We start from the raw sequence: 72089 nt of genomic DNA on the forward strand, positions 1-72089 counted from the left end.
CAAAGCCGTGAAACTGATTTGGTTATACTGTTTCGAGACGCCTTGTAGATTTTGTGACACAATAGCACGCGAGGGCAGCCGGGCTTCATTCTGTGTAGCTGTCTGGAGACTATTGAGCATTTTGTTAGTGTTTTACCAAGTTAAACTAGCGAGAAAAACGACCTTGAGGCACCATTACTACGCTTAGACACTCTTAGTGCGTCCGAACAAAAAGATTTTAGGCACGTGGCCTGACAACGGGGAGCAGAAAACGTGCTGTCAAAGCCCTGCTTGCCTACCTTAGCTAATCCTCTGGATTCCCGGCTCTATGTTGCGATATTTTACAGACTGCGGAATAATTTATCGTAGTTTTTATACGGACGACAAGCATGTGATGTGAATTCGACTGTAATAGTCTGTTTTGGTGCATGATACATGTGCCTCAAGACTACATAGTTAACAGGGCGTCTGTAGGGGCTAGTTGGTGCTGCATAGCTGGAGTGGAGAGCGCTTAAACTTTGACTAGAGAACAAGGAAGAGAAAGACTGCAAAACAGGACGCCTACATATATTCTCTGGTCCATTTCATTGTATTTTGAGATACCCTCTATTTTCATTCCTTTCTCTCCTTCCCCCTACCCTACATCCAGGGGGAAGTAGAAGTTCTAAGGTCAGTCTCTGGAGCCGACCTCTTCACATTACAATAAATAAGCTTTTGCCCTCTCTCTTATATCCACTTAACCTTCTAAGAACATCATTAGTAGCGCTAAAAAAGACGACACAAGAGAAAGGGGACGCGGACACGCGCTTCTCCTATTTCTCGTCTGTCGTTTCTTAGCGCCACTAATTAAATTCTTAGACCGTAACCAAAAAACTTGGCAGTGGCTTAGCTCGGCTATGCCAGGATATATGTAGCGTGAATTAAGGTTCAGTAATTGAATCCAATCCAGTCCATTCCTGTCCAGTGCAATCCAATCCAATCCAGTCCGGTGCGGTCCAGTTTAGTCTAGTCCAGCCCAGTCACTACTCCTTCCGCATCCGCAGCACGGTTCTCCAGAAGCCACGCGAAACGGCTATCAAGCGGCTCCGGCGCAGCGTCAGACTTGGCTACTGCGCAAAGAACGCGCACAGCTGGGCACGCGCCACCGCCAGTGGTTCTGCCGTGGCTATGACGTCACTCCTCTGGAATGCGCAGACCGGCAAATGTGCAGGCCCAATTCTCTACACACCCGTACTCCAATTGGACTAGATTTCCATGACTGGAACAGCGCACAAAAAACTGGGCCAGGGAAAAGAACACAGTCCAGTCCAGTTTTGTCTGGTCCAGTGCAGTCCTGTCCAGTCCAGTGCAGTCTTTTCCAGTATGGTCCAGTTTTTGTGCACAGTTACAGTCATGAACCATTTTCAACTAGCCCGGCTTTCCACTGTGCTTGGATTTTCAATCTAGCCCAATACAACCCAATTTCATTCAATCCAATCCAATTCAATCCATACCAATCCAATCCAATTCAATGCTCCTCGCGCTTGCGCAGCCCGGCCCTTCAGGGTCCACGCAAAACTGTTCAACCTCGGCCAGCGTAGCTTACGCTACAAAAGCCCAGCGACAAGTCCTCCTGAAACATCTTAAGCTTCTCTTTCGTAGGTGGCGCCAAAACCACAGTAGCTGCCATCGCCTTCGCTCATCAAGTGCTTGATGCATGGATCACGTAGTGTGATCCGAGTCGGATCACGCCTGTGCGAGTAGCAATTTCTGTAGAAAATAAATGGCAGCATCTCCACTCCGTGGATTATGGGGAGGGTGCGGAGTACGGGGACTCGAAATGACATCCAAGTTGCGCCCCGAGTGGCATCCGATTTGCGCCCCCACCGCCATTCGGTTTGAACCGTCAGTTGCACCTTGATTACTCCCTAAATGGAACTTCAACTTAGGGCCCAAATCGAATTTCTCTTGATTTTCGCTTGATGGTGGTGTGCGCACGGATGGACGCGCACGGACATTGGGAGGTCCTAAGGTACTTCGCACCGTCACAGGCGAGAGAGTAAGCCATTTGACTCTCTGGTACTAAACTCCCGGTCGTAGCCCGATGGGTAAGAGAACTGACTCTAACTCTGTCTGGTCTACCAGACACAGACTCGAATCCTGTGGGTGCCTGTGTGATTTTTTGCGCTTGTAAATGCTATGCGCACGGACGCGGACGGGCTTTGTGCGGTCCTAAGGTACTCCGCACCTAATCAATTTCCCTTTATAAATCTGCTCCTTATTTGCTGGAAGCAGTGCATGTTAGGGGACGAGATATTTCAGTTTTTAGCATATTTTGACGCTTCCAGGCTGCTTGGTGCGTGCGTTACAAAAGCAGCCTGGAGACTGCTTTCTGCAAGCGTTCCAAAAACACTCTGGAAGCCTCGAATTCTGCTCTCAGTTTTTGTTGCTCAAAAGTTTACAACAACAACTTCGGAACCACTGGCAGTGTATGCAAATAACAGACAAGTTCAGAATTCGAAGTGTAAATCGCAACGATCCTTGCCGTAAAGAAATAATATCATGTAAGGGAATTTCTTGTTCGCCAGACGAGAATGGGAAAATTAATAGTTGTTTCTCGGTTCCCAAGGGGGTCGCAAAGCATATAGAATTTTGTAACTGAAGAAGTTACAGCAATTTGGGGGATTCTATCATAACTCCCGCATTTTATGCGCACTCTTTTTGTTCTTTTTCTCGCTTTGAGAAAGTTTGGCATTTCTTCGTTTCGGTTTATGTAGCGGGCCGACGCTCTTCTCATTTTGCTTGTCATAGTAGATAGTACGCAGAAGAAGCCATGTATGCTTTAGAAGCACTCATTGTTTTCGCCAACAAAGGGGAATACAATTGAGTGGAGAAATTATATTAAACAAAACAACATTATTTTTAACCCCTACTTCAAATTTCAGCTCTAAACGAAAATAGCAGCATTGGCAGGGTAAAATAGCCACTGAACTCAAACCACCGGGGAAAAAGTACCTCCAAATACGAACAGTGCGCCATGACTGGAACAGTAAGGCTGTCAAAACGCTTTCTTTTTGCTGCTTTGAACCATTCCATTGGGCTTTTACTGAGCCCCTCAAACAGTCTGAGCAGATGAAATGAACCAAATATGCATTACTGATTATTTGAAAACTGTCTCGTAAACACTGCAGACAGCGTCGTGCGGCAGATGACATTCTGCCGTGCCCTAGAGGATGTGGTAACTTGCAAACACCTAACGGTGAGTTTAGATTTGCACTGAGTGCGTCGTTTTTCCTTATTTCGGTACAAGGAAGGTCGAAGTGCGCGCCGTTTTCTCTGTTACGACCAGGTGTAAATAAATACTTTCGAAATCAGAAAACCAAGAGTCAACTGGCGCAAGGACCGAGGAAGGTTTGCAGGGGTGAAAATGTCCTGGAAAGTGCGAAGGGTCATAAAAGACGGTGTATGCGTTACGTTTACGCCGCGTTACTCTCGAGTCGAAGCAGTACCATTTATGGCTTTAGAAGTTTTACTTCGCACGTCCTGCCTGGAAAGAGAACTTGGAAACCTTTCCGGATTTCGCGACCGATTGATACCATATTATTGCGAGAAGATGGAAGTAATTGCAGAGGGATAATCATTAGGCGTAAAGGGGCATTTACATCATGAGGTATAAGGGAAGAGTCCGTAGCAGGATACTATTACGGCAGAAACGAAGTGGTATGACTGGTACTATTTTCGTATTCAGGGCTACGTTTTCGCCAGAGAATGCATATGCTTTCGCTGAGCGTCCTTTCAAAAATAAAAGAAAATCCAACATGAAAATTACATTTTGAGAGCCTACGGCATTGGGTAAAAAAGCCCCCTGGAGAGTAGACATCCCGCATGATCATCATCACCATCGCTATGCCTTGGTTGTAGATTTGTTGCGTCTATGATTTCTTCTATTGATAATTTTGGCGAAGGGAAGAGCCCGACGGAGGGTAATTCCTCAGGGCGTGACCAGTGGTAGGGATTGTATGAACTCTGTAGGTTAAGTACCACCACTGTTCTTTCTCGCGAACGAATTGCCTTATGCCTAAAAAAAGGGTGGAATGACAAGTGTCCTGGAAATAACCTTTTTTATTATTTTACAGCACACGGCGGAAGCCCTCAAACCTACGCGAAAGGGAACAGTTTCGTTCCAAGAAGTCGCTGAGGAATTTCGTTTTCCCTGCTTGATAAGTACGGCAGAAACTGACACGAAAAAAACCCCGCTGGCTAGGGAACATACAAAAAAAAAGAACAGACAATCAACTACGCGGGAAATCGTTTCTGCTACGCGTTCAGACACTCACCAAGATGGGACCACAAGCACGGTTTTCTAGAAACGACTGGAGGAAAAGAAATAGAGCAAATCTGATTAAGCTAGGAGATCGGTACTGCTGCGTCCAGGAATAAGCCATGAGCATGCACCGCTTAACCAATGTTGTACGGAACGCCGTTCCACGGAACGGCGTTCGTGGAACTAGTTCCTTTTTGGAGGAACGGTGTCGGTGGAACTGTAACGGTAATTCGTTAGGTTTTTGAAGGAACGGCAGGAGCGGCGTTACTTCTGCAAACGTTACATCTCTAGCAATTTGCTGTTTTTATGCCAAGGCTCGAGTACAAAAATCAACAAGTCGCTACTGTGTTTATCTTCCTATAAGCTGGATAACTTACAGCCCTTCAGGGGAATGTGCTGCCTCGAAAGTCAAAGACAGAAGAATAACCACGCAGCGGGCCGCAGCTTGTGTTTTCTTTCAGGTCGGTTGAGTTCACGCGGCGTTCGACATGTGAATACCACAGCCGCAATAATTTCTTTCACCTTTCATCATTGTAGAGAGGCCAGGATGCGGGTCTGGCCGGTAGAATTGTTCCCTGAAAGGTTTCCAAGTCCGAGTGGCGCTGCAGGCACCTTGTGAAAGCACCGTATATTGCCAGGGGTAATGATCGCATTAATGCGCGCGAGCCGCGGGTGCGTTGTTGTCGAGAGAGTTGCTCTGGCTGTGAGGTCCTTCGAATCGTCACCGGAATTGCAGGTTTTTCCCCTCAAAGAAAAGAGCGAGCTCATTGTCGCCAGTTGCTTAATCCCAATGTTTAAGCTATCATGGATCCCAGACAGCTCTATGCGAGACAAGGCGACCAACGACATAAAGACAGAGCTTGCTGCGGTCACCAATCCATCAAGCGCAGATCCTACCACCTCGTCCACGCCCAAGGATTTCTTTTGCTTTGGGCAGCAAACCCTCCCAGCCGAGGCACAGGATGAGCTGTCGCGGTACTTGCTGGTACCAGTTGACTACCCGCTGTAGCAGATGAAGAACTTCGAGGGACTGTACCAACTACCATTAAACCGAGTACCACACGTCACTACCCTCAGGGGGTTCCGTGGAACAGCTCTTCAACATTGCCAACCAAGTTTTGTCGAAACAGCGAGTTCGTCAGTCCGACTCCAATATCTAGATGCAACTTGCTGAGTTCAAACAAGGGACTCTAGTTAGATTTGATAATGTATTCGGGCATTTTTCCAAGTAATTTTTCTGACATTTTTATTCATTCTACATTTTTTACTCTTCAGCCATATCCTGTAACTTTGTTATGCACTTACTTTTTTCTGCTTGAAGAACCAAAGAATCTGTCGTTCCTATACCAGGTCACGTGTTTTTTTGTTTTCGCATTACTTTTTATTTATTTGTGGTTATTTCTTTTACTTTATGGGGCCGCAGTTTCAGTCCGACAGTATTTTTGATACTGTAAATAATTTTTGCGCACGTGATTAGGCTTCATTTTATTTCTTGTGCCTTTCCCTTATGCGTATTTCTAACCACCGCAACTGATTCGTGCGTCGCGCCCACATACTTGGCTTTCTTTGGTTGTTTCCTTTATCTAATATCCTGATTGTGTTCGGCATACTTTTTCATTCTTGCGCGTAGGTTTCGTGTGTCACTACGCTGTTGGCTCTTCCTTTTTCTTGTTATCCTCTTCCGACCTTAACTTGGATTGCAAACCTCGTCGCCATTACTTGTTCTGCTGTGTTTTGTTACTCGCAAATTTCTGCTGTATGATCCGCAAAGCTCCACTTTTGTAACCCACTCACCAAATTGCCTGCAAAGGGGCCTGTAAGGTATTTTTAATACACTGTATACAGCAGTCATGAAGGCCTATGTATCGTTCCTTTCGACGCGGTTTCTAATGTAAGACATTTAATTACGTTCCTGCATGTGAGTAACCTTCTATTCGCACATCTGAAGCGCAGTAACTGTACTGCGGATTTGTAAGACTGAAGTCGGAAGAGTCATATGTGTTGCACCTATAACCGACGAGCACCGAAATCGCAATTAGACATGTCAGGCGTTTGTCCGGTGCTCCCTGAAAATAATCGACTAGGAACATTTCTTTGGAATATTTTTATCTCCACATAAACTGCTGACAACGGTGTCCAAAGTCTTAGATTATACGTAGTTCGATGTGAGTTTTAAAATTCTCATTTTATTTCGCCTCAGCAATTTGACACCATATTTTAATTTAAAAATGAAATGTAACGTTGATGTAACGACACGTTTCAATGTTCGAAGTGGAACTGGAACGCGTTCGTTCCACAATAAGGGAGCTTGTAACGGGAACTTGTTTCCAAACTGGGAAGGAACGATTAACGCGCTTTCGTTTGTATTTTAGAGGAACGTGTACAACACGGCGCTTAATGGAGGCCCGTCGAGCAAACAACAGCCCGCGAATGTCGTGACGTCGTTTCGGCTTCCCGTGGTATTCCTCGCGAAATTGAGATCTATGAGTGCGTTTGAAAGGACGCTCGTAACCTACAACATTCAACACCCTTTTCGGTGTGTTTGTTGTCTCAGCGTCTTTTTTGTAAGCTGCCGTTTCGGTCGGTCTCTTTTGTTTGCGTCTACGCATTTGCAGTTTTTGATCCTAAACTTGCCCAATCGAGGTACTGACAAACACTTCCACTCTTTCTCGGTGCACTGAAGCACTTCAAGAGGGATCGAGAAGAGTGTGAGTATAAGTCAAGTTCACCGCTCCGAGGTCAAACGAAAGCCACGTTACAGCTGCTATAACTACAGCTCAGTTATTACTAGCCGCACACATTTTTAATTGTACTCCACCAGTTCAATCCTTCATTCTTACCCAGGCCTTGTTGCCGTAGACCTCTTGACGTTCGAGAACGAGCTCCTCTCCAGGAACAGTTAAGCACACTGTTTTTGATGCGGTAGTGGTCCCGGGCTGTCATTTTAACGTCGTCTTAGCTAAACGCCTTTCGGAATTTTAAACGCGTAACACCCTACCAAGATTTGGAAATTTGTGGATTATGCACCTCGCAGAACCATGATTAGTAGTTTTCGAGTACACGCTCAGATAGTTTTTGTGCGAACTTCTCAGGCAATAATTTCTGTATTTTGTTGTTTTAGGGGACGTGCAGGAGAACTGTATTACAAAACGTTTTGATTCCACCAACATTTCCGGTGTTTCGCCCAGAGATCTAGGAACACACCTTGCATTCAGAAGCACTAGGCCCTGTCTGTCAGTTACATTTCTCAACAGGTATTAAAAAATCTGCGACCATGGAGCTGCTAGAGCCGTATCGTCATCAAAATTGTGAAGTAAAAGAAGCAAGAATGCTCCGGATTACTAGCTCTTTAAACAACCACTTCGCGAGGAGTGTTTAGTGTTATGAAGGCACTTGCGCTCCGAGTGTGTAGTTAGTTGGCATACAGTGTACAGTTAGTCCTATTTTGTGCGTCATCCTTTGCAATGTAAACAGTAGGAATATTTGCATTATTTTCTTGTTTGTTAAGAAAACTAGCGATGAAACAATCATTTGCGCCCCAGGGACTCGGATGGTAAACCATGCAGGCCACGAATCTGCAGCTCCCCACTATTTGCAACACTCCAAACTGGAAGTTGGCATCACTCGAAAGAGTACGCTCTTTCTAAATTAAGCTTAAGAAACGACAAGAGATATAATATCACGGTAATAACTTCTAAGGTTCACTGCAACACGTGCGCTGTAGTGATGACTATTTTTTGTGCATAGGTGTTACTTATACTGACGGCATCTATACAACACCAATACGACGTATACAGGAAGAAAATAATCATCATCATCAAATTCTGTCACCGTATCATCCTAATTGTACTGCTACCATAGCTCACCCCTAACTCTCCATGCGGATTTGTAAATGGGAGGACCCAGCGGAAATGAGAACTTCTTGTGGCCTCGTGGGCCACCTCAACGCGGCCAATTTGTAGGCGCAATGATCTTAATTATTGTTGCATCCCAACTACACTGGGAACGCTTTTGGAGCACCCGCGCTGAATAAGACGTTCCTTCAGGGACTACCCTAAGACGTAGTGGACAATCAAATAGCTCGTGGTGAATGATATATTGCACTGCTGTTTAATTTTGGGAAGGGCACAGCCTGTAAACAACTATGAATCGTTAGACGTTTGGAAAATAATTGTTTATGAAACCTTAGATGAGTGCGACTGCTGCTATAGATTAAGTTATCGACCATCACACGCGTGGCACATCGGTGCCGGGCCACTTCTTACCGAAAAAAGTTTTGCGTCGCCGTAACTTGGCAGCTGTATTTCGTTCAAGTAGAAAAATCATTCCGCTTGTGCGTTCCATGGCGCTCTCAGCGCGTAAGTGCTCTTGTTATTTCTCTGCGCTAATATCACTTGCGTCATTACTTACGCTCTTTCTTTCATATTCTCTGTACCATAAATGTACACCCGGTAATGTGCCCGCCTAACGCAGATTTCATTACAATGCAATTATTTCGAGGCCTCCACATCACGCCACTGCGCAAAAATTGGTAATGGAATCGCACAGCCTACATAGCTTCCTACACGCGACACACCTTCTGTTTTCAATATGGCAAGCATGCTAGAGCAAGTAATGCTAATCTAGTTGCGTTGGTCTGGGAGTGTTTATTTGTACTTCCATTGTGACTACCGCATATACCCGCCCACATGCAAACACGCGTGCAGGCCGGTCCGCGAATGAGGCTTTAATGACATTCGGACACGATTGTTTAGTACGCTTCGGTCCACCGCGTATGCGTTTACACTCGATTTCGACACACAAATAAGTGTTATTGGGAAGCTCCTAACCCTGGTGAAGGGAACTACAACGAAGCATGCTATGAGCGGTGTTTGTTCGGGCCCGTTAACTATCAGATAACCTGTAGGATGGACCTTAAAACGAACATTGCATAACTACAAAAACCACTGCACAAAAACAACATAAATCGTCCTCAAACACTTTTGAAGAGAGAACGCTGAAATCATGTTAAAATTGTTGCGCATGGCTAAGTTGATAAGCCTCGAAGGTCTAGAGCAGGGATGCAAATCACTCCCGGTGTTAATCCTGATGGCCATAATTCTCTTCTGACAGTCACATCGCTAACTAAGGCGACAGGTGTCATGCCTCTTTATGTTTACTTTCTCGGAGGCACTTACACCGCTTAAATTTAGGAAGTACCCCAATTTTTTAGATACCTGCATTATGCCACTCCACCGGAGCCATTTCATTCGATTGTTGCTAGTGTAAGCCGCCTATTTCAGCAGTGCTGTACAACAATCAGAACAGTCGAGGCGCTGGAGCCTTCTGTCCAAAACCCGTACCTTTTCTGGTATTAAAAGATTACTTTATTGTCACCTTCTAGGCGTCTTGTTATACGCCATGGAGGCGTCTGTGTGTGCTGTATGTTTCTACTTTGTTTTCGTCTGCTTACCACCCCTTTTATTATTTCCAATAGCCATGGTTCCCGCTAGAATGCAAAATGTGAATCATAATCGCGCCTCTCTCACGCAAGAAACGTGTAATCACAATGATGCAGTCTCATTGAAGCTTGCTAAAGCTTCTACACCTGGCTTCTCCGATTTTGTGAGCAAAGTGCATTTACCCGCAATGATGCAAAAATACCGGGTTTCTACAACCACACCCTTTCGTTTTGATTCAAGATACCCTAAATTCTGGAGCATTCTGGCATACTTTAAAGGCGATAATGGCTTTAACGTAACAATACCCCCACGACATCTTGAAAAAGAAACCTTATAACGCGCCTTCTCGTTCCAGTCTTCACACTCAATAGGCGCAGCTTCTAAATTTGCATATAAAGTCACTTCGCGCCCATGGATATCTCCTCTTCCTGCACGCTCCTTAAACACATCTGATATTCTCATCTGGTCGGGGTCGAGCATGCGTGTGTGGTTGTTCAGTTTTTTCGTTTTTGTTACTTCATAACGTGGCTTATGTGCAGCACTGCCTACTGCAGTTCCGTATACGCTGTGTGTGCTCTATATGGTTGTTGCATACATCTCGTAAAGGGAAAAACGGGAACCCATCGGCGCCATTGGCGTTTTTAGGATGTGAAGAAAAAACCGCCTACTAAACACCTCCATACTTGGAAAATGGTGCAAGGACACAACTGGGAGTACGTTTTTACGGTCCCTCTGCTATCCACTTTCTCTGCGATATGAATTATTTTGTGGAAAAACACACCAACATTCCTAGCGTTTCGACCTACTGGTTTCAGGAAACCGTGTTGTTATTTACGTTGTTCGCGTGCAACTCTTTTTTAGATGGACAAACAAGCGACGCATAAACCAACGCCTCGAGAAATAGCGAACTTGTTTCGGAAAATCTGAGGACATCTCTACGTCCGCCGACACATGATAAGTTGCAAGAAACTCAATTTAAATGCTCTACTACGTAGGAGAGCTACGACTATTTGTTTCGACAAAATGTGAATGCATGTTTAATCTGCTCGTCGGAGAGCCAATTTGCATGCGTGGTTGCGCTGCAGATTATGTTGTCATATGCTACACGTCCTCTCACTTTCAGCTCCCCACTCTTGGCTGTACCGACGCATTGCTGCCTGCGCCATGCGCCTGCTTCAGACTTCTTTTGCGTCTGAAGCAGGCGCGCGTTATGGGGAAGCCCTGATGCATTACGTAGACTCTAACGGCGGTGTTATTCCCGGCTGCTGAGAAAGCCCTGTTGTTGTAATAAACGTTGGTGCATGCGCCTAAGAAACCAATACACCACGTTGTCGTCGTGTGAGACTAGCGCATAGAGTCGTGCCGACCAAGAAAGAAGTGCACGCATGCTGCGACTCAGGGAACACGGAATGCTCCTTTGCGGTGCGCATGCTTTCTAAGAGAGGAAAAAATCAGAATTCTTGCTCACTAGCTTAGTATTTCAGGTAAAATGGGATACTGCAATTGAAAAGGATTTCCGTGTGAACTTTTCGGTAAACAAAATTGGGCTGTAGTTAGTACGTCAAGCAATTCGGGACCCTTACAAACACGGCGGCTCGTGAAGTGACAGATATGGGAGATCACTTCTCGCTTTTAAAGAACACTGTATCTATCCCCCAGACATGCCAAGATGTAGCAGTGTAGGAGCGAGCTTGCAGAGGGTTGAATGCCTTTTGTTAAGGATTGTATGCATTTCCCACACCTTAAGCACCAGAAGCATCGAAAATGAGACTTACCTAACTTTTCACGATTTTTTAACCCACTTCGACCTAGGCTGCTGCGAATTCCCGAAAAGTAAACTCGGCAGGATGGAACTGTTATTGAGGCGCAGTGTGCCGTTCGGTACACACTCATCCATATCGCAACGATCCTCTTTCCGCATGCCCACCTCATCATCGGTGCCTTGTGCACCTTCAAAACCAAATGAATATCTAACCTCTTCTTAACTTCCCCCTCTTCTTTTGACAGCAGAGCTGTTTAGACCGACAGAAATGTGTCCGTCATAGGGCGAAAACCCCGAGCTCACGTGAGCGGGTGCTTCCCGGCTACCGCGCGGTGTCGTGCACGCTTGTGCATGGGCTTACGCCGCATGTGGAGCTCCCGCCTTCGTCGTGGTCGTCGAGTAGCAACCGGTGAGTCACAGGCCCGCCGCGCAGAAGGTGATGCGAAGAACCTGTCAAGCCATTCTTGCACAATCCACTCGTGGAGACGGCCAGCAGACCAGCTTGCGAAGAAGTGGACGCCCACCGAGGCGAAGGAAGGAAGAAAGACTTTGTTGAATTCCTGCAACAGACACAGTGTGTACACTGCGCCCGGACGTAGCCACTCGTCGATCCCGACGTCACCCCTATTCGGACCACCCCTTCGCTACTCCCTACGGGGTTGGACGCCGCTGCCCCATAAGGGAGGGCGTCGCCCCGCAGCTTTCGCTCCAGTGCTGCTTTTCGAGGGCCGCCAGGGCCTGCTGGACATCTGATAGTTGGGTGTCCTTGTCACAACTGCGCACTGCTTCTTGGACCGAGGCGAGGACGCCCTACAAGAGACATTTCCCTACGCGGCTGTGACGTGGGATTACGACAACAAAATGGGATGAAGGCGATTGCTACTGAATAAACCACTGCACATACTTTAATGGTCTTTGCCTTACAGTGCCGTCCAAAACACCTTTGAACTGCTAGGGTCGGGCTTCTTCCTCTCTCCTGGAATCCACTGTCAGTGTGGTGACAGAAGCTAGGTCTACCCACAGCGTTGCAGTTTCTCCACCCTAGTACCACTAGTGCAAGTTCGCTCATTTTTTATTGCCAAACTTCTACATATGAGTATGCGCGTGAATGTGGATATAGCTTTCTAAGAATGTTGGTATAGCCTGGAGAGTATAACTTATTTCGTTGGCTGTTGTGCCCAATATCATCAGGTAAAGTTGAAGCACACTGCCATGGCTGTACTTTTTCCAGCACCCGCACAAGCGTTTGTTATGCTAGATGGTGTGTCAGAATGCAATTCAGAATGAAACGTGTGCAAATTAAAAGGAACAACAGAACACTGGGCTATTTACTACACTTAACTCCAGGTGATGAACCTTCAGCGGGATGTTAATTCGGCAGGGCAATTGGGGTTGCGTTTTTCGCAAGTAACCTCATCACGTTTTCGCAGCCATACCAAGACGAGCCGCTAATGAGAGGGAGGCGCGGGTTCCTGCATCTTGCACAGCACATTTTGTGGGAGGGGTGGCAGAAGGTTGGCTTGCAACAGCAAGGAAGCTGTAGAAATGGATTCACCGAATGCCACGTTAAGCCGTTTAGCCGGTATCAGGGTTTGAAGGTGCAGGGTCACGCAAGAACTCTACACGTAGAAGAAGGGTGTGGTGTGCACATTTGACGGCGTAATTTAAGAGAACTCAACCCTGTAATGTAGCAATTCGAGACTGCAGGAGTAAAACTAAACAAAAACGACCGAAATAAGTGTGCTCTGGGGCGTGAAACTATTGCCGCTTGCCCTTGTAGCTCTTAATAAGAGCTGTGGAAGAGATTCTTCCGTAAGATTCCGGGTGCCTCTCCTACTACCTTCGCGCGCCTGGTACTCTTCATCTGCACATTGGCGGAAACTGCTTGCACGTAGCAGTGGAGAAAAGCGTGATAGTGGACAAGCTGACTACGTAAACAGAAAAACAGGGATAGTAGTGAGCTTGAAGGATTTCAGAAGATTGTGTTTGCCTCCTATCTCCGAATCACTGTTTTGAACAAAAAATTACCATGGACGAAAACCTTTCCCAGTCTAAAACGGCAACAAGAATACGGCATAAACCTAACAAGAATTCCTGTCGTACGACCAAAAACTTTGTTGGGACAACAGAAACCCTGTTGTTACGACAAAGCCATCTGTTGGTACGATACACATTTGTGTCGTAACGGCAAAGTCCATTTTCTCAACTACAAACATTCCTGTGGCCACAACAGATCTGCTTGTCGCTACAACAGCCATGATGCTGCCGTGACATATCCAGCTGCCAGAATCATGACACAAGAATAAGATGACAGTAGGACACAAAAAAATACGACAAGCTACATAGATTTATCTTGTCATCATTTTCGACAGTTCTTTTTAATGTCAGAAGATCCCTGAAGGTTGTTAACAACGGCCACTTGCTAATTACATGCAATATGAACTAAAAAGCGGAAACGAGGCGCGAGTGCATGAACCAGACCATAATTTACAATTTTTTCAATATTTCGGAACTACATTATATTATTGAAATACAAAAATATCGTCAGTGACTTTCGGTACACTGCGGCCTAATCTCGACCGGTATTTTGTGGGATGTTTGGCAACATTATAAGTTTCTTTCTCCAAAATATGAAACCTTAATGGTACGAGGAAACTAAGCAACCACGTAGTATTCATGTTAGGAATATCACAGACTCACGTTAAATAAAACATCCCAAATCATAGTCCAGTCTAATGTAGTCGTTGTTAATGCATAGTAGAATTCTCTTACGGAATGTCACTTAAGCGGCGCATTATTCAGAAAAAGTGGAAAATAACCACAATACCGATGGGATAAAGAAAATGTCATTTACCGGCCCCTAATTAACTCTAACAAAAAGAACGTAGCTAACCGGTTTCCGGCTCTGTTCAACTTTTAGCGACCTATCCGAGGACAAACAAATACCAAGTAAGTTACTTTGTCAGAGTTTATGCCCCCCGGAAAAATTAGTTTGGCTTCTTGATTAGTGGCTGCACTCAAATCGGGTAATAAAAAGCTCATCATGCTAACCTTCACTTGAGCGCTTATTTGTCAAAGGAATGGATTACAGGCAACGCGGCTATTCGGTTTTAATCGTTTGGGCACACAACCTAATGTCTTCGCAGGCGTCCAGGAAAGTTGTAGCCGAGAAAGAATTACTTTTAACGCTGTTTTTAGTGAACGCTACCGCAGTAATCACAAGGGTAACGCGTGTTTTAATAACCATTGCATTCGAATGACCAGGAAAAAAAATCATGAAAAACGACAAAAAAATCAGGTGGCCGCCGAAAAAGAAAGACGGCCTTTCCGGCCATACATCGTTTTGGCGCGCATAACGCCTTACTTGTTCGTGCAGGAGCCTCATTAAGATAATTACCGCCAGAGGTAAAGGAGATTGTAACGTTATGGATGGTTGCCGCAACCGAAATTAATGGGTTCAGTTGAGGTTATTAGCAGCATGAGGCATGCGCAACTCTATCTTATTAAAAGAGGCACGGTAGATTAGGAGAATGTTTGCAGGGAAGGGGTCTGCGGATTAGCGGATGCCGAGCAAGAAATTAATTGAGAGTATGCTGCAAGAAGCTCGTGAAATAGGCCTTAGGCTGACGGATGAAGATCATTGGGACTGCTTGAAGGAAAAGAAATGTCAGTTGAAATACAGACAAATCAATGCTCGGCAGAAAAATAAAACTAGAATAGCAGACCAATAACCTGCTAACGATGCGTTGACTTAGTGGTACCTGCTGCTGTGGGAGTGAATATAAAATGTGAGAGGAAAATATCAAAAGTTGGAGCGACGCAAAAAATTGGTAATTCTGTGTATTGATGGTGGATAACTTTTTTTTGAGGGCGCACTGTTATGTAGCGCAGCTTTGAAAAATATTAGGACGGTGTTCCACAAACTTGATTGATTGATTGAGGGGTTTAACGCGCCGACGCAACGCAGGCGATGAGGCGCGCCGTAGTGGAGGGCTCCGGATTAATTTTGACCACCTGGGGATCTTTATCGTGCGCCGAAATCTCGTACACACGGGCGTTTTTGCTTTTCGCCTCCATCAGAAAAGCGGCCGCCGCGGCCGGGAATCGAACCCGCGACCTCGTGCTCAGCAGCGCAACGCCTTAGCCACTGAGCCACCGCGGCGGGTTGTTCCACAAACTGAGTCCGTGTTTCATGTAAACACACTTTTCCCCATTTCTGCTCTTATTGCTTCATCAAAGTTTGAAGCGCCATTTCAACAAAGTGGTAAAGTCTGATTGGCTGTTCAGCACGCAGTAGTCGTTATGACTGGGGTTTGCTTACTCCTACCATCGTTGAACTGCTCCACGGCACTAGAACATGCTTCTTATTGCAGTTTTACAAATCACTTGTCTGCTTTAGTAAAGCTGTGCGCATAGGGAGCTGTGCGCAGAAATGGAGAAGTACGGACGGGTTCATTAAAGCAAAATAGTGGTAGAAGGGTGCATGGAAGGTGTAGTGGCAGGGTGGAAGGTCGAAAGTGTCATGGGGACAGTGAGTTTGAGGGAACTGGTTTACAAAGTTTCAGAAATGCATTGCACTTTCCCTCATCTAACTATTTTTGCTCCATACCGTTCTCGGTAATTTTGCGGTGGCTTAGAGAAGTGACATATCCGTTAGGAGGACCATAATTATTCCTTTATTGCCCGAAGTTCCCTAGCACTTTCTTTAGCTGCAAGTAAAAGCTCACACACGACTAAATCAAGCAACGTTGTTGTCATCAACATGACTAACAGGGCACTAAACTCAAAGAACAAAATGTTTGTATTTGTAAACGTTTCATCAAGAAGTATACGGTTCTCTTCAACATGAAATATTTCGCGAGGTTGCTGGCGGTAGGCTTGCACCCCGTCCACGGAGGTATTGTGGAATAGTTTTGCACCATCTCCACAGTTTCTTTTTCTTTTTTCAACCCATGGAAACAAATTCCCAGCCTCTAATGAAAACCGCACCGAACCTATTTTTCTGTTGCGATGGAAGAGCGGCAAGCGTCATGTATTGTGTGTCTCAAGAACTTACCTCTGTTTTGTTTGAAGGATGCTGGCTGTGTGTCCCAGTTCTTCCATAAAAGATTGCAGTCACGCTATGACGGAGGAGGGATTGCTAATCGCGAACGCGAACACGTGGTGCCAAGTGACAAAAGAGTCACTCACCCTGGCAGGGGGCCCCCCACCACCTGCCGCCTAGAGCCCGTGTTATCAGGTCATCGTTCTCCGTAAAATGGCTGGTGACACCTGTCTGCTTTTTCTTCTACGTGTCCGAGAAGAAGTAGATGTGTTTTAGTGTGCGCCCTGGTTGTATCTGCGTTCACGTGGGCAGTGTGTTTTTGTCTATGCCTGACAATTATTTACGTAACCGCTCGGATACGGGTTAATGACAGCCGAGAATATCCGCCAAGTGCTAGTTCTTGTGCCTCTGGACACCAGCATGTGTTTTCGGCCGAAGTTTATTATGGCCAATGGTTTTTTTTTGTTTAGCAAGCGGGGAACGTGCACGCCATGGTACTCGTGCAACGTGCTTAAAGTTGTTTGGTGGTTATCCGTCACAGATGCCATTCTAAGAGCACAGCTGACAAGGCCGAGACAAATCAGACCGTCGTACCAACAACCCCTAAACTTTAAAAAAATGTGGTAGGGAGGTCCCGGGAAACAAACCCGGTACCTGTGCGCCGTAAAACCCGTAACCTAACCACTGGGCCACCCCAAAGACATGAGTGGCGGGGAACAATAACATGTCCAACCAATTAGAAAAAAAAAACCCGTCCCGTATTCGGAATGAAACCTGGGTCCCTGGCGTTAACAAATCGGCGTCTATGCGACTGACCTATGCTCGCATTCCGAGGGAAAATCATTTCCTTTGGCTGTGTAGCGAGGGCCTTGACTTTGGACTTGGCCGCGGCTTCTAGCGCGTGCTAACGCGGTCCACTTTGGGAGAGATGTAAAAGCATGTCGACGTAACAACCCGGGCCCGCCAGTCACAAAGAAATTTCAGCAGCAAGTTCGGAAATAAATGTTAGGTGGTGATACATAGCGCAGAAACTAGGCGCCTCACTAAACAACTTTTCGTCGCATTCCTTACTAAACTATTTGAAAGAAAAATTTGGTCGGTTCGTCGGGCCATGGAACCAATAATGATGGAATTATCACTTAGAGGCTGCTTCCTGGAACTGAGGACAAACTGGAGCAGAAGATCTCATAGTTGAAAAAAAAGAAAAAGAAATGGACTTGGGCTGGACACGTAATTAAAAGAACTGCGATTTGGCGGATTACCAGGATAACATAGTTGACACCGAGAGACGGCTCTAGAAAAAGAGGAAGACGAATTACTCGATGGAGGAACGATATAAGAAAATTCCGAGGCAACGAATGGACTCAAGCGGCGCTGGACAGGAACAGTTAGAGGTCGATGGGAGAGGTCTCTGTCCTTCAGTGGAGCTATTGGCCATCTGCTGCTGCTGATTGTGATTGTGCAAAAAGCGGGTCGCCGAAGATGGGGGAGGGACCGCCATCTCTGCGGTTTCTCCAGCCTTGCATCACTACTGCAAGCTGCTCAAATTTTCTTCCCCGCTTTACAATCCAAGCTTCATGAAATATTGCCATTCGAATCAATCTTGAAGCTTTACGTGCTCAGTGCGCATATAACAATGAAATGGCGAGCAAGCACACTGACCACTTCGCCGACCACAGCATACATATCATTAGGCTTACCAGTTTATCCTCTCGCTGTCACAATAAGACCTTGAGTGATTTATTTTAACTTTATTTTATTTTTGTCCCCCGTCTTGGGAAAATAAGTAGCAACCCTATGGCAAGAACACAAGAAGTGTTATAAATCTTTACCGCGATGACGCATCTGAATCGGTTAAGGGCAGGTCGAAGTTTTCCCAAATTCAATAACGTCCCCCAAATCCCCAAAGGCTGGTGTCGTGGCAAGGCCTTTAAACTGTGAGCTCCCGCCACAGTCCTCATTATTCTGCTTGGCTGAAAGTGTAAAAGCTCCACTAAGAAGTAATAAATCCTCGATCCACAAAAAAACATGCTGATTCTTCAATGCGAAACTAGATAAGGGCTTCCGCCATTAGATAAGTATTCGAAGAGGCAACCGTATCCGAGAAAGATACGAACATAAAGAGGAGCAAAAAAATCTGCCAAAAAACAAATAGCGCAGGTGCATGACGAGAAATATGAAATATGACACAAACAAGACAGCGACAATGCGCAAAAGAAAGCAATTATACATACCATGAAAACTGCTAATACAAGCGGCATAGTCCAAGATGAATAACACTTTCCTCATAATTGATAAGGTTCGGAAAGTTCCTGCAGCTCAGTTAAAGTGGACGTCTCCGCTTTGCATTTATACTTGCAGCACGAATAACGGCATAGAAGGAAGTACGTAAGAGCAATAACTTCATGTTTCATATATGCAAGTTGGTTCATCTAGAACTGCAACACTTCCTGCAAGTTCTTGTTGAGGAGCAACGGTGTGAACAACAGCGTTGACGCATACAGAACTTTAAAAAATGGGCCACGTGTGATTAAACACTTTCTTCCTAATTCCTGACTAAACTCCTTTATCTCTGAACATTTTAGGCAGTTGCTGAAATAAGCAAATTGAAGCAGTTATCTTTCCTCCTTTTGTGTCCTGAAGGAATTGAGACGCGGTGCGCTATGTCAAGTTTTGAAGAACTGGGTGCGACAGGTTATTGTTTCAACAGCTGACCTGTTCGAGTAGCGGAAAGGCAAACATACGGGCCTAATCTTCCATTACACTGACTGCACAAGAACACAAACTGTGGCTAAGTACACATACTACTGCTTTGAGAATAAGACACCCCCACTCAAAGCAATGTTAGGCCATATGGAAGCATCCCTTGGAAAGAAGCATCAACAAGAACGGAAAGAGCCGATAACACAGAAAAAGCAAGGCGCATTGTTTCTTAGCAAATAATTCAGTCATCTAAGCTGCCTACGGGTGGGTGATATTACGGTGGACTCTTTTAGAAGTTGCGCAGATAATTACAGAATTATAGCTGCAAGCTGAGTGAATTCACTGACAGCGACTCTCGACGGCGACGAAAAATGCCGGAGAAATGTTTCCCCCATAATAAGCGGCTGGCACTTGTCACCGTAAAACACCGTTTGCACTGCTGCATTCGAGGCTACTCCCACGTCTGGTAAGTTATTTCCTCAATACATTTATGCACACCACTGACTTCAATGACGGCCATGTCACGTCGGACTTGTACGCGAAGACGCAAGCAATATTCAAATTACTAAATAATTATCTTTTCAACGTAATGTACTTAACCAACTACAAGAAATCGTGATGCCGTGTGCCGATGCGCACGTCGTCTCGGAGCCTGATTAAATTACTCCCCGTTGCCCGTCGCCCCGGAAAGCGGCGATTCATGTCGCCTTGTATCGTATATGTAGGGAATGAGATGCCAAAATAGGGTTTTTTTGCAAAGTGTGAAACTACGTGAGACGCAAGGATCGTGTAGACTATATGGCCCTAAACTATAGTGGTCGCCTGTTTCTGCTATCCTAAAGAAAAAAAAATACCAATGAGAAGCAAGTCCTCAAACAGCGTGAGTTTATGGTCGAGAAGGGGAAAATGAAGGTTTCCGCAACATCAACAATTGTACTGGGTAGACAGGCAGGCTTCCCTAATGCACACCGGTCTGGTGAAACGATCTGCACACGTCTTGCTCAATGTATGCACACTTCTTTCATCACCGTAGGCATCCATCTCGTTTTAGTCTTGCGAAAGAGAGATTGGCTATTATTACTGACACTACTAATTACAAGATAATGTCGCCCCATTCGTAAGCATATCATGTAGTTTTCTGTTCCTCCGTTTGCAGGTTTTATCTGTTGAACATTAGTCTACGCTTTGTTTTTAGAAGGCAGTGGTGCATGCTGCGTATACTTGGCGTACTTGTAACTGTGGTGCAGCTATCAGCGCCCCCCTATTACAAGCAGCAGCTGACAAAGCCCTTTATTGTAAATGGTCTAGTGTGATTGTAGCTAGCAGCGTATTTCACACAGATTGCACTATGAAAGTTGTTAATGAGATTTCTTTGAGTTTTAACAAATCGTATATTGGTCAAACAGGCAGATGTTTGAAGGACAGAGCGCGCGAGCATTGTTGGGCAGTCAAGAACAGCGTGTGGGTGCATGGCTGGGCACTGCAAAAGGTAAAAGGTACACTCGGCAAGGTATAAACTGTTCTCTCATCTTTAAACGTGTCACCTTCTTTAAATGAGTGAGAGATAAGCAAGAAAGACATTTTAGATGTGTACCTCATTCATAAGGCGCGAGGAAACTGCAAAAGTGCACCGTCAGCTGCAATGTTGTTCAAGGAAATTGCGTTTTCAAATGGTCACATGCAGATTTGCACACGTTGTTGTTGTGGCGATTTGGGTTTTTGCAAATAAAGTTTAACTGGATGTGGTGCCGTGTCTATTCCAATGTGTTTTTTCAGGTCCCAGTTTTTCAGTGCCTTAGTCTTCAGTGGGTATTGGTCAGGTATACACAGAAAATATACCTCAGTATACGGACTTTATGCTGACACTGACTATAAAGCAGAACCAAAGTACCATAACAATTTGCAGGCACACGCATAGGGGACAGCCTTCGTCCCCGACGGCCACTTGCGCAACCTTATAGGTGTGTTTATGTTTGTAAAGGCGACAGTGTTTCTTGCGCGTTTAAAATAAAAAAAATTGTTCTGTCTTTCTATAGGTCTGTTTGTGTGTCAGTACGCCTGTCTATCCCTTGATTCAGCCATTGAGCTCAAAGTTAAAAGAATACTTGAACGATAGTTTTATAAAGGCGAAACCATTTAAAACAACTAAATCTGATACATACTTCCTACTTGTCAACAGTTTTCAGCAAAACAAAAACATATGGCATATTGGAGAAATAAATTCAGTACATACCTGTACTTGCATTGTTCTTCTAATTAAGAGTGTCTTTCAGATTTACTATGTGGTCGTTTATTATATTTGTCATGTTTGATGCCCTAAAAACTCGCTGGAGAAGCAGAATTTGTCGTCGTCAAAGATAAACCACTACCAGTAATGCTTTGCTTTTAGCTTCGTTACAAAGTTTGCATTATCTTCAATACATTTGAAAACTAAAAAGCTCAATACTGGTTTTGAGCATGAAAGCGGGATGGGCGAGTAAAAAACTACTTAAACAAAAGGATGGGCGACTTTAAAAGTGTTTGAACAACAAAAAAAAACAAGGCACCCTCTGGGTATTCTGGAAGTAGGCGTGAACTTTATTACAAAAACGGCTTTTTGACGTAAGATTGATGTGTCAGACATATTTTTCGCGGTTCGTGATTGAACGGGGAAAGCAGAAAATAGCCGTAAGGAATGCGTAGACGTATCGACCGGAAGAACGACCGGCTGTCGAGGTACGCGTTTTGAAATATATAAACTATACACCATGGAAAAAATGTAGGAGCTGCGAAAAGCCAGAGCAGACCGCAAATTGAAACTGCAAGAGTACTTTTTACTCCACTATGGTTCTGTTTATTGAAAGCTTATGCTACAGAAATAAAAAAGAGGCCTTTCTAACAAAAGTGACTTTCAATCTTCTTACGTATAAAAAAAAATGACTGAAAAATCCCGTGAGACTCAGCCATACACAATACAAATAATTGAGAATCCCAGTATCACAGACGTCGCGCAGGGGAAAGACAGGTTCCGAGAAAATGGATTTGTCGGCGGAGTTTTCGCGAAGGCTTCGGAGGGAATGCAGCGCGCTTATCCTCCACTGGTTTATTTTTGTTCTGGATTCTCGCCGAATGCGCTTGAAACTATCAGTTTCTTGTAGCTCGATAATTTTGAAGTCCGCCTGCCTTTTTTTGTTTTAGCACTACAGTTCACCATCCTCCTTTACTGTACTGTTTTCTTTCCTTGAGAAGACGTAACTGGCATTCTCAATTTTATTTTATATTTTCATCCTTTGACTGGGACGATAGGTTTCGCCTTTTAGCAAGGGCTTTATTCTAGCCTATCTATTTTTCACGCACTTTGATCATGTCAAGGTCCTTTAGTGTACGCACATTTGCTTACTTACACTCAGGGGGTAGATGAGCATTATGGAAGAAAACTGGAGGATATCTACAGTGGGTCGGAGGTGCCATCATCCTCCATAAGTAGATCAGTAAATTACCTATAAGGAAGGGCGTCAGATAAGGAGACACAATCTCTCCAATGTTATTCACAGCATGCTTACAAGAAGTATTCAGAACGTTGGATTGAGAACTGGTGGGAGTAAGGGTTAATGGAGAATACCTCAGTAACCTCAGGTTTGCTGATGACATTGCCTTGCCAAGAAACTCGGGGGATGAATTGCAAAGCATGCTTTCCGCACTAGACAGAGTAGAACCGTGGGCCTGAAAATTAACATGCAGAAAACCAAAGTAATAATAAATAACCTCGGGAGAGCACAGCGAGGAGTACTGTTGGGCTAGTTGATAGGACATCATTAGAATACCATAGCGCAAAAATCGGGAACGAAGACAAGGAAGACGCTCATCCCGTCGTCTTCCTTGCTTCGTTCCCGTTCTTTGCGCTATAGTATTCTAAAGAGTGACAGCGGTTTGAGATAGGTGGCGAGGCAGTGGAAGTGGTAAGCCTACCATTGTCCCTGAAGAAGAAAGTGTATGGCAGCTGCATCTTACCGGTGCTCACCTACGGGGCAGACACTTGGACGCTCACTAAGAGGGTTCAACTTAACTTGAGAACGACTCAGTGGGCAACGGAGCGGAAGACTGTTCACGTTAGATCGGAATGCTCTCCCTATCACGACAGATAACACATGCGGCACAGAAAGAAAGAATGGAACACGCGCTTTCCTTGGCGCAGAGATAACACAGACCGGCGCAGCCGGGCGGTAAAAGTAAAACACAAATAAACAAACCCAATGTATGGTTCGCGGCATTACCCCCCCCCCCCCCCTCTAAGAGTGCATCGACCCGATGCTAACATAAGCGACAATCCGAAAATAAAAATAAAATTCGTTATCGTCCGTAGAAAGGCTTCAAGCGAACCACGTGGACGACTTCGGGCCGCTTGCGTCGTCGTGATGTTCCGGAATCACCATCGGGGATCACTTCGTAGGTTAATTGCCCAACACGTCTTAGAATCTGGTACGGTCCGAAGTACCGTCGCAGGAGCTTTTCACTGAGTCCGCCTCGTCGAATGGGAGTCCAAACCCACACACAATCCCATGGTTGGTACTCGGCGTCTCGGCGTCGGAGGTTGTAGAGGCCCGCATCCACCAGCTGCTGGTCCGTTATACGAACTCGAGCTAGCTGGCGGGCCTCCTCCGCACGTTGAAGATATCCGTGGACGTCGGCGTTGAGGTCGTCGTCTTCTACGTGCGGAAGCGTGGCGTCGAGCATCGTAGTCGGCCTTCTACCGTAGACAAGCTCGAACGGCGTCAGCTGCGTCGTCTCCTGGATAGCCGTGTTGTACGCAAACGTGACATACGGGAGCACTTCGTCCCAAGTCTTATGTTCAACGTCAACGTACATTGACAGCATATCTGCGATTGTCTTGTTCAGACGTTCTGTTAGTCCGTTCGTTTGGGGGTGGTACGCCGTCGTTCTTCGGTGATCCGTGTTGCTGTAGCGTAATACTCCTTGCATCAGCTCCGCAGTAAATGCCGTTCCGCGGTCTGTTATTAGGACTTCCGGGGCTCCATGTCGCAGCACAACTTGGCTTATAAAGAACTTCGCCACTTCTTGTGCAGTCCCCCTCGGAAGAGAGGCGGTCTCTGCGTAGCGCGTCATGTAGTCTGTCGCTACGACAATCCACTTGTTCTGTGATCGTGACGTAGGGAACGGGCCTAAAAGGTCCATTCCAATCTGTTGAAATGGTCTCGATGGGACGGCGATCGGTTGCAGAAGTCCGGCGGGTCTTGTCGGCGGCGTTTTTCGTCGCTGGCAGTCACGGCAGCTCCGGACGTAGTGGGTGACGTCAGAGGTAAGGCCGGGCCAGTAGTACCTCGCCTTGATTTTTCCAATAGTGCGGGCTGTGCCCAGATGTCCGGGAGACGGGTCGTCGTGGCACGCTTCCAAAATTTCGTCACGAAGGTCCGCGGGGATGACGAGAAGGTAATTCGCTCTTGTTCCGGGGCTGAAATTCTTCTTCACGAGGACGGAGTTTCTCAGGCTGAATGCTGGTAAGCTGCGTTTGAAGGTCCTAGGAACGGCAACGTTGCATCCCTCGAGATACTCGATTATGACGCGTAAGTCGGGGTCGGCACGCTGCTGGGCGGCTAGGTCGCTCTCCGTCACGATTCCGAAGAACGCGCTGTCTTCATCAGAGTCTTGTGGTGGTGGGTCGACGGGGGCGCGGGACAGGCAGTCGGCGTCGGAGTGTTTCCTGCCGGATTTATAAACGACTGTAACGTCGAACTCCTGCAGGCGCAAGCTCCACCGCCCAAGACGGCCAGAGGGGTCCTTCAAATTGGCGAGCCAACACAGCGCATGGTGGTCTATTACAATCTTGAATGGCCTTCCGTACACGTATGGGCGAAATTTTGAAATCGCCCATATAATAGCCAGGCACTCTTTCTCAGAGGCAGAATAGTTTTTCTCCTCCTTCGACAGACCACGGCTGGCATAGGCGATTACCCTCTCGCAGCCGCTTTGCTTTTGGACAAGGACGGCACCCAAGCCTATATCACTGGCGTCCGTGTGCATTTCCGTTTCGGCATTTTCGTCGAAATGAGCGAGCACGGGAGGGCTTTGCAGGCGTTTTTGCAGCTCGCAGAATGCTTTTTCTTGTTCGTTTTCCCAGCTGAAAGGGGTGCTATCTTTCGTCATGCGCGTGAGTGGCTCTGCAATGCGTGCGAAGTTTGCGACGAAGCGCCGGTAGTATGCGCACAGCCCGAGAAATCTTCGCACGCCCTTCTTGTCTTTCGGCCTTGGGAAGTTCGCAATGGCTGAAGTTTTTGCCGGGTCAGGTAGGCCTCCCGCGGCGTTGACGACGTGGCCCAAGAACTTGAGTTCCCCATATGCGAAACGGCACTTTTCAGGCTTCAGCCTCAACCCCGACGTACGAATGGCCTCGAGTACAGACTCCAACCTTGCAAGGTGTTCGTCGAAAGTCCGGGCGAATACCACTACGTCGTCGAGGTATACGAGGCAGGTGTGCCACTTAAGGCCAGCTAGCACAGTGTCCATGACTCTTTGAAACGTCGCTTGTGCTTTGCACAGCCCAAACGGCATCACCTTGAACTCGTATAGGCCGTCTGGGGTTATAAATGCAGTCTTCTCTCGGTCTCTCTCGTCCACTTCAATTTGCCAGTAGCCAGTCTTCAGGTCCATCGATGAGAAGTACTTCGCGTGGCAGAGGTGGTCGAGGGCGTCGTCGATTCGGGGGAGGGGGTACACGTCCTTTTTCGTGATTTTGTTCAGTCGCCGGTAGTCAACGCAAAACCTTAATGTGCCGTCTTTTTTCTTTACGAGTACGACGGGCGCAGCCCAGGGGCTTTTCGATGGCTGTATAATGTCGTCGCTGAGCATGTCGTCGACTTGAGTCCGGATGGCTTCCCGTTCGTGTGAAGAGACGCGGTACGGTAACTGTCGGGTAGGTCGGGCTCCATCTTCGGTTATTATTCTGTGCTTCGCTAGAGGGGTCTGACGTAGTTTTGCGCTCGACGAAAAACATTCGCTATAGCGACGCAGCAAAGCCAATAATTTGTTCCGTTGTTCTTGCGGTAGGTCCGGGTTCACGTCGAAGGGCTGCGGAAGCTTGAAGGTGTCATCGGGTGTGCGTTCAAAGTCGGCGACCGCGATCACGTCACTTGCTTCTTGCGTTTTTTCGAGGAACGCAATTGCAGCTCCATTGTTTAAATGCTGGTACTGTTCGGTGAAATTAGTGACCAAAACGCGAGATTGGCGTTGCTTAAAGTGCGCAATCCCTCTTGCCACGGAGACACCGTGGTCGAGAAGCAACCTTCGATCACTCTCTACGGTAGCGTCGATGTCAGAAGCAGCATCCTCACAGTAGACGGCGATCATCAAGCTTGCGCGGGGTGGCAGGGTGATGTGATCGTCGGCGATCCTGACAGCAGCACGGTGATCGGGGTTCGGCTGCGGCGTCGTAGAGTGATCGGAGGAAAAAGTTATCGACTTGGTCTGCAGATCAATTATTGCGCCGTTGTCCGTCAAAAAGTCCATTCCGAGAATTACGTCGCGGGAGCAGTTAGGCAAAATAACGAACTCAGCAGGGTACGTGGTGCCGCCTATGGTGACGCGTGATGTGCACGTTCCACTTGGCGTTACGAGATGGCCTCCTGCTGTGCGTATATGCGGACCGTCCCATGTTGTCGTAACTTTCTTCAGCTTCGACGCAAATGAGCCGCTCATTACCGAGTAGTCGGCTCCCGTGTCGATGAGGGCGACTACGTCAAAGCCGTCGATGGACAGCTGGACGTCGGACGCCGCTTTTCTGGAGTTTCTGGTGCGTCGGGGCGTTGTATCTCGGCTTGTGCGTGTTGACGGGAGGGCACCATGCGTCGCCATTCTCGTCATCTTCCCAGCGGCAGGCTCTGTCGTTTCGGGTAAGCGTCGCGTCGTGTCGTTGTCGGGTTCGGGAGTCACGTCCGGGGTAGATCGAGTCATTGGGCTGCAGGTACGGTGTTCGATGCGGCCATGCGTCATTGGAGGGTTTTCGTTTTTTCGCCGTTCTGCAACTTCACCTCCAGAAGTTGCTGCTTTTAGTTTCCCCCGCGCGGGCTGGGGGACCTTCCACGTGAGAAGTCAGCGGTGTTATGGCGGTTTGGCGACTGGTACCGGTAGGGCGACGGCGAGCGGTTGAAGCGGGCAGGTCCTCGGTTCGTGTTGGACAGGTATTCGTCGATCTCAGTGTCATGTGGTTAAAAGAACCCATACCCGAAGGGGGATTGGCCCCAGAAGATGTTGTCAGACAAGATGAAGAGAAAGAAACAGCAGCATACGGGATGGTAAGAAGGATTTTGAAGTGACCAATGGAGAAGAAACACAGGGTAATCGAAGAGGAGGAAGATGTCGTAGAGGGCATAAAGGCTTAGTACCCAGCACCTCCACCAGATGTCGCGAAGACAAGGACGATGCAGTTGTCTTGAATAAGAAACACGTTTATTGGAGCGAACTTGTGCTCCCCTAACAACTCAAAAGAATACAGAGGCGGCGAAGCAGCGGTCAACAAAGTGACTTGCGTCGGCGAGTGTCGTCGAATCGAATGCCCCGGCGTCTGCTCTGCAGGCTTTTTATCTTTCGGCGCGCGTGGTTCTCGAAACGTCGATTCACATCGAGAACATAGTAGATCCAAGAAGATTATTCTGGGCTGTTCACGTTAGATCGGAATGCTCTCCCTATCACGACAGATAACAGATGCGGCAGAGAAATAAAGAATGGAACACGCGCTTTCCTTGGCGCAGAGATAACACAGACCGGCGCAGCCGGGCGGTAAAAGTAAAACACAAATAAACGAACCCAATGTATGGTTCGCGGCAATACGTGTAACATTAAGGGACAGGAAGAGGATGAGTGTGTCAGGCAACAAACGCGTGTTAAGGACATATTAGTAGAAATTAAGAAGAAGGAATGGACGTGGGCAGGGAATGTACTGCGAAGGCAAGATAACCGTTGGTCATTAAGGGTAACAGAGTGGATCCCCAGAGAAGGCAGGCGTTGCAGGGGGCGGCAAAAAGTTAGATGGGCAGATGAGATCAAGAAGTTGTCGGGGATAAATTGGTCGCAGTTAGCACAGGACCAGGGTAATTGGAGATTAATGGGAGAGGCTTTTGCCCTGCAGTGGGCGTAGATAGGCGGCTGATGATGGATTATAATGATGATGATCCCTTTAGATCACTCACCAACTTCCCCTGTTAAACATCGTGCACGGGCGCATTTTCTAAAATAAGCGCCATAAGGGCACCATGAGGAGACATGTAAAAAATGCCTTTTCTCACCTGATGCAAATTAACTGCTTTTAATAAAATGATGCAAATAAACTGTTATGAGCCGCGCGCATACTAGAGTAAAGCGGTGGGCTACCAGCGAACAGAACGAAGATTTAGGATATCTGTTTGGACATACGATGTCAAGTTAACGCAGCTGTCCCGTTGTCCTCTGTTCCGTTGAACCTTTCCCTTTTTCTCCCCCAAGAGTTCATTCGGGGTCGACTTTCTTGCACAACATTCGACACACCGCGTGGCCACCCCTGTGCTCCTATCTCGCGGGGGCCGGCTTTTTCCGCCAGTTTGCATTGTGACAGGGCCAGCAGTCCGCCGCCGAGACGGCACCCCCCCCTGCTGCTCGCATAGACCGCAGCTCGAGCGTGAACCCCCTCATCGTTTTGTGCTGCTTTTTAAGTCGTGTTTTTATAAGTCCCCTTTGCAACAGATTCGGAATAGAAGAGAGCGTTCGGCTTTCGCTCACTTAACCACTATGGTGCTTTACTAAACATGTCCTTTTTCAACGTTTACTGTGGTTTAAAGCCACATCTGGCTCCTAGACACTCGCTAAGCCTGAAGCTACTGTACATAAATGCATGAACAATAACTGAGGGGAGTCGTAATGGTGACTATATTGGAGCAAATCGAACTTTAAAAAATTATATACAGCGGTAGTTCCCCAGGAGAGAGTTGAGCTCGAGAATTTGGTACTAAGTTTTGTTAATAACGCAATCAAATTTAAAATATGTTATAAAAATGTTTTTTTCCGCGCCATTATTAACGACTTCACCTGAACAAACGCAGGACACCAGAAGGATTACCTTTATTTTAGTTCACTGAAAGTAAGTTCTGTTTGTGAATCCTTAGCGAAGACAATAATTGCCATCAGGTAATGCAAAGAAAGTAGAATGACGTAATCTCGGCGTGTTCAATACGTGCTGCAGACAAGGAAGCACACGCGTGTCAGAGAAAACCGCTTTATTGGTGACCCTCGAGCGGCCGACGTTATTCAACCGATGATGAAAATGTTCCGAGCCTCGCTGATCGTGTTGTGGTTGCTCGTTTTCGCTTCGGTGTCGTCGTATTCCCACCAACCAGATCAAATTATCTAACAGGCTCCTGGCCGCCGAAATAATACATATCTGGGTGGCTTCAGATGCTTGAGTCTGGAACGGTCTTGGCGATTGAATAGTGCGTTCGAGGTCGAGAAGAACTGGAGACTTCGGAATGAACCAACCCGCCGCGGTGGCTCAGTGGCTAAGGCGTTGCGCTGCGGAGCACGAGGTCGCGGGTTCGATTCCCGGCCGCGGCGGCCGCTTTTCTGATGGAGGCGAAAAGCAAAAACGCCCGTGTGTTCGAGATTTCGGCGCACATTAAATATCCCCAGGTGGTCAAAATTAATCCGGAGCCCTCCACTACGGCGCGCCTCATCGCCTGCGTTGCGTCGGCGCGTTAAACCATACAATCAATCAATCAATCAATCAATCAATCAATCAATCAATCAATCAATCAATCAATCAATCGGAATGAACCAATTCCTTGTGAACAGTTCCATGTGAATGAACAATTTCTTATGAATTCGCCAATTCCGCCAAATTCACTACAATATATAGTCCATAAAATCTTCTTTTCAGTACTGAGAATTAGTTCTGCGCTCGCACTTAAGGATCTTTTGAGCGCTACCGTTAATCTTGCTGACGGTTGTACATCATTGCCCCCCTCGACGTTCAAGATTACGAAATTTCCATTTCATGTCATTTCATTTGTTACATTGACGGGAATAATGCGGCTCTTTTCTCACGGATGTTCAGCCACTCTTTCACTAAAAATAACATACCATCACTGCGACAGTTCTAGAAATGTAGGCCTGAAAACGATGTAGAATACGGACTCTCGAGAATAAGTAGAACGTGCAGGTGCTGTCAAAAGTAATTGGAGCACGGAAGCTGTTGCCGAACCGGATCGGAGCACGCTGTAGCTGCACCGGCGGTAAATGAAAGGACGAGAACACACATATGCGCCTGCCGACGGCGATAGCCCATCTATACCTCTCAAACCACTTTTTTAGCCTGGCTTCAAGCACCGTTCGCAGCAAACTGGTCTCGGGGATGGCGCTGATAGCGTGCACACCTGAAAATATTTGAAAGAAAAACTCCCAGCAAATTCCTTTGATAGCGCGCCGCTTGTCCGGCAGCTCGCATTTGCTAACGTGTGCCAGAGACGCTGCCCGATCCGCCTCTGCTACCATCGCCATCACCGAGACCAGTTTTCTGCGAACAATGCTTGAAGCCGGATTCAAAAAGAGCCTTGAGAGGTATAGATGGGCTATCGCTGTCGGCAGGAGTGCATGCGTGTTCTCGTCCTTTCATTTACCGCCGCTGCAGCTACATGGCGCTTCGATTCGGTTCGGCTACAGCTCCCGTGCTCCAATTACTTATGACGGCACCTGTACATGCACAAAAATTCCAAGATGGAATTGCAAGTTGTTTCAGTGAAACAGAAATATGTGTGCATTAACATGCAAGCTAAAAAGACTGACCACTGGTATAGGCCATTTAATTCGTATAGATACGTCATCCAAGCGCAGATAATCAGCGTGAAATAACGCGCTACGTGAGAAAGACCCATCCTTGGCCCCGCTACGCGGAATAATTCACAATTTGTGCCAACCGTGCGGCTTCAGAAAGGTAAAGGCTTTTGGTCAAGGTCAAAGGCCAAGGATGTGGCTTTTGTCCGCACGAAAGGGTGGTGGGTGTGTATCGCAGATTTGATTAGGGGGTGACTGCTTGATTTAGTGGACGGATTAGATTTGGTTCAGCCCACTTGTTCCCAGAATAGATGGTCCTCTTGCTAAGCCTTGTGATTCGAGCCGGATTTTATTTCACCTGAAAAAATCAGCAGTTCCCGTTCGAACCGGAAACCGCGGACACGTCGCGGGCTCAACCGTGGTTACACAGGTTCAATTGAGCGATAAGTTAGTCGGCCTTTGCTACTGGCAGCTGCATTCGCGCACCCCTCAACCCTGTGTAAGCGCTGCGATCGACGTGAATAACTGAGTGGTTCGGGGAACTGAGCTCTAAGGTAAATCGCTGTGTTCGTCACGCTGGGTTAAGCTTCTATTGTTCAATGGAAGGGTGGTACAAATGAAATGGGAGAAGAGACTCATGCAACTACGGGCGGATGCAGCTTTTTCTGAGGAGGAGGTCACCTTCTATCAGTGATGATTAAAAGGAGGATAATGACAGTAACATTTTTTATTCACCGCAATTTCTTAAAGCCTAGATGCACGAAACCGAAAAAAATCAACTAGACTTTTTTTCGACATCTTCTAGACATCTTCTTGGGAGTGTATATTCAAATATTAAGGGGGGAGAGGTCAAGACATCCGCACCTCCCTCTGGATCCGCCAATGCATGCAACTGACGCATATTAGCAACAAAACTTCGGTATATATAATCCTCTGAAATAATGTAGACAGAGAGAGAACGGTCTATTACGTACTGGTTAGGTTAGCCTTGCCAAGGCGCCTAGCTGGGTACGCGAGTTCTATCAGGAGAAATGAAATTTATGGAGCCATCGTGATGACTGTGATGACGATGCGCTCACTAATAACGCCTTATTTAAAGAGTATGATCAAGTCCTGTACTTCGCAGGAACGTCAATAGAGCTTTTGTCGCCCGGGAAGCTCGTTTATAGTTAGACCGAGGGCCTAACACGACACTTAGCGTGAGTCTTCTAGAAAGCGGCTGGCGATGCGGCACTAGCAGGGACGTCCTAGATATTGTATACCGCGCACATCCACAAGTTACGTAGTTCAAGTCCTCGCGCACGTCACAAAGAGTAGAAGGTGAGGAAGTGGCCTGTTGTAGCTTGGAGCAAAAACGGCTTGTGTAAGCGGCGAAGAATCGCATCCCCGTGCTTAGTCAATCAATGAGGCATCCTAAATTTTCTCTTTCAGCAAGATTTGTTGGCGGGCTGATTGGTCTGATACTTGAAAATTCATGAGGATTGCGCGGAACGACGACACGAAGAAGAGACAACAGGACGAGCGCAATCGTCGTCCTGTTGTCTCCTCTTCGTCTCGTCGTTCCGCGCAATCCTCATGGCTTTTTAAAGTTTCTCTGCGGGTCTATGCAGCGATGCAGCGGGTAATTTTGCGTACAGGATCATCAGCAGGGGCATCATGCAAGGCAGACTATTTGGTCACCCATTGTCCTGAAGCTGTTAGAAGCCGTGATTCCCGCTCCATGTAAATTCCCGATGAACTTCTCGTGGAGATAGGTCCGTGCTTCATACGCGTCCTGGAACTCATCAAATAAACTACACCTGTAATAGCTATCCTTCTCATGATCCAAGGTCTTATGTCGGAAGCAGAGAATCGGCGTAAAAGCTAAACAAGTGAGAAACCAAACATGCCTATAATTATGATCGAGGTATGCTGCCGGTCGATTAATTCCCTCTCTCTGCCATTTTCTTGCACTGTATTGTGCCAAAGAGGAATAAAGGTCCTGGAAACTACACTTATGAATTATGAGAGACTGATACCATTTTTAAGAATTTTGTCACTCTGGTCATCGTATCACATGACCAGGAAGCGTGACCTGCCGTGCGCGCGTAGAACAGGCTTCAGGAACACCGTCGCAGAGGACCGTCGAAAATCAGCCATGCTCCCGGAAACGACTGCACTTCTTTTAGATGCAGAGCATCTCATTCACTCACCTTGTCCCTCCGGCGTCGTCGTCGGCGTTGTCCACCCCTCCCCCATTCTCCTCGCCGCGCCAGCTGCGCTCTCCGCCGCTCACCCCCTCTCCTCTCCGATAGCGAACACTGTCTTGTGAGGGGCATTAGATTGGATTCGATTGGATTGGCTTGGATTGGATTGGATTGGATTGGCTTGGCTTGACTTAAATTTGGATTGGATTGGATTAAAGTGGATTGTGTTGGATTGTGTTGCGTCATAGCCGCAGCAGACGCGCTGGGGCCGGCGCATGTGCCGTACTCTCTTCCGCGGTTTCCTCTCCTTCGGGCGCGCTGCGCATATAAACGGTGTGCCGTTCTCCGGCGAAGCAACATCCACGCTTGGCTCAAACACCTAGAGTCCACGCCGCTTTACAAGTACGTCAACGTCGTATAAAACGCGCTATAAAACGCGCTATAAAACGCGGTCCCTTCGCCGCTCCGCCTATGCGTCGCATCTACACAGGGATTCCCGCGAGGGGAGGTGGGAGTTTTTTAAAACGAAAGCCTTCTTAGTGGACTGGTGGCATCATGACAAAAAAAGAACCCCCTAAAACTGAAACACTACCTAAAACACTAAACTAAACCACTAAACTAAAATAAAAATAAAACACTAAAAACTAAAACGCTAAAAAACTAAAACACTAAACTGAAACACAAAAACCAAAAAACTAACCCTGTCAAAAAACTAACCCCATAGGCCGGCTGGTCGACCTAAGAGCTATATAAGAGCTGTGATAATGTCTGTGTACTGACGGCACGTGTGCGAATCCCGGCTTCTCAAAGCGGTTATTTGGAAATCCCGAAAAGTAGCGGTCCTGATAAGACAACGCCCGCAGTGATTATGAAGAAGGACCACAATAGTTTACCTTCATCTCATAAACCACGCATCGGTATACATTTAGATCATTCGTAGAGCCGTTAACTTGCCAGTGAAAGATCTGCGCCTGGGTTCATTCTTCGTTTGCGATTTGGGTCTCTGAAAGGTTGGCGAGCGATCTAGACGCACTTTCTGTGAAGGTTGGACAGCCTTTTAACGAAGATCTTTGACGCACATTTGACGTCAGAAAGCTTTCGCGCTTCTCTGACGTTTCTTTGGGAAGTGATAGTAAAGTTGTGCTGACGCTGTCGATCGCCGTGTAACATTCGCGTAGGTTTGGGTTTTTTCGAGCGGATAGCGGGCGGCTTAGTGACAAAACCAGAGAAAGATAAAGGGAAAGCTAGAGGTGGCATCACTGGTGCCATCTGTCGACGGAGGTCCCAAATGGGAGACGAATTTTAGTTGTTAAGCTTTCCTCGTTCCCTGGGGAGGTACACGTGCTCCGGTTGTACTCCGTGGTGTCCTGTATGCCGGCCCGGCCAAAGTAACGGCGCATAGATGAGGTTTCTGCCTTTTCGATCCCGTTCCATTTACCGCATCAAGGGCTTTTATTTACACCTTAGCTTTTTAAAAAAAAACCAGCCTTTGTTTATATTGATCAATTATTTTTAGAGGAAATGCACGGTACACCTTTCCGTCTTTCCGCCTTAGTTCAGAATCGTAGAGGCTTTACCTATATCAATGTTACATAGTACCAGTGTTAAAATGTACTGCTTGCATTGGCGAATGAGATTCCGCTTTAAACTAATTATTAAGAAGCGTACTAGCGTGGGTAACAGTTTAGAGGATGATAGTATCGTCTTCGAGAGCGATAACAGCGAATGTTTGCCGCCGACCGGTAAGTGCAGCCCTAAAAAGGCTTTTCCGGTGTTTTTTAGGCACAACTCAATCCAATATTCGTCTTCTGCGTGGGACAGCTCCAGCTACCGGCATGGTTTTAAACAGTTGCAGTCACGTGCGTGGGTTGCCTCGGTTGGACTTGGTGTTTCCATAAACAGATCTAATCACTTTTCACGTATGTGAAAAATTTTTAGATTCCTAGGGGACCTGCAGATTTAATTCTCCTTGGTATATAGAATGATTGCGCATATCCGCGGAAACTGGCAAAATTGTTGGAAAGTCTAAAAGGGGCGCTAAGCTGACGAAGGCGAAGTAAGACACAAACACCACATACATGCGCCACTTCGTCTTACTTTGTTTTCGTCTGCGTAGCGCCCCTTTTAGTCTTTCCAATAAGCATGAACCAACTAGCTCAACAAGTTTTGCTATGGCAAAATTATCATAGTTGAGCCTATGTTTGAATGCCCGAAACTGCCGCGTGCTGCATTCACGCAAATACATCGCGCGATGTACTATACAGGGAACAGTGCGCGACAAATGCCACTGGCACGCGACAAACAGTGCGCGTGCCAGTGGCATGACTTCATTGGCTCGAAATCACGATGTCCTTGCAGCATAAATGTACCTCCGTATACGTTTTCGTATTATCAATTCGTGTAATCGGCTGCCACTTTATTTCATTAATAGCTTTTTTTAACAGCGGAGCTGTTGTACAAGCCGTAAGTTTGATGTTGCAGGCAAAAATTCCAAGAAAATGCCGAGCGCTCGTGAGCACGTTACCCGCGGCGACCACCGAGCGTCCCCGGCAGGCGAAGTGACTTCAGCAAAAAACAAAAAAAAACTCCACCACTGCCAACAAGCGCCACCCCGCATGTAAAAAAATTGGGCCCATCTCCCCGCGAGGGGGACTACAGTAAATGCGTCGCATAGAGGGTGGGTGTATTGCGTTAACGTTTAGTGTTTGGGGAGTTGGTGGTAGTGAATGCGTTGTATCAGCAGCTCTTGACGTAGTTTGAATGAGTCAAGGATAAAGGCGCGTTCGTAGCCTCCCATTCTGTGTCGGCTTTGTAGCGCAGTGGGTAGAGCACCATGTACATTGCGTTCCGCCCGCAGGGCCGAGGGATCGAAACCAGGCGCCGGATAGTATTTTTTTTTATATAGTGTAGGGGGAGTGGTGTGGACTACGACTACGGACGTCAACGCGTGTGACATCGTGAGTTACTGAAATGCTCCGCATTTAAAAGAAAACTCCATCGCTGAAAGATGAAAAGCCACAACGCTCGGGAGAGGTCACCGCGGCCGCCGCACTCTCTAGAAGCCATTATGAATAATTGGAGGCATGGCTACGAGTGTGCCAATCCTTCCCGAGGCGACTTGCAAATCGCCTCCGCCGCCTCGAGTTGATGACTAAGTATGCAATGCTGAAGATGATATTGCGTTCACCACCCGTTGTGAAAGAAGACGACGACCTTTTTGATTCATATGACGACTATAACTAGCACCGCAACTATGCAAATAAACAATGATACTTAAACTTAGCTATGTGCCCGGCAACGCTCACCTACAACATCTGCATCATTCTAGTCTTGCGCGTCACTCAAAAGCTTGCATGAATTTTCTTTTTTTTAGAATTTGCGGTCCTAGTGCCGATTTGGCCAGCCTTGAAAAATGGACCGAGCAGCCGTGGTGCCCGAAGGTATGTTTGCGTACCGCATTGTTTAACTATTAACGCAAGAACAAATTAAGGACAAAATATTCCAGGTTGTACTATCCTTAGTACGACTAAACAACGCTTCTAGGAAGCTTTGAACATTCCATGAGCGCGCACATGAGCATCAAATATAAAACAGGAAAGGTGGCCACCCTCCTCGTTCCACGTACCCACGTCCCACGGAGACGAAGCACGGACATCTGTGTGTTTCTCAGCTCGTGCTTTTCCTACACGCCACCGGCGGCGCCACTTTCCGGCCTCAGTCGGATTTGCCTCGTGGTATCGCCGAAGCGTAACTCGCGGGCGCTTCGCGGTACGGCCTTCTGATTAGGGGCGTGGATAGCAGTACTCTATTAAATAATGAAAGCTTATACCTTTTTGTTAGGCGTTTATACGTCTCCGAAAAGGGGGAGCTCTACAGAAATATTCAAACGGCTCCAAACTGGCACAAGGATTAGTGCTGGCTGGAAGCAGGAGTCGATGCTCATGGTGTAAAGAGGGGTCGGCAGATACGGGGACACCAGGGCGGCGGGTGCTCATTGTGAAGCTGCACAAAAGATGTACAACAATCTGAAGCCGCCATAGTTAGCTAGGCGCCTGCGGCATGTTGGCCGACAAAGAGGCCCGCGTGCCTATCTTCGCAGAAGGCGCCCGGAGGGAATTCACTGCTGGGCACGATTTAAAACTAGTTCATTCAAGAGACGAACATGTCGGCAGTTCCTTTCGATGTATTGATGATTTCCCTTAAGTATATGTCATTCCGCACTGTCCGTAGCACAAATTAAGTGAGAGGTTTTTATCCTGGTAATGTAATTAAACAGGCTACGTTTCCGTTTGCAAAGGAAGAGAAAGGTATGCACATCTGCGCACAATGTATGTTTAGGAACATGGTACCAATGAATTTTATAATGGTACTTATGGATAATAAAGGAGGTGATCGAAACAACCATGGCGTTCTCTGTACTTTTATGCTAATAAAGGTGTATGCAGCGAACGCTTCAGAAAAGTTCACACCAGCCGCCACATCCTTCGATGCTTTCTCGTGGATCGTACGAACATGAAGATTGGTCATAAAGCGTCCCGGATGAACTTTCTTGTAAAACCAAGCAACAAAAAGGAAGCCTTAGTCGGCCTCATTGTTGTGGTGCACAATTGTTCACAAAAAAAAGCCTGGTCTGAAAGCGGTGGTTTCTTTAATAGACGAAGGTCATAAGACGTTTCTAAGCGACATTCTAGCCGGCCGGTCAGGCTTTAAGTTTTTGAAGACAAGAGGAAAGTGATCCACTTCTTTAGCAATACAGCATTTAAAATCAGTCGGCGAGCCGCTGAGTATTCTTAATTTTGCAGTATCCACGCTTAATTTCTACTACTCCCGAAGTTATATAGAATATTATTTCCCACGTATACCAATAAAACCAGAACTCACCGATACAAACCCCGTTTTATAATTCAATTCCCGTCAGAGGGCGTACAAAAACACGAATACGCTCCTGCATGTATCGAGCACTGTTGCATTGCTGCCGTCTACCCAGCTTATTTATTATTAGCTCTAATCACCTCTCAAAAAAGAGGTCTTCGTCTGCTGAACACGACCACTCCCCCTCTTAATCACGACTGCGCACACACATGGGGGGAGCCAATACCTCCAGGACCCTACATCGCAGCGGGGCCACGTCGAAGTGAAGAGGGTGCGCCGCGTTTCTTTGTTGCTTGCGAAACACCCCGCTGTGAAGTCCGATGGCTGAAAGGGGCCAAGTAGGGGCTAGTTGACTTCCTACGGCGCGAACTTCTCCCCCTCCTGGACGTTACATTTTCTGTCTGCTTCGATTAATTTCTTTTGCTGTTTTGGCGCCATTAACCCCACTGGCAGCGAGTGTACGAGGCGTCAGGAATTGTGCGACTTGAACGGATTAGGCTCTGGGTTTATTTCGATGTGGAGCATTCTCCGCCTAGAAAACTTGGTTTCTTTGGGGGGCTAACAGCAAATTTTCACTCCCGCTTTTCGTGTGGCATTTCTTTTAAAGGCCGTCAAAAAAAAAAAAACACTAGCAGAATTTGTGTGCATTTCCTTAGAGTGAGGTACGAGACGAAATATATAAAGACAACAACTTTCTTTTCAATACCACTGGGAAGCGGTTCATAAATGTGAACACTGTTCTACTATAAAGCCTTGGGCAGATATGAGGCAAAACAGAGAACCTTAAATAAGAATTTCAGCCTACTTTATAAAAAATATACGTCGAAACACTTTTGTCAAAAATATTGAAAAAACACTTAAAAACGGCATCCACGAAGGAAGACTGAAATCAGGACGATAACAAAAGATAAAAAGTGGACTCCTCTCGCGTTCTCACGAGCGGCGCGAAGTGCAACAAACGCAAAACGTTCAGCTGTTTTATTCCACGCGGACGCGGTCATACAGCCCTGTCGCCTTAATCAAAAGTGAGACGAAGACGAACTGTAATTGTGGAAAACGTGCAGGGAGGCAAGGAAGGAGGCCGTCGTCTAGGAAAAGCCAATATATTTACATTATGTACAGAGAACTGTCTTCAAAGCACCCATCTTGTCGCCACGCCTGGTCGCCTTTGTCTTCTCTGCCAATGCGTTTGCTGAGATTGGTGCCAGCTTCATCTTCGTCTTCATGGAAAGTTTCAACATCTTCCTGGCCCACAAGGGTTCGTACGAGCGGTGATAGTGTCTAGTCGGTTTGCCATTCAGGTCCAGCCGGTGTCTGAGATTATTTTTTTATTTGCGAAGCATCTCATGCTCGGGGCTGCGTCCCTCCCTTCCTTGTCGTTGTCCGCAGTCCGCACTCCCACTGCGCATGCCTGGCCAGGCACCTCTGATTATGATTGTGGCAGGATGCCCCTAGGGATTGGCCAACAAAAGAATCCATCACGAGATGGCTTCGCGTTTAACCACCGTCGTCATCTTCCCGTAGAGGAACCCTGAAAGTATGCGAGGCATTCCTCCTCTCCTCTCCGGCATTCCTCCTCTCCTCTCCGACGCTCCTCTCCTCTTCGGCATTTCTCCTCTCCTCTCCGAAGCTCCTCTCCTCTCCGGGATTGCGCAACGAATGGCAACACCTGCGGCTCCGCGCGCGATAATGCGAATCAGCTTCGGGTTAGAGACGCGACCACGATCTTGCTCCGTGGACGCGACGGTAGGCACTGCATACTCCGATAGGGGCGCCACTGTAGCTCCGTGGTATAAATGACGCGCGCGCGCGCTCCGCTCCCCTCATTCTCGTCCCGCAACGCCGCGATCGAACTGAAAACTAATGGGAACTTGAGTCGACCCCACGGCTGCTTCGCATACTACTCAGGGTTCCCCTACGGGAAGATGGTGAATTTTTTTTTGTTATCTTTGGTCTTCTCTTTCTCCTGGACTTCGTCTTTCTTCTGACTTTTGTTCTGTGTTTAACTACAACTGTGTTTAACTACGTCAGGTGATGAGTCAAAAGCCTAACATTTCTTGTAGTTCAGATTGCGTACTGACTTCAGGTGTAGTTTCATTGAAGTATTGCGTTTGTACCCGATGCACTAGTTGAAACCGTGAACGTTTACGTCTTTTCCAGTGTGAACCTCCGCAGTACCACATTCTCCTGGCTTCTTCGATTTGCGAACGCATCTAGTAGCCTTCTTAATCATAGTTGTCATCATGCCGGCGGAAGGATTTTTGTCTTGTCTCTTCCCTGGAGAAGGGGATATGCGGTCTTTCGCGGTGTCTCTAGAGCCGAAGTGATGGTAACCGGTCGTCCAATGATGCGCGATTTTACGAAGACCGCGTTCACGCCTGTCACCGCCACAACTCTCCGACACTTGGGCAAGCTTGTCTCGTAATGACCGATCGTAGTTGTCCGATGAAAGTTTCCTTACTTTTCCGCGGTGTTCAACGTTTTCTCTCTTGTAAAAGTCTATCTGCATACCATCTTCAAAGCGCCCATCTTGTCGCCGCGCCTGGTCGTCTTCGTCGTCTGTGCATATGCATTTGCTGAGCTCGGTGTTGTTGTTGTCGTTGCTGCGCCTTTAGATATGGCACATACCCAATCAAAGGATCGGCCAATCAACAGAGGATGGTTACAATAAATGGAATTTTTATCTAATCACGAAACGCTTAGAAAAGATAATTTGGACTGGCTGGAAAGAGTTAAAAAAATAGAAAATCAAGGCGAGGGTGACCAATCGCAATCATAAAGTGAATCTATTGGAATTTTCATTGTAGCGCAGGAGAGCAGAGCATACATCCCGGCGGCAGAACCCCGTTTCGGGTGCCCCTAACGATAGCAGAGCCGCACTGTTAGGGATATCCCCAAACTGCAAAGCGGCACCTCCAGGGGCTGACATCTGCCAGCTTCATCTAAGTCTTCATCGAAAGTTTCAACAATAATTACTGCGCACTGCACCACTGCCTAAACAAAACTTTCGGCCTTATAATTTCTTGTCTTTTAAAGTCACAGCGTCGAATTCGATTAACAAGACCATGTTGAAAATGGCGTCTTGTGGCATCTTGTTTTTATTATTTGGGTTTTCCAGGCAATCATGCTTTGACTGCTTGGACAACATTTCGTGTCAATGAGTCGTACGCGTAAAACCACCTTTGTCCCTCCCGCTCCAAATGCACTGCTTTAGGTGCTCTCGCGGATTTACATCCGAGGCCGAACGAACAAAGGTTGACTATGTGAAGAGTAAGTCTTAAGGTGCCGTAACGCAGTTTGGCATATACACCAGGCTTTCTATATACTTCGGACGAAACTCATGATGATGGTGTTGTTTAATGGCGCAAGGGCTACTATGCCAAAGAGCGCTAAGAGGAGTGCCGGTGTTTCAGTTAGAGGTGCGTGTGTAAAATTGGTGTATAGGACCAATGGTGAGTGATTAAAAGTGGATATAAAAAGTTCACGAAACACTAGTATGTGATGCCTTCAAACACAGGGTGCCTCGGGAGATAGTTTTGCCGAGGCAAAAAAGGCGAGGCCCCTGAGCACCACATTAGAAGCCTTCAGCACTGTCCTCCTCATTGAAGGCAGGCTGCGGGTACACACAGTATAAGATTTCCTTTAAAAAATCAACATCCGCAAGGTAAGCTGACACATTTTTAAGCTTGACAATTATTTCGCCTGACAGAAAGTGTGCTAGGTGTTGTGGTAGGTGTTTTGTGTATAAATCTGCGAAGTATCTGCGTCTTTCTAGTTCACGTTGTCTACATTCAATTAGCACATGGTGTACAGACAGAGCCTCTCCGCACCTAGCGCAATTTGTACGTTGTGTGCCATTTAAAAGATGTCCGTGTGTACCATATGTGTGCCCAATTCTTAGTCGACAAAGTGCGACCTCAACGGATCTGTGCAGCTTTCCTGGAGTAACTTCGGACGAAACTGAAACCTGTACTCTGTGTAAGATATCGTAAGCGGGCTTTGTGTGTTCAGGGCGTAATGGTTTCGGCTGACTGAAGAATTGGTAATAAGTGTGAACGCAAGAAATAGAGCTGATTAGTGAAGGCGAATGACTAAGAGGCTGGCTACACGGAGTGGCTCAAATCCGACCACGGTGTAAGCAATGGATGGACTGAAATTGTAGCTTCTTCAAAGGTTCCATTCATTCTTTGGAGAACACCGTCACGTAAGGTGGTGTCAAGTGGAACTACACTAACTGAAATATTGTAGAGAGAGCCGGATTTCCAGCTCCGTGTGCTCCGGAAGATTCGGCGTCTGCATTTTAATGTAGCATAGAAGAAATGAGTGGTCTCTATTTTTATGCAAGTTTATGTGTGTGGGAGATATGGCCATGTTGTAAGTTCTAGATATGGTCTCATATATTTTTTAATACACCGGCACTACCTAACCCTTCTACGTTGTCTGCTGTGAATGCCTCGTCCCGGAAAAAATCGCCGTCGTTGGTGGTAGTAAAAAATTTCCACCAGTACTTAAAAAATGACGCGTGTCTTTACAAGGGATATACCAAGAAGCTAGAAATCGTTACGCCAAATGCAACATTCTGCAACAGTATCACCATTGACAATGAGTCCTGATTGGCTATGAGTCACAGTATCGGCACGGGATTGCCACAATATGATCATTGGTATGAGTGGGCAGGTGTACTTTGGAATAAACTCGCAATAAACTGGAATGGGAACTTCTAAAATGCCGCCGTAGAAGACTTCGCTTAAAATTTTTTCATTCAATCTACCATTCCAGCACCGGACTACGACGTGACCTGTACATGCTGGAACCGCATTACAAATCTAAGCGCGTAGATCATGAGTTTAAGGTCCGTGAATTCTCTTGTAAAACTGATGTGTTTAAGAGATCTTTCTTTCCTCAGACCGTTAGTGATTGGAACCGCCTACCTCGCCATGTTATCAGTGTACGTAACAATGATGCCTTCTTTACTATGTTGTAGTAGCGTTGTAAAATTACTGCCTAGCTTGCCATCTTGTCAGTGTATATAACAATGATGCCTTCTTTATATATGTGGTAGTAGCGTTGTACAATTACATGTGCATCTACGTGAGCGCGATTTGCGTGGTATTCTTCTTGACTTTGATGTTGCCTTACCTATAATTTTCTGATCTAAGTTGTACTACCCCCCCCCCCCCCCACTGTAATGCCTCAGGCGCTGTGGGTACTGTGTAAATAAATAAAATAAATAAAATCTGTAAATATTTCTTCTATATGAGCAGTGACCTGTACTTGCTAGAGATTAGCCGTGGTTAAGGTTCATCACAAAGGTCATTTTTGTAAGGTTAGCATTGGAAACGAAATGGCGGAGTCGTCCCCCGCAAGAACAATGCATGCTGAACGAGCAGACAACGAACTCATCGCCAGTGTCTTCATACCGCGAGACACAATCTATAGGAAAGTGTCGGGTGAACTGACACGTCTCTGGGTTCATTCCTTATTTCGTATTAGGCAAAGTTCAAGATATCAAGTACGCTTGCGGTGCAGCTCATTAAGGGTCCCATAAATTTAGAACCTGATGCTCAATTGCTTAGGAGTTATTTAATTTATATTCATACTATTTTGCAGCGCCATGATTACATTTCTTTTGGGAGCGCAGAAACACCATTACCGTTGTCCGTAAGGCTAGATATATAAAGCGAACATAAAAATGATGTCAGCAAGAATGTGCAGTGTGTATGAATGAAAAAAAACGTAAATTTCTGCAGCAGTTTAGTGCATCACTACCACATTTATTTATATGCTGCTCTAAACCCACCGTTGTGGTAGCAATGCAGCTGTCCGGTGCAAACGGCCGAAGAGATCTTCGCGCTAGCCAAATAAAGATGAATGAGGAGCCAACCAGTCGCTCCCGGCCGACACACCCGCGCATGACCAGCTATCCCTGATTCGGCAGAAGTGGCGGGGCCCTGCACACAAATTGCCGCGGCCCCACACAGCAAAATGCGATGTCCAACAAACACCCCGCACCATTCCGGGCTAAGTTGTTCTTCTCTCTCCGTCACATTGGCAGCATCGTGTAAGCCTTTCTCCCTATTCTAGTTCATCTATACTCTGACTGTAATATTTGCGTTTACCATTGTTTTCTGGGGTTTTCTAGCGTTTGCGCGTGGGGTAGCCACGGTTTTTCGTCCGATACCACGACCACGGCCACTCGATGGAAACAGGGTCCACGGCGGGATTTACGTCGTCTGCTCACGAAGCAACGGACGACGATCCGCGTCCCACCAACACACTAATGCGGAAAGCCAAGCAGCTCTGCTGGTACCGAAGGAAAGCTGACACCACTGCCTCAATAGAAATCTATAAAATATATTTAACAGCATGGTATAACTTTTTGAGTCGCCTCCTGCTTGTGTGCGGATAATTTGTGTGTTTTCGTGTCTTTTCGATTTGCTATTTTGTTTCGGCAGTCTTTGAAAACACCCCACTGTGCTATGCTTTGCTCCCCATAGATCGGCTTCACTTGGCGGCAGTGGACAAGGGAGAGATGCCGTGTACAATTAGGAGTCTCATTATTTCGCGTGTAATGTGTTGGTCGGCGTTTTCCTGACAGGGTTTTTGTTTCAGCTGAAGCGCAAACCGGCGAAGTAAAATATTAAAGATTTGTTGTTATATTTATTCTTTGCTCTAACTGACTCGAGCGGCATGTCTAGCATATGCTTGGCTGTCGCAAAATTTGAGAAAGCTCGCGTTCCCCTCATTGGTATTCTGTAAAGCAGGTATTCTCGGGTTGAAGCTGTAAAATGAGAAGTAACTCTGTCTTCCTAGCCATTAGTGTTGACAAGGTAGCTATCACTGACGACCCTTTCTATTAACAGGGAACTTTTTCTTAATAACGGAATTCGTTGGGTATTGAAGCCTTCCTTGTTTCTTTGCGGCACTGACAGAAACGCATCATTTATTTATTCACAAGGCCACTCCTTAGATAACGTGTTTCAAGTCATAGAATACCAAACACTTGTCTAGAAAATATAATGCCACATTCTCAGCTTTCACATTTACTCATGTGTGTGCGCGTTTGCGCGCGTATATTTTGCCAGTTTGGGACTTTTTGTGCGGATGTGTACGTACATGTATCTGTGTTACGGCATGTCTGCACCAGTTGCTCAAACTGACACATGCAATCCACTGTGATTGCTTTTATCCAAAACATGGCGGGCTGTATCAATGAAGTATGCCATATCTTTAGCGCCGCACATCCTTTGCTGATTTCATTCAGATGAAACCTCCTTGAATTGGATTTAACGTAGAACACGTTCATAGATCATCTGCATTATTTCTTTACGCGATATACGCGACCACATAACGGAAGTAGAAAACAAAACTAATTCGGAAAGTTTTCCGTATTGACGACTCGTAAGAATATCACTAAAATTTCTTTTCGTTGTGGTATACATAAAACCTCCTAAAGGTCTTTGGTGCCAAGCGCATTTCTATTTCCGAACTGCCAAAATGTGCACCTGGATGGTAGCATGATCATTTTAATTCAGATGATGCTCAGAATAACAAATAAAGCGGACGAATTGAGGGCAGAGGCTGGCGGAATAAGCGTCAATCTAGTTGTTACAATCTGCGTATCCGTAGAAACAAGGGATCGTTCAAGAAGCAGGAGAGGTCTCCGTTTGAGGTTTCTACCCTTCACCTTGAAACTCATTACCGCGGTCGGTTACAGCGTGAGTATGGGAGCTCGGGGTCCGCGGTGTCGCCAATACCATCACCAAGATAACTCAAGGTGCCCCGTGTGGGGAGCTGTTTTCAAGTGAGCTGCTCACTAGAAAGTTGGCATAAAGTTGTTAGTCTACTTTTGCGTGATTTCAAAGTTTCCGTAGCAAAGCCGCCGAAATATCTCACCAAGACTTTATTACGTAACTCATTCGGGAATCAAATTGTCCCAAAGGAAGTTTATAATTCCTGTCTAACATTATACGCAAACCCCAACTTTGAACAATCAGCTCCTCTCACACCCACCGCAGAAGAAGAAAACAGCAGAAAATTTCAACGTTAAGCCCAGACAACTCTTCAACACGTCACTTCCACGCGTTCGGTATCGCTTGAGAACTAACTTTGAGGACTGCCCCCTGCTCCTCGCAAGTAAATAAAAGACACTACGCAGGAACACGCAGCAAGAGAAAATTGTCTCGATGTAAAGGCTGTTTTGTTATTTTGGCGTCCCCGAGTTGGAAACCCAATTATGCTTCCAATCTCCCCTCCGCCCTGAAGCACAACCCGCGAAATATTTAAATGACTGTTCACTTGGTATTCACGGAACGTGTGAGGCTCTGTAAGACGTAGGGTCCGGAAGCTTCATGAAGCGTGCATCACAGATTCCCTATATTATACCAAGTTGCCCCGGCTTTAAAAGCCGCGATACAAGAAAAGAAAGTGCTATGCAGGGGAGAGTGGGATTAAGCTTTTTTTCACCCCTTCATTTCACGCGGTCTCTCAGCCAAGAATTTTATGAGCTGAAAGTTAGCCCACTGGTCACACGCGGGTAATTGCGCTTTTTGATGTTGGACGAAGCACTACAGGGCATTAGGTGGCAAGCTTTGCCGAGCGTGAAGGACAATACGGAAACAAAGGTGACAGGCGTAACGATGAAATGTGACCACGAGTGAATTAGGGGCAAGCCTTAAGAACTAGGAGATGAAGTTCAGAATAGAGCGGACGTATGGCGTGCAATTCTCCTTCCACTACTGCGAAGCAAGTTCCGACCCCTGCTGCTGTTCTACTGTGTGCAGCTAGACGAATTTTATCGCAACAATCTCTAAAAGTGGAGAATTTAAGGAAAATGAGGAATGTTCTCATCTGGCCGCAAACTTGGCGTCAGTCTGGTAATCTGTTGGTGCCACGTCTACTAAGTGTGATGCCCGAACAGTGGGCCCCGAGAAGAACCGCAGTTACGTGCTCAGCGAGGCGCGTATAGGTATAGGTAGACATAGGTTAAGAAAGAAATTACAGCTGCAAACAGATTACGCCTAGGTTTTACCGCAAACAATGAAAAGTATATCCGCTTCGCACGCCTGAACACGTAGGAATTTAGAAAAGTTCTCTTTATTGCTCCCTACCGATTATATTGCCCATTGTTTGTGATAACAAACATAGAATCCAGAATTGCAGTGCGTGAGAAGAAAAAGTGCATGTTTTTCACTGACCCTACATGCATAAAGCAATTCAGTAATCCTAGTTGATGTTGACTACGTTGAAAAGGTGTTTAAATGGCTCTATAGTGGGAATAAAACAATAATATTATTTTAAATAGTTGATACAGACCTGCGGTGTATGGAGCGAACTATAATCACAGCGCACCTAACTGTGCAAAGTTTAGCCTCTACAACTTAACATTCATTAAATACATTTTCTCTAACCTTTAGGTCACAAGCCCCCATTTACTTATCGACACACTCGAATGGGTGGCATTTAGATAAATTATGATTTAAATATTTCTTTCTACCCAACTGTCGTTATTAACATCTGCAGACTTCGCAGGTTTTTCTTTTACATTTCAGACTAATGTCATCCTTGCTACAAATCTCACCATATCTCATATCTCATATATATTGTACCAAATGTTTTCCCTATTTATTAATCTGTATTTATTTCACAGCACAACGATTATACCACGTGGCGGCATAATTCCTTCGCTTATTCACTTCTCAATTTACGGCGTCTTAAGCAAGTATGCATCCCAAACAAGGTCAGCAGAACGCTGACATGGCGTGCGTACGTACATTTGTTTTGTAACCACACCTGGCCCCTGGCTTTCTACCAATCGGTGCTGGAGAGTGCATCTGGTCGCTCATCCCCATCGTAAACTTGTAATCGACATCCCCAACTTTTAATTCCCACGTTGATGAAACCAGGGTCGTGCAATGAAAGGGAAAGAGCGAAAGGTCCCGGCGGGTTTCGTTGACGATTCCTTGCAACTAGAAGTACTACGTTATTTATTTACTACGCAAATGTCTTTCCTTTGCATTCAAAGTAGTTTCTGCTCTTGCAGGACGTACGAAGAGAATATGTTTCTAATTGTGTTTAAGTTGTTACGATCCTTTGCTCCCTCATACTGGCCTTACAAATTCTGTGCGTACAAAACAAAACTGTGGCTTATTTACAATTTACTGGCCCCCATGTTCATCTCGCAAGTTGTTGGCGCATGTACATAAATCAGCTGAGATATCCAAATGCGAAGTCGAGAAAACGCCTATATGGACGCTGTTCCAGCAAGAAAAAACAATTATAATTCTCTAAGACAGCGTAGAAATTGCTAAGCTTATGGAATTTCTGCTATGGCGTTTCGTACATCCCGTACCACTATGAAGCGAAGGTTACATTGCCGTGTTTTAAACACATGAAAGAAATGCAAAATCCTAAAACTGAGTGTTCATAAATGCTTAAAGCTTCATCCTTATGGATTATGAGCAGTTCGATGATTAAACAGGACAAAAAGAGAAAAGATGGGTGAATACAAGACAAGCCAGCACAGAACGACAAACAGTTTGTTGCTGCAGAGAGAAGGCTCGTTATTGGAAAAGCAGAGGTTTGCCGGCATTTACAAGCGCCTACATGCTTCTCTGCTGTGGGTTGGGGATGGGGGAAGAAAATACCCGAGGAAGAGCAGGCCAGAAAAGAAAAAGAAAAAAAAAACTGTCGTGGACTTGGCGTGGTAGCGGACTTACATACAGATGTTTGTTCTGAGCTTGGGCTACATAATTTACAATTTTGAAATTAGGCCAATTTCATCCAAATAAGCGAATAAACTCCGTAGAGGTTGGCGCTGCTTTGACGGATGAATCCATGGTCCTTAAAATAATTCTGAGAGTAATTGGTCCCTGTTCTAGATGTTTCATGCTTTCAAGAAAGTGGGATCTCAGTTCCATGTAGGCCGCACATTCTAATAAAACGTGTTCAATTGTTTCGACACAAACACAATTGTCGCAGTGGGGATTTGGTGTCCCTCCAAGGCGAAATAGGTAGCTATTTGTGCATACACAGTTCAGGCGTAGACGATGGTACAACGTTTCCAGGTTACGAGGAAAGCTTGTATGGCGGCCTTTACTAAGCGTGTAAAAGACATCGTAGAAGGATATCCTTATTTCCTAGACTACAGATCCCTACAAGTTTCACTGAAATATGATTAAGTATAATTTCAAATACTACATTGAGCAATGATCATGTAGTAAGCACGGTGACAATGACGTCTCCAGTGGGGTCAATCGAGCAAACTGGTGCACGTTTGCATAGTGTACGCTTACGTGACCAGGGTACATGCTTGCCACCCCTACAAGACAGCAACAACCTGGCATCGCGGAGTGCATCCACAGACACACCCACAATAACAAGCAATCAGGTTAGAGGTTGGAGGGTGCTCATAAGCTGTGCTGCAACCTTTCCTCGAAAGAAATTTTCCTTTGTAAACAACACTTTCCAAGGGACGGACGACCAATTCTTGTCGAGATGGCATCACTTGAAACACCTTAACACGAAATGGTCTTGCTGATAGCGCCGTAGAACTTTTAAAACCTGAATTTCGCAGATCTACCAGCCATACGTAGCCCTCCAAAACGAATGCTGGCAACCATGAGAGAGAGTCACGCAGGAACGCTTTTTTAACTGCGCGTGACTCTAAAAGGAGCATTTAAACATTGTCCGTGGCTAAAACAGCTATAATGTAGATCCTTTCCTATTCCTTTGTGCGTTTTTTTTTACTTACGCGTGGAAACCGACGGAGGTGTTTAAACGCGTACGGTAGTTTCATGTTTAGACACTAGAAGTCACCACCTTTATGACTCCGGACATTTTAGCGCAAAACTAAAAATAAAACAAAAGTACGCATGTTTATTTAGAAATTCCTTGCGGTTACTTCAGCATACAAAACACTGGCTTTCATATTAGCTAGGTGACATGTACTCCAAACAAATTTTTTGTTTGTCCCTTTAAGTTAGACCTAATGGTGGGTTTTCTTTCTGGGCCATCACACTTACTGAACAAAAATGCGCTATAAATAATTTGCTGTTGTTTTGGCTGCTGCACCAGGCACAAGACTTCGCGCGAAAGCAGCATGCATATCTCCTTATAAACCGCCCCATACTACAACCCAGCGAGTATGGGCTATGGGTATTCTTAGCTATTTAACCCTTCGTCCGCTTCAGAGTGCGCACATAAGATTCATAGTATGGGCCCATAGAGAGTTGGCCAGTCTTTCCACTGCGGGAATGCTCTACTCTGTGCGTATATATTATTTTGCTCGAATAACAGCAGCATCTTTCGGGAATGCTCCGGCTTAGACAACGTTTGGCAGCGACGGCGACCACTCATACGCATTTCTACCATACGAATCCTGCGGAGGACGTTCGTCACCTTTTCTCGCTGCCTGAGCTCCTCACCGCGGTGAGTGTAAGATCTATCCTCAAGATAGCTATGTTCGCAGCATCCAACAAAATAATCAAATATTCGACTATAGCCACCGCGCACTACTTTGACACTTTCGGACGCTCCCTCGTAGCTAGGAGGGAACACGTTCGGTGTGCTGAACGAGCCCAGTGCAAGCGACAAAGGCCGAGCTTAGTTACCCGAGCGAGCGCTTCTTTTGATCTCGTGCTTTTGCGAGGGCCGCGCGTTCGTGGCTCGTGCGACAATTCGCCCTCCCGCAGCACTGTGCTGATCAAAACTGCCAGAGCGGACGTCTCGGTGAGGTTGACCCTTGACCCCTCTTCTCGCCCGCCGGTGCCTTCTACCCGTAACTTGCACGGGTGACTTGCGAGGCATATTTGCCGTCGTTCATGCGTGGCACAGTGTTTGAGGCCACACAAAGCCTCTTTTGGTGAGAGGTACGAAATGGCTGCTTCCATAAGGGTTCTTTTAATCATCTTTGCTTGTTTTCAATCATGAAACACGTACTGGGCTGCCTATCAGAAATTTATAGTCTGAATACGCATTAGTTTCCGCGGTTCGGCGAATTGGATTAGCCATTATACTTGGAAATGCCCCTCTGCAAACTTACCTTTATGTTTGATACATCTCAATTCACAATTGGTTATGCAGGTAATTTTAAAATAAATTCTTCATTGCGTGGGCGCGTTAGCGAATGCTGACCATCGTATAAAGATATGGCCATGTTTATCGGGTGTTTTTTTAGGCATCGTTAAACACGAAATTGGAAATATGCCTGGAATATACACTAACCTGTACACACCGATGCTGCAAGGATGAAAAATTTGCATTAAACAACACCTAACGTTAGCGAAACGCAAAGCTAATCTTTTTTTCGTGACCATTCAACGGTTCGTCTCAACGAGGTTTGAGTATCTCAGTTCTCGTCTTCTTCGTCGCTCTCAAAAGATTTAATGTGAGCTAGGAGAGCGCACCTCGTTGTTCGCGATTGGGTTTCTCGATTCACACGACCGTTGTTTGGACAAGGAATCAGCCGCCTTCGTTCGTCACACCTGTCAATATGGGCGCTGGTCCTCACTGCAGGCGCCTATTAGCTATCTTCGGGCGTCGCGGGCACGTTTGAAAGGCTGCAGGCTCCAGTTGAAACGTCTCCAGCTTGGTTATCTTCAAGTGTTAAGTGAAGGCAGAAATAATGGCTCCAAACTGCCACGACGATGGACACACTATATTAAAGCTGTTGTTCTCTTGCGATTTCAGTAAAAACTCCTCTAGTAGGGGCTTTCAGACAGTAATGCCCCTTACTTGTACTGTCGCCCACGTCTCCCCGAGAGCTATGAGCTTGGAACTACCACGAATTTCAGCATATTTCAAAAATGTTTTCCTCGGCAAGATATATTTGAAGCATAAGGCGTGGGAAAGCAGGATCGCCACTTTACTTAGCACCGCTGTATTAGTTCCATCATGCGTTGAAAACCGGCTGTGTAACTTACTGGAGGCTGAAGAAGGTGCAGCTCCTACTTTTTTTTGGTAGAGGAGTAAGCCACTGGAGCGATACTTTTACTAGTGTATACCTCGCAGAGCGCGTTTTGATGGCTTTTCTATCCCGCTTCATAAGGCTTTTCTTGATGAATAATACAGTAGCGTGAATCATGATCGATGGACAAAGATCTGTTGTGCGATCCCGGTCAAAGAATTCGGCCCTCCGATTTATTAAGCATACGCCCTGTACTTATAGTACTCTAACCTAAAATAAACAGTGCAACAAAGCACGAATAATCAGTTGCGGCGTGTGAATACACTATTATATCAAACAAGCTGTCTTGAGAAGGTAAGCGCACGCTGACGGTTTAAAAAGTTACCCCGTTTACGTAAGCACGGCAGATATTAAGGAGCTATGCAAAACGCCCACGGAGTAAGTGGGTCGACACAGGTATACACGTCCGTAGGGTTTGCTGTGATTTGTTAAAAACATGTTTTTAACTTTTTTTATGAGTTCCTTTTTTTCTTCCTCGGGCTTCACCGTGGCCACGGCACGTCTACGTCCTTGCTGGGTCTAAAGCAAAGGTAAAAAAACGGATGGCCCACGTTGCAAAACTTCCGCCGACACACTAAAAAAGTTTCCTCTAATTTTATAAAGCTCTATACATAAGAACCGTTCTTTTTTAAAATATAACAAAAAAATAAAGCAGGCCTTGGGAACGCGCGCACTGCTTCTAAAGGGGCGGTTTAGTTGTGGTGGCCTCAAGATGTGTTGTTTGTTTTACGTGAGCTATAAGTGGACAACCCCTGTTTCCGGTATTGCCGCGGCACACGGAGGGCAAGCACGCCATCGGGTTGTTGGGAATAGACAGCAACAAAAATACATGAAGCAAGTGAGAACAGGCTGCCGTTCTGTTCGCAGCTGAAGGAGGCCTTCGAAACGGGTATGTCCACTCCATTAGGCTTGAAACAGCTTCCTTTAACGCGAGGACGGATGGCTCAAGTGAGATTGGGTCAGGTAGGAAAGTACACCGCCAAGATGAAAGAGCCGTTTTTTTTTATCGTGCTGAACGCCTGCTTTCCACTTTCAGGTGTCGGAAATGAGCCAGTGGGCCGCAACCGTGGGTGCGCTCGTGCGTGCACTCTTGAATAAGGACGGGGCAGTTTCGTGCAGTTTCGTGCAGCTAACGCCAGCTCACAAATCGCCAAGATTTTAAAAAAGGGGCTTTTCAGGGGTATTGCGATGCTGTGGTAACTTATTACATCGATTTATATCAGTGGCTTGTCGCCTTTCTGTGAACAAATACTGTCGTCCAACTGCGGACATGTGTGCCGGGTTTTAATTCAAAGGCGGTATCAGTAGAGTATGTACTGCGTCGGAATGCGTTTAACAACAAACATTGCGTGAAATTTCTTAGGCTAGTCGCCATATACAAAGAAGGTAGAACAAATGGGCCCTACAGAAAGCTGAAAATATCTGCTCACCTGACCAGTCTGGAGCCACGAACCTGTATCATACACCACAAACCACCAACCTTGGAACCACAACAAGAAAGCTAATGCCGACATGCCTACCGGCTGGAATTCGCACGCCGTCGCATCCATGCCCTTCGAGAAGTCATCAGTTCTGCACTAAAGTTCAAAAGCGTAACCCAACAAACTTCGAGCGAACAAGCGGTGTTCTTTAAAGCCGTTAGTTGAGGCGCGTTCCGAAGGGACCCTACCGCCGATGCAGGGCGGCTCTGGGTTCCGTGCGGGGGGCGTTCCCAGAGAGAGTGGCGTGGGCAGCGCCACCTGGCGGGTGATGAAGACGTCACGCCGCTGTAATTGAAACGAGCCAAGTGCTTTCTGCAGCACGAAAGCTAGCTCAGAAGTTCGAACAAAGCGCGAGTACAGCCCGAGGAGGAATTGAAGAAGCCAAACAAGCACATCCATCACGCGACCAAAGCAGGCGTGCGAGTATGTGCCCCGTTAACTGCGTTTGGTGTTTACGTCACGTGAGCCGTCCTTCTCTCCTGCTGCAGGGCGCCATTTTCCAATTCCGTTACCTCGTTCTTTATCTCGATATCTCCGTGGCACAGCTACCAAACGACTTTCGAGAGAAGCCTGAAAGCATTTCTGAATACGCCAGACCGGCTGGAGTGTTAGCGTGTACGATGAAGGGTCCGACTGTCCCTTTGTTCGTTGATGCCGACGGCTGGCAGAGAGCAGTTAATCGTGAGTTGCGAGCGATAATTTAGGAGCACGCACTCATTAACCTAATGAACGAGATCTGACAGAGTGGTGGGGTACTTGACCTGATTAGAAAGCTTGATAAATTCCAATCAGAGAACCAGTTTGATTCTGCGTAAAGCAAATATTATGCTTTCGAAGTCTTGTGAAAGCCGTACGCACCTATCCTGAGAAAACTGATTTGTCCCAAGCGAAGGCCTTTGTTAGCACTAAAGCACAAATATCCACCCCATTCTTTGCGAGGATGGAATTGTATTCACTTGACCTCTTGACTAATTGCTTTCGTGGAAGAAGAACAGCGGGGTTTTGCAAGAAAGCTTTATTGTCTGCTTTTGGGAAGGACGGAAAACTTGGTAACGGGACGAAGAACTGGGCGAGGGGTAAACAATGGATTCGGAGCTCACAGGGTAGGAGCGGTTGAAGTGTATGGTAAATGCCTGTGTCTTGCAGTGGACATAAATATGCTGGAACGTGAGTGGTGTGGGGCACAGTTTCTAGCGCCAGTAAGGAAGTAGAAACTGCGTCTTTGTTGCAAAACGAGCCATGCGCGGAGATCAGCGGGACACATTATTAACTCACCCACTTTTGTGGAATATGCAGCGCCGTGCGTCGTCCGCTCGATAAATCGTCGCATCATCGCCTCGTCGCATGTTGATGTTCAGCACTTGCCGCTTCGGCCGCGATCCACAGCCGCGATCCAAAGCCACGATCCAAAGCCACCGCCAAGGAACATGGCTGCGATCGTAGTGGCGTTTGTAAAATAAGGGGAGAGACCAAGGGCCGCGGCTTCGTGAGGATGTGGTGGTGGTTCTATTTACAAGATGGTGACTATAAAAACGAAGCACCTCGAGCTAACCGTTCACGTGATGATCGACATAAAAGGATGAGGATGATCTTATCATTGTATTGTGTATTATAATATGCAATGTTTCTGCAGTGCCCTTGTTTCTTTAGATAATTGTTCTTCAAAGAGGGGTCAGCGGACCCTAGGTGTTCTGCGAAGTCATTTTTGGGGTCCCCAAACCGATCGCTCACAAAAAAATTTCTTTTTTTTATCTCGCACGTTTTTTGGAGCCCAGTACGGCAGTGACTCATCCACAGGTCCGCAGCAGTCCCCACAAATTGCTTCGGTAACTGCTTCCCTATTCCCCACAACCGTTCCAGGTATGGCATCCGGTATGCGGTGGACGCAATTTCGCATTCTCACAACCGGCCTCGTTCCCTCTGAGCACGCGCAGTGGCACCGGTCGGCTACTAAGAAGAGTACCGGGACCAGTTCTCTGCTCTGCTATGCATCTCGAGTCCCTAAATTCGCACCACAGATCCGATCTTCGACGAGCGTTGCGTGGCTGTGTCATGCACTCCCACACACTTGGCCTGTATTACAGTTACGTGTTGGTTTAAGCGGCGTAGCCTTGTCCAACTTACGTGGCTACAAAGTAAGGCATTTGAAGTTTGGCTTTGCCAATATTGGCGGCAAACCTTTATGCGTTTTGTGCGGTGAGGTACTTGCTCAAAGCTGCATGGTGCCGGTTAAGTGTACACGCCATTTCCGGACAAAGCACCCGCGCTACCAAAGCAAGGACATAGTGTTCTTAGAAACCAAGAAAAGAATGTTGAAATCCCCAAAACCGGAAACCGAAACAAGTTGAGGTCGAGATTTGCAGGACGCAGTTTTAAACTAATTTACTGATGAACGGAATCACCCTGTTCGTGGACGTGCATGCAGTGTCAGATCGGTCGCCGTATGCTTGTCGGTCGTGGTTTACGTTAGCTGTGCTTACGCTGTTCGCATCAGCCGCTAGTCCCGATCTGTCGCGGAATGCTTGTTCCAGTTGCTTTACGTTAGTTTCGTCTACGATTTCCGCGGCTGCCTCGATGTGCCTTCTGTTCTCTGAACGTATACACGCTGACCCTCACTTCAGAAGCTCCGTCTTCGCGGTTAGGTGGCAGATTTTGCGGGTTCGCTTTGGTGCATGTGCCCCGGCTTGCAACATAATGCGTTGTTGGATGGAGTAAACAACCGGTTGACTGCCTCTTTTAGATTGCCGATGCAGTTTTTTATGTTCGGCTCAGCGTACAAAGCTACATTTGTTTTCCAGCTGGCAAGCTCTGTGAATGTCATCAAGGCTGGCTACATGCTCAGCTACTACGTAGCTAAACAGATGGAACTTCCCACAATCTGCGAGACTCGTCTTTTTCCCTACATGAAGGATGTCGTCGGAACTGCTTTACGCAAAGAGAACGCGGAAAAAAATTGGACAAAATACCGGGCTCGAACGACACCGCGGCCCGGAGAATACGAGAAATGGCGTCTGATGTTAAGGACCAAGTAGCAGAAGAAGTGGTCTCAGGCTGAAAAGTATTCCCTTGCCGTTGACGAAAGCTGTGACTTGTCCGCGAGCACAGAGATAGTAGTGTTTGTGGGCTTTATTGATGGCTCTGTAATTGCTGAAGAGCTCTTTTGCTGTCTATAACTTGAGACTACAACAATAATTGTTGACATGTTCGACGCTACTAACATGTTTTTTGTTTCGCGCGGTCTTCGTTGGCACATGTGAGTAGCACCGGCAAAGACTCCATCGAGAGACGCGACGGTAGCCGCTGCATACTCCGCTGGGGGCGCCACTGCAGCTCCGCGGTATAAATGACGCGCGCGCGCGCTCCACTCCCCTAATTCTCCAACCACAACGCCGCGATCGAGCTTTAAACTAATGGGAACTTGAGTCGACCCCATGGCTGCTTCGCATACAACTCAGCATTTCCTCCATGCTACTCAGGGTTCCCCTGCGGGAAGATGGCGAATTTTTTTTTTTCTTCCACCACTCTACGTCTTTTTCGGGTTTATGAAGCGGTACAATCAGTTTTGCCTGCTGCCCCATAAGTTCGGTTAGTAGACGAGCCCGATGTGTTCGCTGACGGGACAGTGCTGTTATGTGAAGGTTCCATTGCGATACAGCGACCACACTCTCTTTAAGTCGGGATCGGAGAGGGGACGGTAAAGTTTGATGGCAAACGATGGTGACGTTGAGGGATGGCTGGCGCGAATTTGGATTGGCTCTGGATTTGACGCCACGTCATGGTGGAAGGTAGACCGTAGAGGACAGACGTGGGTGTCAATGCACGCCGTTGGGGATTGTAGGCTCTATATTAATCGCCTAATCTTGTTTGCTTGGTGATGATCCCTGTCGGATTAGCAGACCCCCCACTATCTCTTTTGTGTGGTCGGGGCGCGTCAGCACCAACGTGTTAGTCCCGGAACAGTGAAACCAAATCGTATAAGCGAATTTGTCGCTTTCCTTTCCAACTTTTTTTGCCCCATTTTTGTAATAATAGTATAATGGCTGTTTCACCGCGTTTTATTGAGTGACAAGGCCCGGTGGGACTGCCCTGGAAGAACGGTTGCGAAAAAAGGTCGCCGCAATCTGCTGAGCATGGAATATGATGTTACATTTATTGAAAACATAATGGAAGATCTATTGATGGGTTTCCGCGAACGCGTGAGCGCTTAGGTGCCCTCAGAACAAATATATGACAAAATCTGCAAATGAACTCGATCACACAAACATAGAGGTCTATCTAATCGAGCGCCGTCCCCCGATCGACTCCAGGCAAGAAGGAACGAAGAAAGCACTGCCTTGGTGGACATTTTCTTTCATTTCCTGAAGGAAACTTCTTGTTCAGAAACCCGAGACATCGAGTAAGGATGCTCACGCATTATAGAGAGCTATCAAAAATATTGTGGTTCTTTTTTCTAGTGTTTTACGGTTATAGCGTGCCCAAAGACTTAAATGTCTGCGATGTACCTAACATAAAGATAAAATTACTGCCTCCGTGCTAACTAAATAGACTATGGTGCAAAGTACAAATTGATCGGATATGAAGGAAAGTCTTTTACGAAACCATGGGGTTCCCTAATCTTATAAAACATGCCACGTTTGATTTTAACTTTGATAGCATATATAATTCGGTAACTAATGGCCCAGCTCGCAGTTCGGCTAGGCAACCAACGAGCATAAATAGAAAGTGAGCTTATGGCTCCTCGCGTCTAGTCATCGCATATAACTGCACAGGGGGACATCCATGTGGAAAGGACAAAGTTCAGGAAAATTGTCACTGAAATGCCCGCCACTGAGCTAAATAAATGCAGAGGAGATCTAACTGCAACCTATTCACCGTATGCAAGCCGTATTTGAGAATGATGGTGATGCTTAGCGGCTTCCCCTTTGTAACGGGGTGGCGTTGCACAGCGACCTTAGTCGTAACGCCAAATTACCATAACATGCAAAAAGAAAACAAGAAAAGAAAAAACCTTTTTGGAATTTTCGTGATAGTCGGAATTTTTCTTTCTTCGTAAATCTTCCCAAATTATTCTCTGCTCATTGCCCACCAACATTCTAACTTTCTTTTACTAACCTCTACTGCGGTGCACTTCACTTTTCCTTTAACCTTAGCGGTAATGTAGCGTTGGTGCCACCATGTGGCAGTTTTATTAACCATCTCCATTTCCACTCCTTTCCAATAGCTTAACCTTTCTATTACTAACTCCCTAGTGACCTCTTCTTAAACTTCCCGCGCCTTTTTTTTTTTTTTTTGGACATAGCAATCTTTTGGTCTCCAACAAAGAGAACTCGAAGTGTACAAGAAAAGGCTGAGAAGGTAAGGGAAGCGACCCAGGTTTTTACAAAGCACAGTTCTTATGGTGCCGCAAATTAGGAGAGAAATCCATAAATAATGTCCTATCTCAGCGGCGGCACGTTGGGGGGGAGGGGGTGGATATAAAAAATCTGCAGAGTGGGTTACCTGCTCCAAAGCTGAGTCATTCTGAGGGGCACAAACGACCGCTACTATATCACGGGAAAGATAGGGATAGCAGTGGCTTCAGGGGAATAAAAAAATAGCTAAAAGGGAATAAAAAAAAAGATGTATGACGATGCAGAAAGAGTATAGCGTTTACAAGCAAAGAGGATATAGCAGGTGTGACTACACGAATCTGCCTTGCGACGTTCAGCATTGCCCATGCAATCAGATTTTTAGCAGCGACTGCCGTATTTTGAGCGCGAGCATAATTTTGCGCATGTAAACAAGAGACCATCCGTAAATCTTTCTGTAAAGCTTGGTTCACTGCAAGCAGAGTCACCGTGAGGGAAAAGTGCTGAATGTAGATTGAAGGTGTTTGAGGTTTTCAGCACTAGATGTTGAAGGTCTGCCCTGGTATGGTAAGTGCTGCAGGCGCTCGGGGCACTGGGAGCGGTCCCACGGCGATGAAAACGGTGGAGCGAAAACGGCGTGAACAGTGTTCCCGTCTGAATCCACCGTATGATCACACTTTCCCGCCTCGAGAACTCACGGGAAGGAGTTGCAAGGGTGCGCAGAGGATTGGCTATGGCTGCGACGTAAGCTGTCCGGTGGGTTTGACTATGCTGTCGTTCAGCCGTTGGATCGGCTTCTTCTTGTGGGACGGGCAAGGACATCGTCAAGACTGGGGAGGGGCTCCGAGCTAGCACGGATAGTATACATGCGCGCGGGCTAGTCGGGGCACTTTCTCACCTCCGAAGATGCCGCAGTGTGCTGGCACACGGTGAAGTGTGAAACCGTTACCCGATGCCCGGAGTTTCACAAATTTGCGGCGAATGGCTTCGGTGACGGGGCTGGTGAATTGCACATTGGTCAATAAGCCAATAAGGATGGGTGTTGAGAGTTCCTGATTTACGACAGTTGGGTCGCATACCATTCGCAGCCGATCGCGCGAGCTTGAAATGATATCCGCGACGCAGTCCCGGTGGAGGGAGTCTCTCGATGGAAGTATGAGATTCAAAGGTACAACAAGTTGGCGCACCTTTTACGCGGCTTAATCGCCGGTCATTACCGACGCTCTTTATCGGTACCGCGGTAAGTTATCACGTGTAGCGTGATTTATTCCTCGGACCACATCTGAAGAGTGTACCAGTTAGATGGTATTGGTTAATTCACTAAGAAAATCGCGTTCTGTAGTTCAGAAAATCTTGCTTTTGCGATGATTGTCTTCATCTGTTTGGCATAAATAAATCTGCAAAACCTCCTTTATTTCGTTCTGAATTATAAAAACAAACAAAAAAACGAAACGGTGAGTAGGCGCGTTAACTTCCTCATTAAAAGCCTATCCGCTTACTCGACGCCCCAGAAGAAGCTAGTTAATATTCCTTCAGTAGAATACAAACTTGGCATAGTTGGTACATTACGAAAAAGAAAACTCCGCATAATACGCGGGCACAAGAGAAGACTACTGGTCACGCAGTGTCCTCGTTTTATGCGAAGGTTTCTTTTTCGTAATATTCCTTGGCTACTTTTTTTATATGTGTTCCGCCTGCCTATTTTATCCCTATTTCTGTTGCTTTAACGCTCTGTGGGGTGATTCTTCTCTGATTAATTAGAAGGAAATGTCACGTTCCCGCAAATAATTTGCAGTCATGGTTACACCCCTTCCATCGCTGATTAGGCAAGCTATTTTCATACAGCAGAAAAAGCCTCCAGGGAAAACAGATGTCACAAGCAAAGGCGATATCTTCGGGCCTCTATCTTGCTCACCCACAACTTCTTCGTTCTTTTTGTTGTCTGTCTTTTAATTCTTTTGCTTCGACTTCGGACTCTTTCCCATTCCACCGTCTTATTGGCCGCGGAGTATTTGGATAGATGTTTAGACTTGAACCGAAGTATCCCTTTCTCATCTTTGCTCGGTTATGTTCACTTTTTTGATTAGTAATTTATATTTTTACCATGAATCGATACTTCGTAAGCGACAGGCCTGACTTCCTCGTCACGCCGGGGGGGAGCTGCCCAAGGCAGAACACTCGCTCACCCAACTTCAACGGTGCAGCGTTTATTAGGATTTTACAGCCCATCGATTCGTTATTAAATACTTCCCCCGGCATTACGCGTGCGACAGATAATTATCCACAGTAATGCAGCAGCGCCAGCTGTGGGTGTTATCTTTTTTACTCATTTGTTACTACTCGGTGGTCTTTCATGGTTATTCTCACGGGATTGTTTGCCTAATTAGTCGAACGCGATTAAAAGTACCTTACGCAGTCCTTCGCAGTTCGGGCATAATATCCAGGTCGTCTAAGCCATTACGGCGTCACCCTCAACACTACGCGCCCCTCTTGGAACAAGCAGGCCCCGGGGGGCCTCGTAAACCCGTTAAGAGGCTCCCACCTTGCGGCAGATGATGAAGAAAGGACTTGATCGATTGCGCTGGCCACTTTTATTGATTTCGAGGCTTCTCAATTCGTGCCACTAGTCGACTCTGCAACGTAGTAATTGCCACGTTACAAATTCTGGCCTCTGGCGTGGTGTCCAGTTCGTTTCCTGGTGTCGCAGAAAATGCTGTTCTCGTTCGTTACGAAGCCACGGGGGAATTGTTGGAAATAATTATCTTGTGGTACGATTGAAAAAAAAAAATTGTATCGATGCCGCACTTGATATAGTCTGCCTGGTACATCAAATGGCTTATTACTTACCGGAAAAATCGTGGTAATTGCCAACCTAAAAGAGTAGTTTAAGCGAAGTAGCTATTTAATGGGAATGCCGCTTCTAAAGCGCTCCTCCGTTAGTACTAATTGATGTCGCAATGAGTCATTGCCGACGTCAAGTTTTAGTCGCACAATGCCAGCTTCCAATACAAAGTCTCGTAATAAAAACGCAGACGCTAAGCAGCCAGGCCTAAAAATGCTTCTATCATCACCTGTCATTTACGATGAAATATGTAATGACAAATTTAATTCAAGCAAGCAAGAAAACGGCAACACATGAGGTAACTGGGTCCTAGCTGTGAAGATGACCACTCATTTCCAATGTTCTCATATGGGGGCCACCTTTGCTTCTGTTTTTGTGCGCATGCGTGTCTGACGTCGCACGTTTGATACTTATGCTGTAGGAGAGGCTATACTGATTAATGGCAGTGGTTAAATTCACCTCCCTCCTTTTTTACGCCCTGCCTAATAAAGTAATGTGGAACGAATCATTATTGTCGCTCGTTACATCAGTAGTCCGATAGTCTCGCTATAATAAAAACAACACCTTTGCAATTACTGACTTCCGTATCTGAATATTTTGGTTGAAACAATGCACTTGTTGAAAAGGGAAGCTTTACATACGACGCTGCCAATATAGGAAATGCGCGGACTTGCATGGGCTTGTCGTTTTTGAGAAACAAGATGTTTTGGTGACACATACGGGGTCTTTGGCTATTTATGTATCTTTTACTACCTGTCATTAGTACTCACGCATGCTTTTCAGTTGTCTCCCAAGGATGAAGTCTTTCTGCCGACAACTTGCCTCAGCGCCGCTGTTTAATCCACTAACAATAACAAGGAATAAAACTGCTTTTTGCTGCACTGCGTCAGTTTTTTTCAGCAGCGCGCCCTGCGTTTCATTCTAATCACACTGGACACGCTATAAGGAGAATACATACTTCCTTCTGTACACATAATAAACATTTTAGCAACTACCACTTCGATAGACAAAAATGGCATCAGGTTTCTCATGATGGGACTTTTGCACTGTATGGGAAGAACCTGCATATATTAGGCTTACTCGTACTGTAAATATAGGGCATTTTAGCGTGACAACTGCTAACATGATTTTTTCCCTAAGATAGACGAGGAAAAATTACCGTGGTCGGGTATATAACGCGCTTGGATGTCACCTGCGAAGTCATAAAGGAGCAAGCGAATTACATTTTTGAAATAAAAAGTTTCACCTGTATTTATTGCAAGTTTCCGGTGAAGAAGAGAACATTTGCTGCATGATGTCATATACAATTTCCGAACGCGCAGGGATACATTTTTAAGTGATGTACAAGAATTTTAATCTAGTTGCAATAGGCTGATACGTAAAACAACAGTTGACACCATAGTCGCCGGTTGCGTGCATTATATAGCCTAGATTTACTACCTACAGCTGGAATTAAAAGCGATTCAAAGTGATAAACGCTGGTGTAGGTGTAGACTGTGTGCCATGAAAGCTGTTGTACGTCACCCACAGCACGACAGCAGGTTACGCTTCGTTATTTTCCCCCAAAGCGCTCTTTTTAATGACAAGTCAACTCTGTGTAAAATTTTTACTTTGCGACCAACCTTTTATTTTAGATACCTTCACCAGACATTTGTTTCTTCTTTAATGCAGGTACTGTTACCGAGGTACGTAATTTACAGCCTTAATTTCATTCCGGGGAAGCTCGGGCCAGCCCCTAGGTGTGGCCGAAATCATTGCAAAAGGAAGACTGGCGAAGATCTGCAGGAAAGCGGATCATGTAATAAATATCGCGGGAAAAGTTTAAACTTTTGTGGAGGCTCGGTCTGCCACACCCTCTCGTGCGTGAATTTATTTATGATGCCGACCGCGGGTCGACACACAATCTTCCAAGCTTGTGCAGGTGCATCAAACTTCCGGGCATGGAATAAATAAAACATGGCATGGACGGTGCATAAAACAGTTGGTCCGGGGCCATCAAAGTATTATTTTTATTTTAGGCCCACTTGTATGTTTTCCCTAATTAGAGCGCCTTTAACTGCATTCATTCAGGGTTTTTTTGTTTTTGTAGAGCGGGTGTGTGCGCTTGCGTTAAAAACAATACAACAAATAAACCTTATGCACTACCAAGTGCACAAAGTTTCCGTGTGCCCCTATTCGCAATGCATTTTTCTTCGTCTAGCATGACGTCACACATGTTATTTTTTTTCAGTGAAGCTCTTATGTGGTTGGGTTTTACACACTTTTGATGTCGGAGAACAAAAACTACCGAGGCTCTACGTCTTCGTTAAGCCAGAGATGTACTATAGCGCAACGTGTTGGAAAGCGAAAATCCCGGTGAGTGTGCTATTAGCACACCTTCACTACCAAAGTGTCACGTCGTTGAAGCATGATTGTACCTCAATCCTCTACGTCTCGCTACTTAGATATACATCTCGAGGAGTGTGCTTAATAAAGGGCCCTATCTTTAACATCGAACTGTTACTTGCAATTACAGCTCCTAAGTCTCGTCTCTTCGCTGTGCACTGAGCAGGAAAGCAACTTTACACAATGGGTTTCACAAAACGATGATTTAGAAGCTAAGGCCCATAAGCGCCTTAAAATACCAAAAATATAAACACAGTTTCGCGTGGTCGCAATTCAACCTGGGTTCCTTGCGTTATGAAGCCGACGTGTATCCGACTGCGTCATTTTGATGCGTTCGAAACAGCTCCGCGTATCAACCATTTTTTCTCGCGAGAAAGGAGCGTTTATTTTTTGTCGCTATGCGTGGAACGGAATTTATACCGCTTACAGATGAGGCATTCCATATAGCCATGACAAAAACGAAACGAGGGCTGTAGGAAGGACACACTGAAAGGCTCCTCAGTGCGTTTAGCCTCCTTTCTTGGTTTTTCAGTCTGCTGAGAAAGTTCTTGTTTCTCAAAAAAACACAAGAGTGCTGTTGTCATTAGTGACGAAAACTGTAGACATCCGCCGCATGAATGCTAACAGTTTTCAGCCACTGCTATTTGGAGCACTTTCGCTTTCTTGCGTCAGAAGCACGGCGTCGTTGACTTCGAGCGGTAAAGTAGCACTTCAATGGAACGTTCACCAGAGCGAGATGTTTCGTAAGCAATCGTTTACTCGTCCGCCCTTTTGAAATGCGAAGCAAGCGACCTCCCGCCTTCTTTACCTTATTGTCATCGTGGATTTTGTAACCAAAGCAAGAACAGTTCTCGAGGTGCATTCGCTCCTGCTTTTTTTTTTCAGGGCGTTCCTGAAGGCTTTGTAATTGCCCTATAGTTTTTAATCTGTTCAAAGAAGCATGCAAATAGTTGTAAATACTCGCTTTGAGAACCCCAGGTGACGCGGAAATTTCGAATGTTTTTAAATAGGTATTATTATAGCATGTCGGAACCACTTAATCAGCAATATCTGGTTTATCACGTGATTTTACCATAACAACAACCAATATTCCATCTCTTGATGGCGATCATATTTGCCCATGTTTTCTTATTTTTTTCTTTTTAGAGCCCCAAAGCTTGTTATAGGACTTCCCCTCTGTTGAGAAGAAGAAAGGAAAAGACATTTCAGCCCTATGTTGAGCCAGCTGCAATCTCGGTTCGCGACTACAGAAGGCAGTCAAAAAGCAGCAACACGAGCCGAGGGCCCCGCAGTTTTTGAAACTTTCGTTTCAACGTTCCTTAACTACAATGGCTCCCAGAGGAAACATTATGGAGGTCTGTGGTGCGATAAGTATGTCATTCTTTTGGTTCCCTTTCGCTTCTTAGGAAAAATGCTGATAAGGCCCGAGGCAGATTTATATGTCGTGTCAGATGACCACTTTAGGGAAAACCACCAAAGAGGAGTAGGTTTACTGTAACGGAAAATGTATACCCACCCGAAGCACATCGACATAGCTGCAACAAAGCTACAGAGCCTTTACCGATATTTCGCGGTCGAAAACAGTTCTGAAAACCATAGAGATGTGTACTGAAGCTTAAAACACCCCGTTGCAAATGGGGGATTTGTCTGGATATCTGAGTAGGTAAACATCGGAAGCAAAACTTAGTCCAATATCCTATACTTTCCTCTAAACGCCAAAACTCCCAGAAGCAACAACAGTTTCTCGTGGCGCCATTTTAAAAATCTGCAAATTACACTTCACCCACATGCATAGATATGCTTTTGATGCTTGACAACCAGTCAGAAAAATATGAAAACAGGAGGCGTTGACTATCTGTCTGCAGCACTGGTGTCGGTTTTCTGCGTGCACACCTAAATATAGACAAGCAGATACACTGCAGGATATGCGATCATGTTAGCCCTCTATGCCCTTTTTGAGAAGTGGGGTGACCGAATAAAACGCCTTTAGGCACCACAACCTCTATTGGCCGGCTGGCCAGCATAATATACTGCGCTGTAGCCCTTTGTATGGCAGTTCAAAAGTCTGAGGACTTGGTATATGAAAATCCTGGGTAAAATGGTAAATTTTGCACCCCTTGCTTGTAGAATCAGCTTTGATTTTTTCTTGGCCCACCAACGAAGCATATACAAATGGAGAGCGTCGAAGAAGTCGCAGAAATACGTCCACTCGCGTTACTTTCTTTCAAAGCTATATATCTCCTCCCGCGTAGACTACAAATAATGTACAGCTTCATTCCGGAATAGTTGCTTGTCTGACTTGGATACGAAATCAATAATTGACGGGAAACTTGGATCATAGTGTCGTAATTTTTCCTGTCAGGGGTGAAACAATTCCAACAAATTATAAAGGATAGTCTTACGCCAAGAGTAACAAAGCAATAACAAACCGAACCAACCCCCGTCTCTGACGCCCGGCGAACCATTAGGTCCCTGCTAGGCGCCGTGACAAAAGAAGCCGACGTGCTCGCACGAACAGACAGTTCCCACCCCGATAGATCTTATCAGCGACCCATCGTCGCTTCCTATGGGGAGTGATAAGCGCGTGTAAAATGTATAGAGCGATGAGGTGGAGGCTCTCTGCGCACTGCCCTCTCTACGCTGGTGAATAGTGCTGCTCCTCTTGCAATCGGAGCGCCATCTCCCGTCTGACTCACGCACCGCCGTCCAAGGATTAACCATCGCGGATGACTGCCGCCTGCCTCTTCCCTGGTAGAGTTGCAGAAGCGAGCCTTGCCATTGCGCCGGGGCTTGTGACGACTGATCCTTGGTATATTGCGAGACTGCCGGGATAGGGCGAGGGGACGCCGCATAGCGTCGTTCCCGCAAAGCTTTTACAGCCTGCGAACTGGTCACGCAATATAAGCTGGTGCATTATACAACACTGAGATTTTACGGCATCCGTACGGCAACCAGCAATTTCTAGCAAGACAATTTTTGTTAGCAAAGCGTGTAGGTTTGGTCTGGGCGATGCGAGAATGCCAATATATAGTCGAGAGAACCGGAACCAGGTACGGGAATTTAAAAGCAATCGGGTGAATTTCGTATGATGGAATATTTATTCGTTATCTGTGTCTTCATCTGCTTCGCCCTTGTGCGTGCGTTCGTACGGGCGTGCGGGCGTCCGCGTATGCATTATGCATGTGAGTCATACAGACGTGCATTTTTTCAGCCATAGCCCACATGAAAAAAACAAAACCCAGTTCCACCCAGTGTGAAATCTGCTGAACAGCGGAACTGTCGGTTGTTTTTATGAAGATTACGCTTTCCTTTGGCTTCTTTCCTGTGCTAGATCTTAGAGTACTCTGAGTGGCTAGTTGTGATATAATTTTTTCCGGATATTTCTGGGAAAAACAGAGTTGCAGCCGTTTTCTCTAACCATATCTGTCGCAGATGGCCCTGTATTGACAGCATTCAGTAATTCTGCAATGTGTACAACTTCACAAGGAACTATCTTGTGTTACAAGTAACCGAAACTCGCCGTAATCATAGAGTCACCGTTGCGGCTAATTGTGATATAGTATGTTTCACAATACTTTTCATACCCTATGATTTAAAGCCGTTTCCTGCTACCATACTCCTTCCGCAAGCGGTCATGCTTCATTGCGCAACAGGCAATGTGAAAAAGCCAGCTTACATAAACGAAGCTTTCAACAGATTTCCGCAAAGTTGGCTTCACATCAATACACTACCTAAATGCCGGGAAGACATTTGTCATGGGCAATATAGGCCGTCTTAATCGAAATGAGAAGGGCCCAGGACCTTTTCTGTTTTTATTGTTTGATTTACAGGGAACTGGTTCTTCCAGGGCAGAGAAATCTCCGGAGGGACTGGGACACGATACCAGGACAGGATTTCACCAAGCCAAGCCCTAGAATAACTATGGTTTTAAAATATGGTGCCAAGGTTTTTTTTTTTCTTTTTCAAATTTTACTTTTTTCTTTTGAAAATGCTCAGGTTAAGACACACTACCGAAGTTTCCATGAGTCTTTTCAACATCCGCTCGTTTCTCCGACCACCTATTGCCATCCCGCAGGTTTATTCATAAGCATCCGGAGTGAGAGTCAGTCTGTTACATTTATTTATTTATTTATTTCAGGATACTGTCAATCCCGTGATGGGATTATTACAGCAGTGGTGTCACATTGTAAAAACAAACAATACACAGACTAAAATACATGTTTCAAGCACTTGGGATTTCAAGCATATATCTCGGACGTAGTGCAAAATTCGGCGTAGTGATAGGCAAAGAGTCGTCATGAATATAAACATCAGTTGAATTGCTGGGGCAAGCAAATAAAAACAAATACAACACGTAATTGCACAGACAGAGTTAAAACTTGCAATATCGTCAACTCAGGAATTCACGGCTACATAAAAGTCAGTACAGATTCACTCGCTCTAATAACAAATTTGTCAACTGTCGGCTGTGTCAACACAGTGGGGTGCAGGGCATTCCAAGCGCGTATGGCTCGTGGAAAAAAAGAGTGGCCAAAAACATTGTTCCTGAAGGGATACTCATCAAGTGTGTGGCAATGCTTATTTCGTGTTTGGCGCTTACAGTTAGCCTTAACATAACTGGCTGGATTTATTTTCAAAGAGTTGTGTAGCACCAGATACAAAAATCTCTGACTATGAAGATTGGCGCGGCTCGCCAGGGTGGGCAGATCCGCTCTTTTCAAAAGAGCAGTAGGCGAATCGGTACGCCTATAACGGTTATAGATAAAACGAACTGCTTTACGTTGTACTCTTTCAAGCGCGGCTACATGTTTGTTTGTGAAAGGGAACCATGCCACACTCGCATATTCGAGGATTGGACGGATAAGCATGGTATACGCTAGAAGTTTTGTTTGGGGTGTCGTATGACGAAGGGTTCGCTTAAGAAAAAATAACTTGCTGAGAGGATTCTTTGTAACATGTTCGACATGCGCAGTCCAATTTAGGTCGGACGATATCAAGATGCCGAGATATTTGCAGACAGCGACGTTGCGAAGTGGGACATTTCCCAGCGAATACGAAAAATTTGCCTTCGTTTTTTTCTGTGTTATTGACATGGCGACAGTTTTCTCAGTATTTATTTTCATCTGCCACTCTTGACACCAGGTTCCGACCTTTTTTAGCGACTCATCTAGTTTTAACTGATCCTGGAAGCTGTCTATTCGCTGGTAGAGGATACAATCATCTGCGAACAATCTGATATTTACTTCGGCTACGTCAGCGATGTCAATAATAAAAAGAAGAAACAACATGGGGCCTAAAACAGAACCCTGGGGCACTCCTGATAATACTGGAACCGTTTCGGAGACATGTGCACCATATTGAACAAATTGGTAGCGGTCGGTCAAGTAGCTTTCGATCCACTTGGTCATAGGTCCGTTGCCCAGTATACTGGTAAGCTTTTGGATCAGTTTGGGATGGGAAACGCGGTCAAAAGCTTTTGACAGATCTAGAAAGACTACGTCAATCTGCGATTGATCGTTAATGCCATTGGCAAGAAGGTCATACAAGGTCTCAACCAGTTGTGTGACAGTAGATAGGCCGCGACGAAAACCGTGTTGATTGGAATGGAGAATAGCATTTCCTTCCACGTATTCAGTAAGGGACTTTAGAATAATATGCTCAAGCATTTTGCAGGAAGCACACGTAATAGAAATTGGTCTGTAATTAGACGGACAAGACGAGTCACCACTTTTGTGGATGGGAAGAATTTTTGCAATTTTCCATTCCGATGGAACCTGGCAATCTTTAAGCGATTTGGAAAGTATAAGAAAAAGGTATTTCCACACTGATTCAGCGTAACGCTTTAAAAACGCATTGGGAATCCCGTCGGGTCCACAACCTTTTTTCCCATCAATGTTCAATAAAAGTGATAGCAAACCTGGCTCAGACAATTGAGGCAAGCTTAAAGTACTTAAGTTTTTATCCTGAAACACAAGCGGCGTATTTTTACCATTGTCAGCTGTGAAGACAGACTGGAAGTAAACGTTAAATGAGTTAGCTTTAATTAATTCCTCCTCCGCTGAAACGACAGTAGGGGGGTTGTTTTTTGAACCAAGATATTGCCAGAACTTCTGGGGCGACTCTCTTATAAACTTACTTAGTGTTGTGTTGCAGAAGTTTTATTTGGCACTACGGATTTTTGCCTTGAATGACCGAGACAAGTAAGTTATTTTCTCTTGGAACCCATAGACTGAGCTTGATTTCTTAGATTTTCTTAGTCTTTTTATTTTACGTTTAGAATGAATAATGTCACGTGTGATCCAAAGGTTGTGTTTTTTTGTTACTTTTGCAACCTGCGGAACAAAATTGGTCATACAATGAGCAATAATAGCTTTAAATTTAGCCCAAATTTCGTCAATCACCAAGGACTCATCAGCACACATATCGAAGGAGTTGCGGAATTCATGCTCTAAATACGTCATAACTGCAGCGTCATCGGCCTTGTGAAACGCCGGGACAGACTTAACCGGCCCTCGCATGCGAGCAGGGCATGGTACAGGCAGGCAGCATGAAACGATTTTATGATCAGATAACCCCTCCAGAGTTTCTGTTAAGATATTTTTTGCTGGGAAATGGTCACTAACAAAGATGAGATCTAGTAAAGAGCTAGATTCCCGTTGTTCACGGGTTGGCGTGGCAACAAGTTGTGTGAATTAAATGGCAATATGTAATCGCTTAAAAGGTCATTCATAGCTGTTCCTGTACTCAGACATTCCCAATTTACATCGGGCAGATTGAAGTCCCCAGCCATGATTACTGCGCCACCGGTCACATGGTTGTGCATGTAGTCATATAAAGATTCCAGATATGCCATTTGCGCATGCGGGGGTCTGTATACCGCACCTATGGATACAGTGACACCATTTAGGGAAACCTTACACCAGACCGCTTCGACATCCGGAACATCTGGAATGACTGTAAAACTTATGCCTTGTCGTACGACAATGGCGACGCCCCCACCTCTGTGCTCTCTATCTTTGCGAACAATCACGTAGTTTGGCGGAACAATCTCGCGGTCCAATATTTCTTTGTGCAACCACGTTTCTGTGACAGTAACGATGTCTGGCTGATTCGCGATCAAAATGGCCTCAAACTGGTCGGCTTTGTTCACAAGACTTCGCGCATTAACGTTAAATAACGTCAGTGGCGTCGGCTTCTGGTGACCCGACCTTCCGTAAGCGGACGATTTTCGTTTTTTGACAGAGCAACAAGATCACCACGATTGTTGTCCCAGCCGTAGAGTTTTCCATTAATGCTCACTTTATCATGAACCAGCATTTAGGCAGTTTGACAGAGGGGCACTTCGACGAAGAAGACATGACGGCAAAGCAAGAGCTGTGGTAACACACGTTTTCATGCTTCGGCTCACCGGATAAGTTTTTTATACGAAAGTTGTGATTTCATTGGAACTGCATTGTGAAAACGACATTTATACCCAATTTCTCCCATTTTTGTTCATTGCAGAAAGGAAAACATCACGTAGTATCGTAACAATCAATATACAGTGTAATTAGCTGGCTTGATGAACCATAAAGCTGAAGAAAGCTTAATGGTCGCGTGGAGCAATAATATCTAACTCATGTCATGCCTCTCGCTGTAGTAGAAAAGACTACTGGCAGAAACAAGGGATGCCTTGCCTTCCGCATTTACCCTAAACAAACCGTTCGACATAAAGTCACACTAAGGCAAAGGTAAAATTGAAACTTAAGCAAAACCAATGAATGTCAGACTTGGTGCTAAACAAAAAAACTTTAGCTCATGCTTGCACGCAGCAGTCGGTCTCTTTAGGAAGATGCGTTCGACAAACTCTTTCACCATAGTTATTCTGCATTTGCAGCCGCTTGTCTTAAAGTACTCTTTGGTAAGAAGCATTTAGGCAAGCTCCAAAACAAGCCATTAGGCTTGCCTGTTTATGTAACGTCCCCAGTCATTGTTCATATACCTTACAACG

Source organism: Haemaphysalis longicornis, unplaced genomic scaffold (genome assembly GCF_048455015.1).
Source record: "Haemaphysalis longicornis isolate Haplotype H1 unplaced genomic scaffold, Haemaphysalis longicornis Haplotype H1 scaffold_5, whole genome shotgun sequence".
Taxonomy (NCBI): Eukaryota; Metazoa; Arthropoda; class Arachnida; order Ixodida; family Ixodidae; genus Haemaphysalis; species Haemaphysalis longicornis.